This window comes from Amblyraja radiata, chromosome 16 (genome assembly GCF_010909765.2).
Source record: "Amblyraja radiata isolate CabotCenter1 chromosome 16, sAmbRad1.1.pri, whole genome shotgun sequence".
Taxonomy (NCBI): Eukaryota; Metazoa; Chordata; class Chondrichthyes; order Rajiformes; family Rajidae; genus Amblyraja; species Amblyraja radiata.
The window spans coordinates 24,525,495-24,592,453 of NC_045971.1; the positions used below are offsets into that span (position 1 = coordinate 24,525,495).

Sequence of the window (66,959 nt, forward strand, 5' to 3'; positions counted from 1 at the left end):
TATTCTACGCATGGCACTCCATGAGCCTCAGAAACAAGTAAGAAATACAACAGTCCCGCAGATACTAAATAGTCAGTTCTAACCTGCTAGAAAAACTTTCCTTATGCATTTGCGCTCCTTCAAAGTCAGCGACAGGGAATAATATAATTGTGTATAATTTTAATTACCTTGAAAAGCACATAAATATTGGACCCATTCGAGTTAGAGACTCTAGTATTATCTTTGATGTATTTCATTCTGCAGAGAATGATGAGAATAGTAGTTTAGACTTTAGACTTCAGAGTTACAATGTGGAAACAATCCCATTGGCCCACCGAGTCTGCGGCGACCAGCTATCACACCGTACACTAACCTAATTTTACAACATACACGATCCAATGAATCTACAAACCTGTATGTGTTTGGAGTGGGGGAGGAAACCGGAGCACCCAGAGAAATCCCACGCGGTTACAAGGAGAACATACAAACTCCATACAGACAGCACTTGTCAGGATCAAACCTGGGTCTATGGCGCTGTAATGCCCCTGTCCCACTTAGGAAACCTGAACGGAAACCTCTGGAGACTTTGCGCCCCACCCAAGGTTTCCGTGCATTTCCCGGAGGTTTTTGTCAGTCTCCCTATATGCCTCCACTACCTGCAACCTCCGGCAACCACCTGCAACCTCCGGGAACCGCACGGAATCCTTGGGTGGGGCACAAAGTCTCCAGAGATTTCCGTTCAGGTTTCCTAAGTGGGACAGGGGCATTAGGCAACAACTCTACCGTTGCACCACTGTGCCACTTGTTCCATTTTTAAATTGGAAAATCTAATGATGCGCAAAGTTGGTTTAGGTTTATTATTGTCACGTGTACAAAAGTACATTAATGCACAATATGGTGAACCAGCACAATTACAATACAGTAAGAACACAAGTTATATTGATGTTCATGCATTTAGCTATTTTGTTTAATTGAAATTGAGAATAATCCCAATTTCATGTAGATCCTCCCTTCAGATGTTCATTTTGGGATAGTTGGTCTGTAGTTTGGGAATAAGTAAGTGTTATACATGAAAAATGTTTCTTTAAAATCTGGATCATCACAGTTAAAATGTGGGAATTTGGAAGCAACTTTATTTGGCCAAGACTGCTTAAACGGAGCTCTGGTCTAAGCAAGGTTGGAGATTCTATCTACCCCAAGTACATGATCAAACAGGAGCAATTATTAGAAGGTAAAGCAGGCACAACTTTAGCAGAATGCTCTTCTGGCATTTTTAGATCCTTAAGTTCTCTATCAATCAAACCAAAGTTAAAGCTGAATAGAGGTATTCAGGAGAACTATTCAGGAGGATGTTCTCTATTTGGAATAAAAAGAGAATATGATTGAAATCCTGGACAGGTCACATCGCAACCATACAGAGAGAAATCGATTAACATTGCAGGGTGATGAATTTATGAAAGGATGCTGACTTGAGATGTTGACACTGCCTCTTCTTCCACGGATGCTGCCAGATCTGCCGTATAGTTCCAACACTTTCTGTATCCATATCTCATTTCCGGTATCTGTGTATTTTGCTTTGGAAAGGTTACATTTGATGCAATCCATGTTTTGTTGAGAATATTCCTGCATTTCTACACAGAGCATAACAGCCATAAAATCCAAACTAACATGAGGGAACAAGTTGTGCTAATGAGAAAGCACAATTTACACCCATCTCATGAAGTCCATAAGCAAAACCTATTCTCCACAATGCAAAGATTAACTTTCAGGACAAAACGAAAACTGGTGCATGTTAAGTAAGATAGCTGTGTACAGTTTTAATCATAAATGTATAACTCATGGAAGAATTCTACTGCCTATGTTAGACCATTCAGCACAATGTCTCACTGGTAAAAGGTTGATTGAAAGATACTCCTGTAATGTTAATCTATTTCTCCCTGCACGGTTGCTATGTGACCGTTCAAGGATTTTAATCATATCCTCTTTTCATTCCAAATAGAGAATCAATGCCAACCATCAATCACCCAATCATACTGGTTCTATGTTATCCCTCTTTCTCATCTATTTCCCCATGCACTAGGGCCGATTTACAAAGGTCATTTAACCTGCAAACCTGCACGTCTTTGGGATCTTCGGGAAAAGCGGAGCACCTAGAGAAAACCTCTGGGTTCACAGGGAGAACATGCAAACTCCACACAGACAGCATCCAAGGTCAGGATCGAACTTGGGTCTCTGGCGCTGTGAGACAGCAGCAAAGATCTAAGATCTTTGGACAGCAGCTCTGACCAGCAATCAAAGAGTTCCATAATATTGCAGTTCACAATTCTTGTTAATTCTCGTTTCTTTGTGATTTCCCAAAAGGTTTCAAAGGTTCAGGGGGTTCAATTCAATTCATAAGATGCATTTGTCCAAGGCAAGATTAGTTTTTCACGCTCACACAATGGATTGGAGAATAAACAGCAACTGATTCACAGGTTTTGTTAATGACTGGAATATTTAACTGAGCTATCAATGCGAGTAAATGATTTGAAGGCTTGTGAAGAGTGAAAGACAAACATCTCAGCCACCTTAGCCGTACAACAATAACAGGAGCAGTCCTGTGGGACTCCCATTTCATGGAGCTTTCAGAAGATATTGGCAGTTGTAGAATTAGACTGTCTTATTGCAGTTTCACTCCACAGCAAGTTACATTTGACTGAAAGCCGAGGGTGAAATTATTTCCTTCAACAATTGGTATATTGAAGTTCCCATTTTTAATTTTCAGGCTGATAGAAAAAAATTTAGTAATTGCTTTCTCGTCTGAGCTACATGCGTTAAACTTGAATATCAAAAGTCGCTATTGGCATCAATGAGGTCCCATTAATGAATGGAACAATAACTAAAGATCCTCATGGTTTTCTTCATGTAGATGTTATATTTTTGAAATAATATGCAACGGTCCACATAATGTACAAACAGAATAGCATATTATCCTGGTTAAACAATATTTCTTCGCACTGCCAATAGAGAGTGTCACAATCTGTTCAAAGCACAATGCTTCAAAATGAACAGAAACATTAACAAATTTTGCTCAATACATTGACCTATTTTTTTGTAACAAGGATCGAAAAGCATGACAAAGGAGACAAAATGAGTAGGAAGGAACTGCAGGTGCTCGTTTACACTAAAGATAGACACAAAATGCTGGAGTAACTCCGCGGGGCAGGCAGCATCTCTGGAGCGAAGGAATGGGTGACCTTTCGGATTGAGTCCCTTCTTCAGACTGAGGAGGGCGATTTGGGGTAGCTGAGAATCAATTGCCCCAAATCATTTGGTTAGAACATAGAATATGGAACAGTGCAGCATAGGAACAGGCCGTTCGGCCCACAATGTCTGTGCTGAGCATGATACCAAAACAACTCTTATCTGCTTGCACATAATCCATATCCCACCATTCCATGCATATCTATGTGCCTATCTAAAAGCCTTTTAAACACCACTATCATATCTGCCTCCACCACCATCCCTGGCACCCTGATGTACCTGTAAGGAAAGGTTTAGGTTGTAACATGAAGAGTAGTGATTCCTTGGACAGGAAGGGTTAAAGGGATAGCATGGGAAATAGAGCGTGATGGGAGAATGGCTACGGAGCTACAATGGACTTTAGTCAAAAGGGAGGAATGGAAACAATTTAATAGTAATCTTACATGAACATTCTGTAGAAACCTTGTGTAATTACATTTTGCAGACAGAAGTGTTTTGATGTATTTTGCTGTGAGCTGTTAGACATGAAATATTGCTGATAAGAAAAAGGTATGAGACACCCTGGGGTTATAACCTCCAACTTTTCCAAGAACATTGTTCTCAATCTACTTCAGACTGGTGGTGATAATGTTCTCAGAGTAATGTTAAGCAGGGAATTATCCCAGAGGTTTGAAAGTATGGCCATACATATCTAGGAAACGGGCACAATTTAGAGGGAAACTTGTAGGGATCACTATATTGCTGTCACCTTTTCCACAGTCTTGGAGCTCAAAAGAACTGGGTTTCAAGGACAGTGCAACTTTTAAGCGGTGGAGCATGTCCTATAAGTCACACAAGCTGGAAAGGGTACAGAGAAGATTTACGAGGATGGTGCCAGGACTAGAGCGTTTGAGCCATAGGCAGTGATTAAGTAGGCTGGGAGTGCAGGAGGATGAGGGGTGATCTTATAGAGGTGTATAAGATCATGAGAGGAATGGGTTCGGGTAGATGCACAGAGTCTCTTGCCCAGACTAGGCGAATCGTGGACCAGAGGGCATAGGTTTAATACAATACAATACAATTCAATTTATTGTCATTTGGACCCCTTGAGGTCCAAACGAAATGTCGTTTCTGCAGCCATACATTACAAAACAAAAAGACCCGAGACACAACACAGTTTACACAAACATCCATCACATCGTTGTGATGGAAGGCAAAAAAAAACTTATCTCTCCACTGCACTCTCCCCCCCGATGTCAGAGTCAGAGTCAAAGTCAAAGCCCCCGGCTGGCGATGGCGATTGTCCCGCGGCCATTAAAGCCACGCCGGGTGATGCAAGGTCGCACACCGGGTCTTGGTGTTAGAGCCCCCGGCGTGCGCTCGCAAAGTCCCGCGGCCATTCCAAGCCGCGCGGGGCGATGGTGTAAGGCCCCGCTCAGGTGCTCTTCAACCCCGCAACTTGGGCGGGAGAAGTCGTCGTTGCAGAAGCCCCGAAAAGCGGTCACCCAGCAGGGACCCGCGGGCTCCCGGTGCCGCCGTCCGCCAAACCCGCAGTTGCAGCCTCCGAAGCTCCGGAGGTCGGGTGGCAGCAGCGCTCCACCACAGCTCCACCCACTCCGGACTCAGCCAGCCCCGCAGCTGGAACCCCAGGTTGTTCCTGTTGGAGGCCGCTCCACGTTGCAGCCCCAACGATAACGGAGACCCGACAAAGAAAAGGTCGGGTCTCCCGTGCAGGGGAAAGATTTTAAAGTTACCCCCTCCCCCCCACCCCCCCACACACATACCCCAACAAAAAAAAATAACAAAAACTACATAAAAACGAGACAAAAAATAATAAAACACAGACGAACTGCAGAGGCCGCTGCTGACGAGAGTCGCTCCACCCACCGCTTGTTTCCACTTCCTAAGGTGAAGGGGAAAAGATTTAATAGGAATCTGAGGGGTTACTTTTTCACACAAAGGTGGGTGGATGTATGGAGCAAGCTGCCAGAGGAGGTAGTTGAGGCAGGGACTATCCCAAAATTTAAGAAGCAATTAGACAGGTACATGGATAGGACAGGTTTGGAGGGATATGGACCAAATGCTGGCAGGTGGGACTAGTGTAGCTGGGACATGTTGGCCGGTGTGGGCAAGTTGGGCCGAAGGGCCTGTTTCCACACTGTATCACTCTATGACTTTATACTGCAGCCACATGCGGTGCCCCAATGGCAGAGATAAGGATGAATGTTGTGTCTAGTTGGGAAGATTGAATTACATCTAGTACTCAATTGCTTCTCTCCACTTGACTCCTTTAAGAAACACAGTGTATATTTATTTTGGTTATTTTATTTTTCTTTCTAAATTAAACGATTTTAATGCCAATGGCAGGCAGCTTGTTTGGAAATTGATTCAAATTCTAAGCATGGGAGAGCATTAGAATACATACTAAAAGTACAGTATTATTAATATTGGATGACAAGATTCTGCCTTCTTCAGTACATTTCAGTCAATTGAGAACCTCTTGGGTTTTAAAAGATGGTAATCATGGTAATAGCATTGAAATGAGTCACTTGCACCATAATTACTTCGATGTTAAGGACATTTACTTTCTACTTTAAAAATCAACATGAAAGCTTTTAGCAATCTAATTTGAGAATACCCTTCTGCTTATTCATGAAGTTTAGCAATCTTTATTAATATATTACATTACAGCCAATAACAAGGCGTTTACACACCACACCCCAAATTAAAAGCCAAAACAAAATGATATTGAAAGATAGCTCAGGATCTCTGAAGGGTTAATAATTTGGGGCATATTAAATTTAAAAGATGGATGGATATTGTAATAGCAGATATTCACCTTATTCAAACTGATTTGGGAAAAAGAGTCACAACATTGCCTTTTTCTTGTTTATTAAACAACTACTGTAATTCTGCAAAATAAGTAAAATGAAGCAATACGCGGGGTGTCATGGTGGTGTAGCACTAGAGATGCTGCCTTGCAGCCAGAGACCCGGGTTCAATCCTGACTGTGGATGCCTGTCTGTATGGAATTTGTACATTCTCCCCATGACTTGTGGGGGTTTCTCCAATACCTTTGGTTTCCTCCCACACTCCAAAGTGGGTTTGTAGATTAATTGACTTGGTATATTTGTAAATTGTCCCAAGTGTGTGTAGGGTAGTGTTAGTGTGCGACGATCACTGGTCGCTGCGGACTCGGTGGGCTGAAGGACCTGTTTCCGCGCTGTATCTCTAAGCTAAACGATCTTTAAATAGTACTCTGTTTATATGTACCACTTTAAGTTTGACTTACCAAATCAGAACTATGGCAGCAACACTTCCTCATTCACAACTATCATCACAGGGATTGCCTCAAGGCTGTGTGCTCACCCCCTCTACTCACTCTTCACCCATGACTGCGTAGCCAGACACAGTTTCTCCACCGACAACACCACTGCTGTTGGATAAATTACTGGTTACAATGTATCAGAATATAGGATGGAGATTGATCATCTGATTGAATGGTACCACAACCATGCTCTCAAGTCAGAGGTTATGGGGAGAAGGCAGGGGAATTGGGTTAGGAGGGAGAGATAGATTAGCCATGATTAAATGGTACCACAACAACATCCATGCTCACAAGTCTGTAAGACCAAGGAGCTGATTGTTGATTTTAGAAGAGGAAGTCAAGGATCCACAAACCTGTCTTCATGGAGAGGTCGGTGGTGGAGAGAGTGAACAACTTCAAGTTCCCGGGTGTGCATATTTCTGAAGATCTGTCCTGGGCCCAGCATACTGATCCAATCATAAAGAAACCCCATCAACACCTCTACTTCCTGAGAAGATGGAGGATATTTGGTGTGTCAACGAATCCTCTCTTAATCCTCTACAGGTGTAGACGTGCAGTAGAGAGCATATTCACTGGTTGCATCACGGCCTGGTTCAGCAACTCAAACCCTCTTCAATGAAGAAGATTGCAAAAAGTGGTGAACACTGTCCGGTCCAACACAGGCATTGACCTCCCCTCCATCAAAGTGATCTCTAGGAGGTGCTGCCTCACAAAGGCAGCCAGCATCATCCAGAACCCACATCACCCTGGCCACCTTCTCATTTCACTCCTGCCATTGGGAAGAAAGTATAGGAGTCTGAAAACCATATCTTCCAAGTTAAAAAACAGCTTCTTCTGAACAAGGACCAGGCTCTTGACGACTACCAACACAGTTAAACTTTGAACTACGAACTGTCCTGGTTGCACTAGGGACTTTGGGCTTTAGTTTTGCTTTGCACTAATATTGGGATTTTTGTTTATGAAACCATTTTTTGATTTTCTTATGTTACCTGTTGAGCACCGTGCTTACATTACATACCTGTTATGCTACTGCCACAAGTAAGAATGTAATTGCTCTGTTTCGGTACATATGACAATTAAACAGTTGACTCACGAGAACGTGGAGAAAATAAAAGGGGTAAAAATGTAGGATTTGTCTTAATGGGTGCTTGTTGCCCCAAGCGTGGATTCAGTGGGCCGAAGGGCCTGCTTCTGTGCTGCATGATTCCATTACTCTGACTAGCAACTTTCCTGGACTAGTCCTTCTCAGGTTGTCCCACATTCAAGGATGTTTTACTTCCACCCCAGCTCTATGGGTTCTGAGGTGGTCAATCAGGCCAATACTGGAGCCATAGACATTCCCATAGATGGCTGAAGGGACAAAATAATCAGTCAGGCGGTGCACTGATTAAATAGGGTTTCTGAGTTCTCCCAATGCATAACCTCAGATTTCTCAATACTATCTCAAACACTCCTCACTTTGAGCGGTTAAGTGTTGTGTTGCCAGGAGTCAATAGAAACGTTGCATTTGTCCAAGGAGGTTTTGAGCACTTATTTTAACCTTTTTCTCTCTTGGCCTAGCAATATCCATCCATGACAGTGCTTGGAATCCATTTCTGGAGCCTGTTGTCAGAAACACAAACTATGTGGGCTGCTCAACATAGCTACCAGACAGTAATTAAAATGTCAATGTGAAGGAAGTTGGCCGGGAGTTGGCTCTGACATTGATTTACATACCTTGCAACAAAATGTGGAAGATTTTGCAAACACAATGTTGCTCGTATATTCCAAGTGTCTATACATGCCTGCTATAGTAGTCCAGGACTCAGCATGGTAGAGTGGGGTAGAGATCACTACAAATTTGAGGAAGGGCATTCTTGCTATCGAGGGAGTGCAGCGTAGGTTCACGAGGTCAATTCCCGGGATGGCTGGACTGTCGTATGATGAAAGAATGGAACGACTGGGCTTGTATTCGCTGGAATTTAGAAGGATGAGAGGATATCTTATAGAAACATAAAATTATTGGATGAGCTAGATGGAGGAAACAGGTTCCCGATGTTGGGGGAGTCCAGAACCAGGTGCCACAGTTTAAGAATAAGGGGTAGGTAGGCCATTTAGAATGGAGAACTTTTTCACCCAGAGAGTTGTGAATTTGTGGAATTTTCTGCCTCAGGAGGCCGATTCACTGGATGCATTCAAAAGAGAGTTAGATAAAGCTCTTAGGGCTAATGGAATCAAGGGACATGAGGAGAAGGCAGGAATGGGGTACTGATTGTAGATGATCAGCCATGATCATATTGAATGGCAGTGCTGGCTCAAAGGGTTGAATGGCCTACCCCTGCACCTATTTTCTATGTATCTATTTATCTACATCTGGTAGACAACAACCTTAATATTGGGTCTGATTCTCTCCTTGCCTTGACTCCAACAGCAGGGCAGTGCTGTGGTGCAGCAGTTGAGTTGCTGCCTTAGAGCACCAGAGACCCCAGTTTGATACTGACTTTTGGTGCTGCCTATAAGGAGTTTGTATGTTCTCCCTGTGAACTTGTGGGTTTTCTCCAGGTGCTCCAGTTTCTTCACACACTCCAAAGATGTAAAGGTTTGCAGGTTAATTGGTCTGTGAATTGTCTCTAGTGTGTAAGGTAGTGCTGGACTCGGTAGGCCGAAGGACCTGTTTCCATGCTGTATCTCCAAAGTCTAACAGTAAACTACGTACTTGGGTGAGTGAGAAGATTAAATCTCAAATCCCAATTAAATAATAACAATGCCTCAGGAATCCTAAAATAAACCAGTGGAGTCAATCAGTCACAAATCCACAATCCACTTCTGAAGATATCGGGACAGCTCAGAAATGCCAACATTTGGGATTTTTTAATATATTTCTGCATGACACAAAAGGACTTTGAAAATACTTCTCAGATCAATTTATGCCAAATATTGAGAGATAGAGCATGGAAACAGGCCCTTCGGCCCACCAAGTCTATGCCAACTATTGATCACGTTCCATCCTACACACCAGGGACAATTTACTGAAGCCAATTAACCTACAGACCTGCACGTCTTTGCGATGTGGGAGGAAACCGGAACAACCAGAGAACATGCAAACTCCACACAGACAGCAACCGTCATCAGGATCAAACGCGGGTTTCTGGTGATGTGAGACAGGTGCTGTGCCACTGTGCTGCCCACATACACTCAGATATACTCAATTTAATCGATGATGTTGGTTTAAGTTCTATTTCTGCCAGAGAAAATATTGCCTCAACTGAAAGCTTCTAATTTATTTTCATTCTTCAAAAATGTATATACTGCCTGCGACATAATAAAACAGTCCAATCATGCATCTTGCTGTTAAATTATCAAATGTTGGATGGTCAGGAATCCAGAGTGTTTAATTTGGAACAAAACAATGAATTTCTTACTTGCAGAAACAAAGAACTGCAGATGTTGGTTTAGACCAAATATAGACACAAAGTGCTGGAGTAACTCAGCGGGTCAGGCAACATCTCTGGAGAAAAAGGGTGGGAGACGTTTTGGGTTGGGATCATTCCTCAGACTGAAAGTTAGGGGTGGGAGGGGAGGCAAAGAGCTGGAGGCTGCAAGAAAAGATCAGAACCAATCAGGGCAGCAACAAATGATCTCAGGCAGGGTGTTGCCGGGTAGATCAGTTGTTGGCGAGGGAAGGTGTGATCTCAAGAAAAACAGTGGGGAACTGGTACAGGTACTGGTAACCGGTAAAAACGACTAGCGAGGAGGAAGGGGGCAAGTGGAGGGAGGGGGGGGAGAGAATGAGGGAAGTGGGAGGAAGGGTGTCCGTTGCAGCTTTGCAGACTTGTTATTGCAATAACACAAATAAATATATATTAATACAATCAAGTAATAATCAGCAATGTGCAGGAAGGAACTGCAGATGCTGGTTTAAACCAAAGATAGACACAAAATGCTGGAGTAACTCAGCGGGGCAGGAAGCATCTCCAGAGAGAAGGTACGGGTGACGTTTCGGGTCAAGACCATTCTTTGTCTGAAAAAACTTCACCCATTCCTTCCCTCTAGAGATGTTGCCTGGCCCGCTGAGTTACTCCAGCATTTTGTGTAATAATCAGCAATGCCAGGTAACCAGACCATAAAAGAGGGAATTACATAGTGCAACCTAAAGTTGATAGAATATCATTGCTGAGGTATGGTTGTAGTTAAGGGGTTGTCCCACTTGGGTGACCTAATCCACGAGTTCTGGCGAGTTTGCCCTCGACTCATACTCGCAGCATGGTCGACATGAGGTCATAGGAGGATTTTGTAACTCTCCTTCATGCTCAAGAGTGCCCATGTATTCAAGGCCTCAGCTAGGTTGCGGCGTATTTTTTAATATGTTGAAAAATGCCTGCAAGTAAAAAAAGGTCGCCATGGAAAAAATCGATAGTTTTTTTACTCGTAGGTTTAATCTTAGTAGGTCGTAGTAGGTCGGCATGTAAGTCGTAGGTAATCGAGGGTAGTCTAAGGTAATCAAAGGTGGTCGTAGATAGTCTTCACCATAGTCGAAGGGAGGTCGAAGGGAGGTCGAAGGGGATCAAAGGAGGTAGTCTTCACTCTCCACTATTCGGTGTCCAATTTTCCCGAAGCTAGTCGTAGCTAGTTGAAGCTAGTCTTCAACATAGTCGAAGGAGGTCAAAGGAGATCTTCTACTTAGTTGAAGGAGGTCTACAACATGACATTTTTTCAAACACTCCTAAACTCTTCTAAACTCGCCAATTAGGTCGCCCAAGTGGGACAGCCCCTTTAGTGTTGTGCATTGTTCAGGCTGATGGTTAACTCACACATTGATTTAAATTAATTTCTAACTTGAAATGCAGTAAGACAGAAACAAATATAAATAAATGTGTCTTGCCTCACCCTGAGCACTATTTAGCATCATACTGCACAGAAACAGGAAAACATGTGTAATAATTGAAGTCATAATTATTTTATTCTTAATTAACTTAAGAATGCGCAAGAGTTAAGAAAGTTAACAACTCAAGAAAGAGAATATCGATGCATCTACTGGTCTTCAGTGAGTGAACATTTTGTTCCAAGTTGCATTGAACCTGCTTTACAACCTTTTAAAACTCAGTTCACATGGAGTCAAGACTTAGATTTAATCTGAATGCTGTCTGCAATCACTTGTATAGCGTCTACACCCATTAGCAGCTATCTGGTTGCCTTGATTGTGAACGTCTTTGGAATTGAATTTTCCCACATAGTGCAAATTGAAGAGCAGACCCCTCTCGCCCACTTGACTGGATGACAGGACCAGGGATTATGATGGGAACTAACCCATGTTTGTCTCTTCCTGCAGGCAAACCACACAATGTGCATTCGTCATTTCCTGCATGACCTTGCAAATATCTTCAATGCACCATCTCAACTCAGAGAGCTTAGAAGTACGAGACTGCGGAGAGCATGACCTGAATTCTGGAACAATCAGATGCCTGCAGACAAAACATTTTTAAGTTAATCAAGATTAAGTCTAAAAATTTTCCCATCTGTGATTCCATAGAATCTCGATCCACCCTGGAGATCATGTTGCCTCATTGCGGGTGGTTTACATGCTGCATACAAGTGCAGCATAATCGTACTGACACATTACTACAGCGCTAGACTTTCAAAATGCTCCTTTACATTAATAAACAACATGATCAAGAGAACATCCTTCTGATACTAATGAAGTTACGTAGAGAGTTTAAAGACCTTTGTTCCATCTTAATCTTAATAATAAATCTGCACTTGAGAAACTATCGATTAATGAGCTCTCTTCTATCTAAAACATCAAGAGGCATTTTCTACTATACACAGTGTTCAGCAATGTTCTTTCATCATTAAAGATCTGCGTTGTAATGCAGTCAATATGATAAATTATTTATTATAAAATGCATTCAAAATGTCTTAATCGACATGAACATTGATTACAGATTTAAAGGCAATACATTGACAAGAAATAATTTTAACATGTTTCATTCTATAAAGCAATAAATTAAAATCAATTAGTTTAAAACATCCAGTCCATAAAAATGCAAAGCATGAAATGTTTTTATAATCAGAGGACAGTCAAATGCCGAGAGTTAATTAATGAAAAGGAAGGATAATTCTCATATCTTGAGATGAGAAGATTTGCTTCACCCGATACATATAAACATCGAACCGTATAGCTCAGGAACAGGCTCTTTGGCCCACAATGACTGTGCTGAATATTATGCCTACTTAAAATAATCCTTATTGTCAGCATATGTTCCATAACCCTCCAGTCCCTGCATAGTCACATGTCTATCTAAAAAAACTCCTAAACACTCAAGAGAGGTAAGAGGGTCGAGAGTGTTTTGTTGTCATATGTCCCAGATAGGACAATGAAATTCTTGCTTGCTGCAGCACAGCTAAATATGTAAACGTGGTACATAACAAGAGAAAAAGGTTCAGTGTCTATATATACACATGCACACATACTCAATAAATGAACAAAACAAATATAGTGCAATAATAATAATAGTCTGTTGTAGTTCAGAGCGCATTTGTTGTCGTGTTTAATAGCCTGATGGCTGTAGGGAAGAAGCTGTTCCTGAACCTGGACGTTACAGTTTTCTGTCTCCTGTATCTTCTTCCTGATAGCAATGGTGAAATGAGCGTGTGGCCAGGATAGTGTGGGTCTTTGATGATGTTGACTGTCTTTTTGAGGCAGTGACTTAAATAATCTTAATAATAAATCTTAATAACACTCCTATCGTATCTGCTGATACCCTTGTTATCAGAAATGCTGGGCACACAATTTGTTTCCATAACAAGGACAGCTTTGATTGTGCTCATCACTATTAATGTACCAATTGTGCACCAGCTTTAGTGAAAAAGTGTGCCTTTCATGTCCAAAATTGCCACACTGCCGGACATGCTGTGTCACGTAATCATTGAGGACACAAAGTGCTGGAGTAAAGGGCCTGTCCCACTTGGCCGTCATTTGTGCCTCATTTATGCGTAAAATAGGTCGACGCGTCATGATGCACGACGTCGCGCGTAAATCACACGTCAGCTCAGCCGTCTGGTGCGCGTGACGTCATTAGAATACCCTGCGGCACGCGGCAATGCATGGTTACGGACGTCGACGCATGGTGACGTAACCATACGTCACCACGCGATACACGTGAGACGTCGGGACACCAGCGTGCGACGTCAATGCGTCAGCGTGCGTAGCCAATGCGTCAGCGTGCGTACGCGATACGTCACGCAGGTGGCGCGCGAGGATTTCGTTACACTACGAAATCCTGGAGCGCCATGCAATGCGATTTCACACCTCAACATGCATAATGCGTGCATCACTCACGCGCAACCCACGCGTCACGTTGCGTTGACCTATTTTACATATGACACGTAAATGAGGTGCAAATGACGGCCAAGTAGGACAGGTCCTTTACTCAATAAGTCAGGCAGCATCTCTAGAGAACATGGATAGATGACGTTTCAGGTCAAGACCCTTCTTCAGACCATTTAGTGTCTTTTTTTAATTGTAAACCAGCATCGGCGGCTCCTTTCTCACATTACCATTGGTCTTGCTAAAAATGAAAATGTATTTTCAATCTCTCTGCAATTTCATTAAGTTGTTATTTTAACTTCCAGGTCAACACCACAAAGTCTTGAACAACAGGCGCACACTTACATAGAAACATAGAAACATAGAAATTAGGTGCAGGAGTAGGCCATTCGGCCCATCGAGCCTGCACCGCCATTCAATATGATCATGGCTGATCATCCAACTCAGTATCCCGTACCTGCCTTCTCTCCATACCCTCTGATCCCCTTAGCCACAAGGGCCACATCTAACTCCCTCTTAAATATAGCGCAGTTGGAGTAACTCAGCAGGTCAGATAGCATCTCTGGAGAAAAGGAATAGGTGACATTTCGGGTCGAGACCCATCTTCAGACTCAACAAGCCAACATGCAGTGAAAGTCTCTGAGATTGTTGCAGTGCCTGGTGTTCCCGCTTTTGTCTGCTCTCTTGGTGAGATGCAAAGGAATTCACAGCGTTATTTTAAAGGAAAATATATTATTGTAATGTTGGCTGATTGCTACCTCCCACACAGCACTATAAATCACATTATCTGATCATTATCACATTGCTCTTTACACGAAGTTGATGCGTAAATTGAGTGCCCAACTTGGCCGTGAATTTTGCATTGCAACAAAGATTACACAAAGGACGCTATCAAAACCAAGAACTTTTCTAATTCTTAATTGCCATTTATATTTAACATTTAATATTTAATATTTAACAGCACTAGTAGCTTATTAATTATGTTGATTATGCTCCTACTATGCCAATTAACATTTTCAGCCGAAAAAGCAAATAATATAAAATAAGATAGAAACAGGTAACTCAGCACGACAGGTACAGTAGCATCTCTGGGGAGAAGGAATGGGTGACGTTTCGGGTCAAGACCCTTCTTCAGACTTTAGGGAATAGAGAAATGAGAGATATAGACGATGATGTAGAGAGATAAAGAACAATGAATTAAATATATGCAGAAAAATAACAATGATAAAGGAAATAGGCCATTATTAGCTGTTTAGTAAATGAGCAAATTATTATTATCCTTACAAGTAACATTCTAGATTTTTTAAAATTAAATAATTCTTATTTGTTTCCTCCCATAAGGTTTTTTTGTTGTTTTTTTCCCTCTTTCTTTTCCATATTGTTTATATTTCCTCGTGGAATAGGAGACCATTTGGCCCATCATGCCTGTGCTAGCTCATGCCATTCCTATTCCCATCAATTCCACAACCAACACCCCTAACCACAGATTCCACCATCCACCTACACATCAGATGGCCGAGTAACCTACCAATTTGCACCTCTGCAGGATGTGGGAGGAAACTGGAGCACTCATACGGAGGCAGGTAGAGCGTGCGCACTCCACATAGACAGCAGTGAAGATCAAGATAGACCCCTGGCCAACTGGAGCTGTGAGGCTAGACAAAAAAATGTTGAAGTAACTCAACAGGTCAGGCCACGTCTCTGGAAAAAAGAAATAGGTGACTTTTCGGGTTGGAACCCTTCTTCAGACTGAAAGATAAAGGTGGGGGGGGGGGGAGGGGTGGAGAAAAGGAAGGGTCAAGTGCACATCTTCCCCAGACAACAATGGGCTCCACCCTTCCAGAGGTAATCTGTTGCCAGCCCTGATTTGTCCCGGTCTTTTCTTGCTTCCAGTCGGGACCCTTCTTTAGACTCAAGAAAACGGGTCTGAAGAACAATCCCAACGTGACACTAAACCTACACACGTTCTCCAGCGATGCTGCCTGACCCGTTGTGTTACTCCAGAACTTTATGATCTCTTATTCTCCACCTGCATCTGACTCAACCTTAAAACTGAAGAAGACTCGAAGTGCTAGAGTTGCTCAGCTGGTCAGGCAGCACCTCAGAAGAACATGGATAGTTGGTACATACAGATTAGTTTATTGTCACGTGCACTGAGGTACAGTGAAAAACTATGGTAGCGTGCATTCAGTGTAAAGACAATACATGATTACAATCGAGCCATTTACAGTCTAAGCAATGTTGCTGTAGGAATAAAGATTTAAGTGTGTGGAGCAATTGTAATATGTGATTGTAGATTTGCTTCTGTGGCTAGCACGCAAATAGTCATCTGGGTTGATAGTCACCTATCACCAAACATCACCTACATAGATATAGATGTGATGTTTCATTTTGGGACCCTTCTGCAGACTCTTTAAATCTCATTGATTAAGAGAATGTTCTGCTGATTGTCTCTCACTACACAGGTAGCTCACTCATGTAGAAACAAATTGAACTGAAGAGCAGTGGAAATTATGATCCCCTTCAAAGATTAGGATTTAATGTGGATAAATGTGAACTTACTCACTTTGGTAGGAGATACAGAGAGGCAGAAAATTATTTAACTGGTAATAAATTGAGAACTGTTGATGTACAAAGGGACCTGAGTTTTCTTGTACAAGAAGGAACTGGAGATGCTGGAAAATCGAAGGTAGACAAAAATGCTGGAGAAACTCAGCGGGTGCAGCAGCATCTATGGAGCGAAGGAAATGGGCAACGTCTGAAGAAGGGTTTTGGCCCGAAATGTTGCCCATTTCCTTTGCTCCAGAGATGCTGCCGCACCCGCTGAGTTTCTCCAGCATTTTTGTCTACCTTTGAGTTTTCTTGTATGTCAGTCGCTGCATTTGCCTCTTCAGCTTGTCCAGGATAAATTGCCTACTCACAATCCCACCTGTTGGGGATTATTCAGAGGATTTAATATTATGTGGAAATAGCGGCTATTCATTCAAAACAGTGTACACATAACTCTCATCCCCGAGTTCCACAACCCCTCTTTTTCCACTTCCCCCTCCCACCCACGTCCCTCCCTCCGATTTTAAATTGCACTCCTCATCTCCTTATCTGACATGCTTTTATTACCTCTAACCTTTGTCACCTACTCCACCCGTCTGCAAATGAAAAGTTCCCCACGTATCACTTGCCAGGCTTTGTCCTGCCCCCACCTCTCCATTTCACATCCCCCCCCCCCCCCCACTCCTATCAGTCTTACAAAGGTCCCAACCAGAAATATCATCTTTCTCTCCACAGAAACAGCCTGATCCATAGAGCATGGAAACGGGCACTATGGCCCACTGAGTCCACACCAACCATCGATCGCCCGTTCACACTAGTTCTATGTTATCCCACTTTCTCATGCATACACCAGAGGCAATCGACAAACCTATACGCCTTCGGGATGTGGGAGGAAAGCAGAACATCCAGATGAGTTCCATGTGGTCACAGGGAGAACGTGCAAACTCCACACAGACTGCACCCAAGTCAGGATCGAATCCGGGTCCCTGGTGCTGTGAGGGAGCAACTCTACCAACTGTGCCATTAATTGATTGATTTATTGAGTGATTGATTGCTTGATTGATTGATTGATCGATCAATCAATTCTCCAACACTTTGTGCTTTGATTCAACCCTAAGTGCTTTCATTTTAAATGTGTAGGAAGGAACCGCAGATGCTGGTTTAAACCAAAGATGGACACAAAAAGCTGGAGTAACACAGCAGGACAGGCAGCATCTCTGGAGAGAAGGAATGGGTGACCCTTCTTCAGACGGCGTTGACCCGAAACGTCACCCATTCCTTCTCTCCAGAGATGCCGCCTGTCCCATTGAGTTACTCCAGCTTTTTGTGTCTATCTTTGCTTTCATTTTAAAGACTGATCTGTTGTGTAGAATTTTCTCAAAGGAAGAATATTGAGAGTACCTCAACATTTGGACTCAAAATGATTTTTAAAATATAATTTCTACAAAGCATTACAAGGTGCCCAGTACTACACTCTATTCATGCATTCACCTGTCCATTATTAAACAATGCAGTTTGAAAAATTGTGCAAGAAGAGGGTTCAACACAGATGAGTCGGTGACAGCTGAAGATAGATGATGTTTGTACTCCTTGAAACCTGGTTACTGGAAATATTAAAAGGACATCAATTGAATTATTTCCTTCAATTAATCAAAGTATAAGTCGATATTCAATTAACAACATAATCAGCCATTTATGACCCAACTTCAGGAACAGAAAGGTACGGATTGGTAATGAAATCCAATCTAAACGGATCCTATTTACTTTAAATCCCAAAGCCCTTGCAGCATTTCAAATAGGTCCATTTTTAAAACCACAAATGAAATGCATTGTGTCTGGAATTATGATATGTGGAGTCTAATATTTAGTCATCCGACTGTGAAAAAAACATGCAATTATTGTAACAGATGTTCAATATAAGCAAGGATGGACATTATGCTGTACTTTATGCTTTCATATAGATTCCAAGATTTGCAATCTATCTAATCTTTTGATGCCTACGTTATAACCCTTCATCAGAAATTATCAACTTGAAATGTCTACTTGTTTTTTATTTTCGCCATATCTGCCTGACTGCTTAATAAAGAAGATGCTAATGTTTCCTTATAAGACTGGAATCAGAAATGTGTGTGTGTGTGTGTGTGTGTGTGTGTGTGTGTGTGTGTGTGTGTGTGTGTGTGTGTGTGTGTGTGCGTGTGTGAGTGTGTGAGTGTGTGAATGAGTGTGTGAGTGTGTGAGTGTGAGTGTGTGTGTGTGTGTGTGTGTGTGTGTGTGTGTGAGTGAGTGTGTGTGTGTGTGTGTGTGTGTGTGTGTGTGTGTGTGTGTGTGTGTGTGTGTGTGTGTGTGTGTCTGTGAGTGAGTGTGTGTGTGTGTGTGTGTGTGTGTGTGTAAGACCCGCTCATTTTGTGACTTCCGCTTAGTGGACAGGTCGTGCTGATTGCGTAATTTCCGGTGAGTGCAGAGGTCACGCTGATTGCGGAAGTGCTGCTGACTGTGTGTGTGTGTGTGTGTGTGTGTGTGTGTGTGTGTGTGTGTGTGTGTGTGTGTGTGTGTGTGTGTGTGTGTGTGTGTGTGTGTGTGAGTGTGAGTGTGAGTGTGTGCGCATATACAAGGGAGAGCTCAAATACAAAGTGCTGGAGTAACTCAGTATCCGGGGAAGGAATGGATAGGCAATGGTTTGGGTTGTGGCCTTCCTTCAGTTTGAAGATGATTCCAACCCTAAACATCACCTGTCCATTCCCTCCACATATACTGCCTGACCCATTGAGTTCCTCAAGGACTTTGTATTTCAACCAAGATTCCAGCCCCTTCAGTTCCTTGTGTCTGTCTACAAGAGAGAGATGACAGAGGATTTTAAGAAAGCACGTATTATTGTTTTAAATGGATCATGTATTCTTCAATGTCAATTAAAATATTTGTGGTTTATCACATTATCCTAAAACCTAATTCACTTCCCGAAAGGTTATTTTAATATTGTGATGCCCGAAATTGTTTGATCGTTGCTGTATCCACAGATAATGAGCATCCTGTAAATCAGTTATCCCTGAACACTAACACGTTGATTTGTTTTTCGAAGTAAAAAACAAAGCAATTAGCAAACTGCAGCGAATAAGCATACTGGAACATCGTTAAATCAGAAAATTTAGTAATTAGTTTAAAGTAGAAATAAATCCAAATCCACTTGAACTGTGTGAAAAGTAACATCCTGAACCGTTTATATAAAATTATGGGAGCCATAGTTCGAGTAGACAGTGAGAACCTTAATCCCAGGATGGAAGTTCAAGGACAAGAGGGCATAGCTGTAAGGTGAGAGGGGCAATGTTTAAAGATGTTAAGGGCAAGTTTGTTTCCACAGAGGGTGGTGGATGTATGGAGCAAGATGGCAGAGGTGGTGATTGAGGCAGATGAGGATGTTGGCATTTATGAGGCTTTTAGATTGACTCATGGTTATGCAAGGAATGGAGGGATAGGGATCATGTGCAGGCAGAGGAGATCAGTTTATCTTGGTATTATGCTTGGCACTGATATTGTGGGCTGAAGGGCCTGTTCCCATGCTGTACTGTTCTATGTTCTATTTCACAGAATCTTTAGCCAACAGTATTTGCTACCAAAACACCTTTGGAGACATTAGCACAGATGAAGCGAAGCTTGGTCAGAGATGGGCTTTAAAGAGCAATTTAATAGAAGAGGTAGCAGTGGAAAGGGAGAGGGGTGGAAAGACAGAAATGTTTAGGGAAGAGGAATGGCTAACTCATTGGAACCGGGCTGCTCTCATTTATACATCCATATGTGATAGCAGAATGAGGCCATTTGGCCCACCAAGTCTACTCCGTCATTCAATCATGGCTGATCTATCTTTCCCTCTTAACCCCATTCTCTTGCCTTCTCACCATAACCCCTGACAACCGTGCTGGAAAGATGGAAAGATTGACCTTGTGGATCCCAACACAGGTTGCGGGGCAGGGCAGGGCAATGGGGAGCAGAGAGGCAGGCGAGGCAGTGGGACCACACTCAACAAAACTAACTATCGTTGTACCTCAACACACCCGACACCACCTGCCCTTCCACAAGCTGCAATTGCTTGTCTTTTCTTTAGAAAATACCACCTTTCAATTACACATTTGTTGTTACTGAATTTGAACTTCTGGAACGTATTCATTTTATCATCTCAATAACCCTGTGAAACTTTGGTCATTGGAATTAATATTGATCATTCCACCAATTTTAGATTTGTCGGCAAATCTCTATCTCTATATAAAAATCAGTGTTAAGATCAGAACTCAATGAAGTACTACCAGCCACTTGTATAATTCTCTTAACGCCAACTGTTCCCCCCAAAAAACCGCATAGAATCCTTCCAATGCCATATTGACTTAAATATTTTGCCTCTTGTATGCCCGTGGCTTTAGGAAATCATGTGAACTCCATTTGCGATATCGGCCACTCCTCAAAAACTCCATCCGTTTTGTCAATATTATTTGCAATCCATCTTGGTTGCCTTTTAGTGTCTTTTCATCAAGACCTGTAATAATTTTAGCTTCCATCAAAAGTTCCTGAACAATTATCAAACTAACCAATCTATAACTTTCCTAGGTAGCAGTTGCCTTCTTTTTCTTGTAAATCATCATTATGCTGGGTACCTTTCCAAAGCTAAGCTCATATCCACTCTCAAAACGACAATGAAATATAATTAATTTCTCTGCCATGTTCAGGATCAATAAATCATCTCACCAGATCTGGAAAATCCGTCTTCATTTATTTTAATTTATAGAGCAAATTTAGTTTAATTTGCTCTATATTTAATGCTTCGTTGCATTTAACCAATTACTTCCCAATTTGTCCATTTGGTTAATTCATAATTCTCTTGCATTTTATATACATTCCTTCTTTCCAGCACACATCCCATCGTCCCTGGAATCAATACAATACAATACAAATTTATTGTCATTTGAACCTCAAAAGAAGTTCCAACGAAATTTGGTTTCTGCAGTCATACAACAAGAAAAGAACCGACACACAAACAATACAATTTACACAAACATCCACCACAGTGAATCTCCTTCTCACTGTGATGGAAGGCAAAGTCTTGTCTCTCCCCTGTCTTCCATTCGTCTCCCGATGTTAAAGCCCTTAGCGGGCGATGGCAAGTCCCGCGGCCGTTAAGGCCACGCTGGGAGAGGCAAGGCCCCACTCCGGGTCACAATGCTGAAGCCCTCGGCGGGCGATGGCAAGCCCCGCGACTGTTAAAGCCGCGCCGGTCGATGCAAGGCCCCGCTCCGGGTCACCCTCAACCCCACAACTCGGGCGGGAGAAGTTGCCGTTGTGGGAGTTCCGAAAACATCAACATCAATGCCCTCATAAAATGTGATCCATATTCCTTTCTCATCCTCCTTTGACATTTCTCGCCTAGTCTTCCTTTAGAGATTTGTGACACCTGGATTCAAAAGCATCTATGGTTATAGTACATGGTCATCAGTTTGAGGATTAGGCATATTCATAATGAATGGTAAAGGTTCAAAAGCTGAAAGGGTCTCTCTTCTAGTTACTACTGTTCTCTGCTCTTCCATGTTTACTTCTTGTCACAGGGCCAGACAAGCTAACTTCCCAACTGCTGCCTTTCTTCTTTAAACTTTAATCTCCCCCATATGTCTACTATCCCAATATAGTATACTGTTGGGACTATAAAAGACAGTTGAAAGGAATGGTGTGTGAGCAGAGGGCAGGTGCTATAGACCTGCACGGGAAGGTAGACGCTCCCGCCCCCATGAGTCTCGGGCAGATGGGGCTCATCAGCCTGGGAAGGCAGTCCATCTAGGAGAGGGAACACTCTGATGTAAAACCTCCACTGTCTTGTGGCCATATCCAGTCATGGAAAAGGCTCCAGGAGTAAACCTCAAGAAAATCTGGAGCCCCTAAGGCAGTTTGTCGTTGTCTACAACCTCGCTCTGGCAGCTCTTGCGATGGCGCTGGTGCCAAACTGTAATGGCCCTGCTGTTACTTTGGATCGATCAGCGACGTGGAGAAGGGGACGTGCTACATGGGCAACATCCTGTCCTCCACATGACATCGCCCAGGCTTGCATCCGACCACAAATCACCTGCAAACTAGGATGCATCACCCATGGTCAGTCATGACCGAAGGGGGCCTACTGCCTACTGTGGCATTGTTCGAGCCTGAAGCAAGTTCTTCTCTCTCCAGCGCACCACTTCATGCTTTGTTAAACCAACTGTCAACCAATTAGTGCTCAGTGGCGCAGTGGACGAGTTGCTGCCTTACAGCACCAGAGACCCAGGTTTGATCCTGACTATGGGTGCTGTTCGTATGTTATCCCTGTGACCGCCTGTGTTTTCACTGGGTGCTCCGGTTTCCTCCCACACTCCAAAGGCATGCAGATCTATAGGTTAATTGGCTTTGGTAAAATTGTAAATTGCCCATAGTATGTAGGATTGTACTAGTGTACAGGGATCGCTGGTCGGCGCAGGCTCGGTGGTGCTGTTTCCATGCTGTATGCCCAAAGTAAATCTAAAGTAATTTAGCATTTCTGTCACGGGCAGAAATGGGGGTCAATATTTGCTCCACAAACCACAGTTCCCCGCAGATTCCTCCTCTTGTCTTCCTCAGAAGTCTAAAGTCATCCAATGACATGAGTTGAAATCACACCCGGAGAGTTAGGAAAGTTAAAATTACTTTAACAAGCTGACATTTTTTTTTAAACTATTGGGTGGTGACTATGAAACTGTGTCTATTAGAAAATTCCATCAGATTTACTCATGCCGTCTCAAGAATATCTAATATTACTTTAACTTATGAAAGTTATACCCTTTACTGTGTATAGTGTATTATGATTTGGTGTGTGTAGTACTGTACATCCCCTGCTTCGTGTAAGAACAGCTCCAAATGGTTAAGGATAGTAGAACAAATTGTGACATGGTTCAAGAAGGTGAGATGATCCTTAACTGAAATAGTCTTGTTACTCATTTCTATAGGGATTGAGGATAATCATTAAATAATGGTTTCAATCTCATGGTCACAGTTTGTGAATGAAAAATAGAAAAGCTGAACTGTAAGATCTCGAGCTCAAATAATCTCAGTTGGTGATACATTCTGCAAGGTGTAAATTGGAACTAAAGTCTGCCATTCAAAACTTCAATTTCCTGCAGAAAACATATTAATGTCCCTTCCTGTGCTGCCATTCTTAAGTGAAAACTTATATCTACTGCAGTGTCGGGAAGATTACTTCACTCCACCTTTCATCTCTTGTCAAATTCCAAGACGTACGTGTTCTTTCTATTCTGTCTCCAACCCACGTCAATGCTCTTCAGCATTCCCACAGACCTTAACACAGAATGGCCATTGATCAAGTGGGTGGGTCTGAACAGAGGTCGGGAACAAGAAGTAGCCCCTGTCTATTGAGGAAGAATGGTGTTGCCAAATTTTAGGTCTTTTGCTAAATCTTAAGTTCATAAATTCGTAAATTCCAGGGGCAGAATTAGGCCATTCAGCCTATCAAGTCTACTCCGTCATTCAATCATGGCTGATCTATCCTTCCCTCTCAACCCCATTCTCCTGCCTTCTCCCCTCAATCCTTAATCAACTGTAAGAGATGAGATGCAATGGAAAGAATCGGAGATACCAAAAAGGAATTAAACCACAGATTCAAACTAAATTGCAAAGTGATAAATACTGCTAATACCACCAATTAGGCAGCTGAATCATTCTCACTCATAGTTCAATATTTGGTATGATCTCCCCAACAAGGTGGTTTTTCAGAGATCAATAGTAACTCATTAAAGGCTACCATTTATAAATTACTTAAACTGGGTAGAAAGGCAACATTTACAGTCAGGGCTTACCTTTGTGATTCGACGGAAGCAGAACAGGACTTACATTGTGAAACAATTGATGAGTGATTAATGATTGGGACTGAGGGAGAGTGCTGACATTCTGTATAATGACATTTGTGATAACTGTTTAAATTACTTTTCAATTATTGTCTTCCAGGTACAGCACCTAAATGGACAATGCTAAGCACACTGAACATTATCTGGCACATAAACCTCAAGGGACGACAGTCATTATCTTTTCAATAGTGCACAGAGGAAAGTACACAACATAGATAACATTAATAATGCATCTTAAAGTGTTTTTAAAACGTTTTAAAATATATGATGGAACAAGCTCATTAGTAATCTAATGTATGACAGTACTAATGTTGGAAATAATATTTGGTACATTGACATCTAAGACGCACTGATGTCTCACACCATTTAACAAGTGTTGTCTCACACGTATCTAGGTGAACACTTGAATAGACATGGCATGATAGGCTATGGGCCGAGATCTGTAAATGGGATTAGTATAGATGAGTACTCGAAGTGAACTAAAACATTTATCTTACGGCAGTGACTAGTACAATAACATATCTAAAAATTAGACCACACTTTACATTTTGTTCCAACCAATACATTAACTCTTATTTATACTACAACGAGAAACCGGATGCAGCCAATAAATGCAATGATTCCCACTCCACCCTCTTCACAATTGTTTTCATTAAAATTTACAAATCCACTCAATCCCTATGGACTTGATGTTTTCAAGAGAGAGTTAGATTTAATTCTTAGGGCTAAAGGAATCAAGGGATATGGGGGGGAAAGCAGGAGCGGGGTACTGATTTTAGATGATCAGCCATGATCACATTGAATGCAGTAGGCAAAGGACATAATAGAATCTATTTTGAAAAATAATCTCCTGCTCAGTACAGAATCAGTTACCACGTTACTGCTAGCATTAATTCTCTCTTTCAAGTTGGAAAGAGCACAGAAAAGATTTAAGATGATCTTGCCAGGACTTGAGGGTCTAAGTTCTAGGGAGAGGTTCGGCAGGCTGGGACTTTATTCCTTGGGGCGCAGAAGGCTGAGGGGTGATCTTATAGAGGTGTATAAAATCATGAGGAAGAGATAGGATGAATACTCAGAGTATTTTACCCAGGTTTGTGGAATCAAGAATCAGAGGTTTAAGGAGAGAGAGGAATGATTTAACAGCAAGCGGAGGGGTAACTTTTTCACACGGAGGGTGACGGATATATGGATTGAGTTGCCGGACGGGGTAGTTGAGGCAGGTATTTTAACAGATACTAGACTAAGTGGGTCCCATATTTACACGGGAGGGTTGGTCCCCCAACGCAATATTCCACCTCTCCACCAATTCCAATATTGGTGGCCTGTGGCGGGGGGGGGGGGGGGGGGGGGGGGGGGGGGGGCTTTCTTGAGCGCTACTATGGGTGTTGTGGGCCGAAGGGACTGATTTCCAGAGGGCTATTATGGACATTGTGGGCTGAATGGATTTTTGGGCTGGCAGCTAAGTCACTCAGGCCCGGTGGGCTGACAGCTCAGTCACTCAGGCCTGGTGGGCTGGCAGCTCAGTCACTCAGGGCTGGTGGGCTGGCAGCTCAGTCACTCAGGGCTGGTGGGCTGGCAGCTCAGTCACCCAGGGCTGGCAGCTCAGTCACTCAGGGTTGGTGGGCTGGCAGATCAGTCACTCAGGGCTGGTGGGCCGGCAGTTCACTCACGGCTATTCCTTGAAATTCCATTTCAAGCTGAGTGCAGGCCACCAGACCCAATTTCACAGCAGTTCAGACAGCGTGCAGGCTACCAGGCTCAATTTCACAGCATTTCGGGCAGCGTGCAGGCCACCAGACTCTATTTCATAGTATTTCAGGCAGAGTGCAGGCCACCAAACTCAATTTCACAGCATTTCAGGCAGAGTGCAGGCGACCAAACTCAATTTCACAGCATTTCAGGCAGAGTGCAGGCCATCAAATTGCCAAACAACGCATTGCATTGTCATTAAGGGCTAACAAATCATTTATGGCAAGTACATTGCAGACTCACAGTTCAGTTAATTCACAATTAGAATTACAGTTTTGGACTCCCACACGATCTTCCAGAGTGACTGACTCACGTCCAGGCATCCGGGGTTTTATAGTCCTGCCAAGGTGGCCAAAAATCATAGCGATATATTTAGTATCGTTTTTTCTATAATCAATATACAGCGCAGACAGGAAGTGGTCAAGATGAGGCTTTTAGTTATATAAATTTAGACAGGACGTCGACAGGAAAGGTTTAGAGGGATATGGGCCAAACATGGGCCTACCAGGGTAGTACATTCAAAAATCATACGCACCTTTCCTGTGGTTCACTGCTTCTCAGACATCTATCCCCCTTTGATATCTCGTTCTCACACCTTACACTTCCATATCTCTGTATCTCCCTCTCCCCTGACATAGTCTGAAGAAGGGTCTCGACCAAAACCTCACCCTGAGTTACTGCAGCATTTTGTGTCTATTTGTTATCATTTTTATTTTGCTAATTCCTCGGAAGAATTAAACCATTTTGAACATGCTCTCAAAGCACTTAGATTCCGCACCTAATTTCATTTTCCAATAATTTAGCTAGCCACATATAACCATTTCAGTAAAACTTTGGAAAATGGATTGAAGATTTGTTTTCACACGATTATATGAAACAAATGGAAGCTCCGTGTTGATATCAGTCTATAACACTAAAGTTAATTTGCTTTTTGGTATCACTTTTGAATGTTCCCATTGCGTTATTGCCAAAATAATCAATTCTAAAGCCATTCGACAAAGCAGCTCCGGAATGATTTGCAATTCCTGCATCTAATTTTATGGGCAAATGTCACCTTATTGGAAAGGTGCTCAAGGCAACATTGAAGCATGAATAATATGCAGAAAGCAGAAAATGACAGCGATGAACCATCAAAGCAACTCTGTTCAGATGGTGGAACACAAATATATCATCCCTGATTAGCAGCTCAGTATGGAAATGCTTCGAGTCTTGGGTTTTCTTGAGCATTCCCTAAGCAACAATTCATCCATAGCCTGAGTTTTTTTTAAACTCCAAATCTGACAGATATACATACACTAACAGAGGACGGAACTGTCATTTGCAAATACATATTCAAACATTGTGGATGTTTGTGATTGTGGTATTGATTGTGGATGATCAGCCATGATCACATTGAATGGCGGTGCTGGCTCGAAGGGCCAAATGGCCTACTCCTGCACCTATTGTCTATTGCCTGTTGTCATTTACAAATAAAAATATAATCAACTCTCCCCACGAATTGACAGTACATTTGCACAGTTTCCTGGCATAATTGATAAATTAATTCCTCTCAGCACACGAAAATGTTTGACAAGCTGCACTGCACAACTGAACTGAAAGCAAGAAAAAAGGGACCTTTATCCAGCGGTGACTTTCATAATCAAATCTTGAATTAAACAATTCCTTTTAAATAGCATTAGCATTTTGGAAAGCTTGAAATTACATTAGACTACTTTTGAAGTCCAGTAGTCATTACTAAGATGTCAAAACAAATTACTGAAATTAATGATCAAGAATTAAGTGTCAACCCATTAGCACAATTATATCAAGTCAAATATTTTATAACATTTTGACGCATAAAATAATTGTTTAGCAACAGGAACAGTATAAGTTCTATAAAATAAAATAAGTATGTCTCATTGTGATTTTCCAAAGATTTGACTGATTATTCCATTATATTGATAACAACATTCCAGTTACTTTATTAGGCACCAATACTCACAATATCTTATTGTGATGTAAAAGTATTCCTTGAGAGAATTACTGCATCTAGCCTGAGCAGTGAAGTTTCACCCTTTTAAACAACTATTTACATCACCTACTTTAAGGTGAGAAGAGCAAACTTTAAAGGAGACTAGACTAAGTGGGTCCCGTCGGGTCCCATGTTCTCACGGGAGGGCTGGTCTCCCAATGCAATATTCCAGCTCGCCACCAATTCCAATATTGGTGGCCAGTGGGATGGGGGGGGGACTTTCTAGAGCGTTAACTAACATGGGTGTTGTGGGTCAAAGGAACTGGTTTCCAGAGGGCTAGTATGGACATTGTGGGCCAAATGGATTCTTGGGCTGGCAGCTCAGTCACTCAGGCCTGGTGGGCTGGCAGCTCAGTCACTCAGGGCTGGTGGGCTGGCAACTCAGTCACTCAGGGCTGGTGGGCTGGCAGCTCAGTCACTCAGGGCTGGTAGGCTGGCAGATCAGTCACTCAGGGCTGATGGGCTGGCAGTTCACTCACGGCTATTCCTTGAAATTCCATTTCAAGCAGAGTGCAGGCCACCAAACTCAATCCCGTAGCATTTCAGGCAGAATGCAGGCCACCGAACTCAATGCTGTAGCATTTAAGGCAGAGTGCACGGCACCAAACTCAATCTCGTAGCATTTCAGGCAGAGTGCAGGCCAACAAACTCAATTTCATAGCATTTTAGGCAGAATGCAGGCCACCAAACTCAATTTCATAACATTTTGGGCAGAGTGCATGCCACCAAATTGCCAAACAACTCATTGCATTGTCATTAAGGCTAACAAATCATTTATTGCAAGTACTTTGCTGAACACTTCAGCTGATTCACAGCTTAGAATCAGAATTGTGGACTCTCCCTCACGATCTTCCAGAGTGACTGACTCACGTCCAGGCATCCGCGGTTTTATAGTCCTGCCACAACCCCCCGGAAGGGGCGTTACCTTCATCGTGGTCATTGACAGGCGAGAGGACCAATCAGCAGATCTCGAGATTTTTTAAACACTCATAGCTTTTTTATTTTTCATCGATCGGAAAAATCCTCAGGGCTGCCTCAGCGGAGGAGGACTGTGAGTAAGATGGCCAAAAATCATAACGATATATGGTAGCGTTTTTCTAAAATCAATATACAGCGCAGACAGGAAGTGGTCAAGATGAGACTTTTAGTTGTATAGATGTTCTCGGCTAGTTTTGTTTTACACAGAGGGTGGTGAGTGCCCGGAACACATTGCTGGGGGTGGTGATGGAGGCAGATACGATAGTGGCATTTAAGAGACTATTGGAAAGATACATGGATATGCAGGGAATGGAGGGATATAGATTCTGTGCAGGCAGGTAAGAGTTGATCATGGCATTAAGTTCGACAGAGATATTGTAGGCCAAACAGCCAGTTCCTGTGCTGTACCATTCTATGTTCTATGTTCTATCTTTTTTCCTAGCTACTCTTTTCTCCTTTGTATTATAAATGGGATGGGATTTCTGCATCAGGTACGATGGCAGAATAAGGAGTCGATGACTATTTCTTCTGGTCGTGAGATTGATTGTAAAAGATTCTCCAGGGATAAATTTCATTCTATAATGAATTCCCGTGCAAAGCTTTGCTGAGAAATATTTGAAGGTAGTTTTATCTTTCAAAATAAAGAGAATAGGCGGTATTTTTTTTAATTTAAATCAGATGCCTTTGCATGCAGAGAGGATGCAGGGAAAAATATGAAGTGCTGGAAGAACTCAGTGGGTCAGGTTGTATCTGTGGAAGAAATGGGCAGGCGATGTTTCATGTTGAGACCCTTCTTCAGACCATGAGATTGAGCAAGGGTCTCGGCCAGAGACAACATATGTCCATTCCCTCTACAGGTGGTGGCTGACCTGCTGAGATCCTCCAGCGTCTATTGTTTTCTATGAGATTCCAGCATATGTAGTTCCTTGAATCTCCAGAGTGCAGGGAAGCTGGATTCAATTTAAATGGCCCAGCAAAAACCACATTACACATATAGTTGCCTTTTACAAAGTAAAGGCTGATGGATTGATGCTTCAGGAGTATCAGTGGGTAACACTGAGAGAACAGTGATCCTTCAGAAGCCTCAGATGATAACACTGACAAAACAATCATCCTTATGGATTTTCACGAAGATTAATTCTGCAGTAAATTATCTGGCCAACTCCACTGCCTTTAACGTTCTCGAACCAAACCCTTGAGGTGGAAAATGCTAATTTGTACTCCCTAATCATGTCACAAGAAGGAAGTATTTCAACCATTGCTTGTGGCAGGACAGTAATGGCAGATACATTATTTCTAAGTATGAAATCAATACCTCGAGAGCCCAGTCAAATCATAAGTGCCACTTGCTTCATACCGATAATGATTTCTCCATTTCTCTCCCCACCACAAGCTATTGACCGCCATTACCTGCTCCTTCGTCCATCGGAAGAAAGATTCTCGGAGGAAAGTACTTTTAGTGGACAGGTTTTTAAACAGACTTCTAAAAGGGGTTCATGCTATGAGGATAAATGTGTTAAAAGCACAACCATTTTGTGTTTTCCAAGTTTAGGATGACTTCTGCCGTGTTAAATGAGTGAATGCTCCCCGATATCACCAAATCAACAAGCGCATTTTTCATCTGCTGCAAACCAATGTTAATATTGTGTTAATGCAGATATCCTTGACAGCTTTACAGAGATAATGGATTTTTGATACAGGGATAAATAAGAAGGAAAGAGAGAGAAGGTAAGGAGAAGGGAGACAAGAGTAATGAGCCAAATAAATAAAACTGTTTTTTCAAATGCCCTTCCACAGCATGAAGCACCAATTAATTCCTTTTGAAATTACACAAAATATTGCAGCTAATTTGGGCTCAGTCAGTTCACACAAGCACCAGTTTTGAAATTACCTAACTGATGGTTATGAAATGTAAAATATCGAACAGTACAGCACAGCGACAGATCCTTCAGCCCATAATGTCTAAGCTGAACATGATGTCAAAATAAACTAATCTCCTCGGACACCTTAAAAACATTAGGCGCGTCATGGCGGCACAACGGTAGAGTTGCTGCCTTATGGCGCCAGCGACCCGGGTTTGATCCTGACAACGAGTGCTGTCTGTATGATGTTTGTGCATTCTCCACGTGACCATGTGGGTTTTTCCCAAGTGCGCCGATTTCCTCCCACACTCCAAAGACGTACAGGTTTAAAGGTTAATTGTCTTTGGTAACAATTGTAAATTGGCCCTAGTGTGTTGGATAGTGCTAGTGTACGGAGATTGCTGGTCTGTGTGGATTCGGTGAGCCGAAGAGCCTGGTTCCGCGCTGTATCTCTAAACTAAACTAAACTAAGTTCTAACTTCTTCTTTATGCCCTCTAATATTTAACGTTTCCAACCAGGGAAAAAGTCTCTGATGTTGATGGGAAAATATTGTGCAAACATTTATGAAAAATTTACATGGGATCTTTTATTTCCACTTAGTTAGAAGGCAAGATCTCAGTTTAAAGTCTCATCTGAATAGCAGTAACTCCAGCAGTCCAGCAATCTCTTGCTATTGCATTTTAATGTTAACCTGGTTTGTATTCAAGGCATCGGAATGGCATTTGATGTTTGTACCAAAGCCACAAAATCAACTGTGATAAAGTATCATTAATCGCATTTGCCCGAGTAGTATATTAACACTCAAAGAGCTCTGCTAAACTGAGCTGTCTGTTCTAATCTAGGCATTTGCACTTACATTTTACATCTCAATGCTTATCAAAGTAAAAACAGTCAGATCAGACTAGACATCAGGCCATTAATTACCTCGCCTAAATTATTGTAAAACATATGCTAAATTTTCACAATCAAGTACAGTCCTGATCTGTTACACTTCACATTTGCTTGTTTTTTATTTTCTGGAATTTTCATAAGAAGATGCAATGCAAAGGTGAATTTTCAAATTAACGATCTTTAAAATATGTATATGCAGGATGTGTATTCTATATTCATTGGCCCTCTTTAAGAAAAAATCCATTGCTCTGATGAATAAAGGTTGATCCCTTACTACAGCAGTGCATGCTTTGAAATGGAGAATAAAGACACCTACAGGAACCAACCTGTCCCTGACAAACCTGTGGTTTCATTCAACGAGGCTAACATCCGAACACCCTTCTTGTGGGTGAATCGACGCATAGCATCTGGCACTGACGACGTACCTGACCGTATGGTAGAGGCTAGCGTGGACCAACTGGCTGGATATTCAAGGACATATTCAACTTCTCACTCCCACGGTCTGAACTTCCCACCTGCATCAAAAGGGCATCTATCGTTCCCAAGAAGAGCATGGTGATAGACACAAAATGCCGGAATAACTCAGCAGGTCAGGCAGCATCTCTGGAGAAAAGGAATAGCTAACGTTTTGGGTTGATACCCTTCTAAGTCATCTCCTAAGAAGGGTCACGACCCGAAACATCACCTATTCCTTTTCTCCAGAGATGCAGCCTGACCCGCTGAGGTACTCCGACATTTTGTGTCTATCCTCAGTGTAAACAAGCGTCTGCAGTTCCTTCCTAGACAAGAGCATGATGACCGATCTCAATGACTACCATCTGGTAGTACTTACATCCACTGCAATAAAATGCTTCAAGAGATTAGCATATGGCATAACATACGAGATGAACAAACGCAACATAACTTGCTTTGACACTCAACTCCATCCGTTAATAAATGTTAGATGATGTTCTTATATAAGTAATTCAACATCCATTACCTACCTTCCATTACATTTTATTGCAGAACAAAGTCATCCGAAAAGTGCTACCTCATTTACCTAGTCTCATACCGCCTAGTATTAATCAATTTATTTTCATAGATTTCTCCCTGTTGACCTAAATTTCCTTATCTGCATTGTTACAGCTTGCATATTATTTAATTTCATGTCAGACAAGAGTCTGGACATTTTCCACCATCAAACATATTTACTTTGTTGGCAGGTGGATGAAGAGATGATAGAATCTTGCAACATGGAAAGAGGCCAACCAACACACCAATATGTGCTGACTATTTGAAAATAACAACTCAATTCAGTCCATAGGCTCCTGGGGTTATACAACATGGAAACAAGTCCCTCAGTCCAACTGGTCCATGCTGACCAGAATGCCTATATGAGCTAGTTCCATTTGCCTGCATTTGACGAGTATCCTTCAGAACCTTTTCTATCCATGTACTTTCCCACTGACCTGCTATTTATCACGTGCTCTGCAAATTCTTTTCTTTCTGCAGGAATATCCAATTTATTTTTGAAAGTTACTGTTCAATCTAAATCCATCTTTAATTCAGACAGTGTATTATAACACAGTAGGTGAAATGGGGGATCATTATTTAAGGTGAATTCATATGTGGATATTAATTCTCAGCTAGGTTAATGCATTGTAATTGTATTTGAAAACTGAGGTTGAATCTAGGCTGTGCTAAAACAAACCTTTTCTGTTTTCTGCAAAAGTCCTACTGGAAATATGTATGAATAGATTCATACATTGGAATTGTCTGATAAATGAATAATATACGATCTCACTAAGCAAAATAATTTAAAACCTCACACACAATACATTTTTTATGGCACCTTAAATCTTGACAATTCCAAGACCAACTTAAAGTTGATTTAAATTGTATCAGAAAATTATAACATTGCACTGCACCAGGACATTAGTTTTAGTAAATTTCTAGATAATATTTTGTATGCAGACTCTTGCTATTTTCTGGAGGTTATCTTGTTTCTTGGTAGTCTTTCACCTGTTAATATTTTCACTCGTCTAGCTCATCCAGTGACATTTATTATCTACTTTTAGAGGTGGATTTCTGCCCAGACTGCCAACATTTGCAAACCAGTTTGGTTACCAAGAAACATTAAGAAACAGTTCCATTAGATTCTGAAATCAACAGCACTGTAATTTCACCACTGCAACGTTTCTCCGGGTGCACAAAATCATGAGAGGAATAGATCGGGCAGATGCACAATCTCTTGCCCAGAGTATGGGAATCAAGAACTAGGGGACATGTGTTTAAAGTAAAGGGGGGGGAATTTAATAGGAACCTGATTTAATAGGTAACCTCTTCAGACAAAAGGTGGTGGATATATTAAACGAGCTTCCGGAGGAGAACGTTGAGCCAGGTACTATCGCAACTTTTAAGAAACATTTGGACAGATACATGGATAGGACAGGTTTGGAGGGATATGGGCCAAATTCAGGCAGGTGGAAGTAGTGAAGATCGGATATGGTGATCAATGTGGCTACGTCGGGCTGAAGGACCTGTTTCCACACTTTATGACTGAATGGCCCTATGACTCTGTGAATACACAGTGCCAGAGATTCACACATTCAAGAAACGTCCTCAGAGATTATGAATACAATGATAATTAGAGCTTTCAAAAGTGAGATAGTCATATTTTTGTTAAGGACAATTTTATTCAAGGACATGAAGCTCCACCAGTTATATAGAGCTGAAGTACACATTAGTAATGGTGCAATTGAATAGTAGAGCAGAGAACTTTAGCTCAGATGTATGAGAACATAAACCGTAATGTGTACAGGCCAATTCATCTCTTTGAAATTGGTTGTACTGTCACTGATCCACCAAGAGGGGGAGCTCATGATTCCAGAGTGAATAGGTTGACCGATGGTATTGTCGACTAATGCTACATGTGTTCTGGCACTGGCACAAAATGAACATCCCAAGTGAAACTGTAGAAACACAAAGTGCATATTGATCAGTGCAATCTGCTGAACCTTTGCGCTGGGTTGACCCAATATCAGTGCCAACCTGATATTAATGCCATGTATAATTTGGCTTCATTTCCAATGGAGCTGAAAATTAATTTATGTCCACACTAATTTCATAATATAGAGCAGCAAATAAAAGAATTTCTAACACGAGAATTTTATTTGGGCGTGTTACTAACAAAGGACAGTCTTCTCAACGCATTCAAAGATATTGGCTGCAACTGCTTTATCAAACAAAATGCAGAGTTAATGGCATCATAATGGGGAATGTGTATGCTGATAATGTTTGGTTCAGGCCCAGAAGGGATAATGATACCAGTGGCTAGAAGTAGATCAAGAGATCAGGTGGTTTCGCTGCTTTGTAGGAATTATGATAACAACTTGATTTTGTATTATCTAGGCAAACAATGAACGGATGAGCAAATGGATGACTTTCAGAAAGAAAGGTTCATACGCAATGGACTACCTGTAACAACTGCTCATTCAATTTGCATTTTCATTCTGTATAATAGACTCTTTGTGAATCTCGCTGATTGAAATTTCCAAAGTGGAGTTATAAAACCTGGCACCAGTCCTAATGATTGGCACACATTTTCCTATCTTTGGACCGACATCCACAATGGTACTTGAAATACACTGGCATTTTCTGCTGCTGTTCATGAGAGCTTCTTGAAGTATCATCTTCACATTTAAATAATGTACCTGTTTGCATCTAGATTCTCCACTCTGTGTCACGAGTCACGGTGACAGCAGTAGAGAACAGAAACAAACAGCAAGCACCTCTGTGCCTGGAATATTTAAGCATGTTTTACCGAAAAGTTATTTGCCTTCATTCACCTTCTGGTATTAATTTTACTTTTGCAGTTCCATGTTTTCGAAAGTTTATTTATTTGCTTCAAGCTTGCGAAGTACATATAATATCTACATTTAGAGCCCTTACAGAGACCATTACACCATAGGGCCTCAAATGACTCCTGCTGGCCTTGAAGACAGCTAACATACAGTTAGATACATATATTACTACATTACATATTCCATGTCCCTGCCCCACCCACCTCCACCATCCCCTGCCAAGCTAGTTCAAATCTTTTGGAGACCATATCTCCGGTAAAGTGTGACTTCCAGCCTGTATATCTATATAACTAAAAGTCTCATCTTGACCACTTCCTGTCTGCACTGTATATTGATTTTAGAAAAAATGCTACCACACATCACTATGATTTTTGGCCCTTACTCACTCTCCTCCACTGAGCCAGCCCTGAGGATTTTTCCGATCGATGAAAAATAAAAAAGTTCTGAGTGTTTAAAAAATCTTGAGGTCAGCTGATTGGTCCTCTCGCCTGTCAATCACCATGATGAAGGCAATGCCCCTTCTGGGGGTGGGGGGGCAGGACTATAAAACCCCGGACGCCTGGATATGAGTCAGTCACTCTGGAAGATCGCGAGTGGAAAGTCCACAACTGTGATTCTAAACTGTGAATCAACTGAACTGTGAGTCTGCAATGTACTTGCAATAAATGCTTTGTTAGCCCTTAATGACAATGCAATGAGTTGTTTGGCAATTTGGTGGCCTGCACTCTGCATGAAATGCTATGAAATTGAATTTGGTGGCCTGCACTCTGCCTGAAATGCTATAAAATGGTGTTTGGAGGCCTGCACTCTGCCTGAAATGCTATGGAATTGAGTTTGGCGGCCTGCACTCTGCCTGAAATGCTATGGAATTGAGTTTGGCGGCCTGCACTGCCTGAAATGCTATGAAATTGAGTTTGGTGGCCTGCACTCTGCCTGAAATGCTATGAAATTGAGTTTGGTGGCCTGCACTCTGCCTGAAATGCTGTGAAATTGAGTTTGGTGGCCTGGACCCTGCCTGAACTGCTACGGGATTGAGTTTGGTGGCCTGCACTCTGCCTGAAATGTTATGAAATTGAGTTTGGTGGCCTGCACTCTGCCTGAAATGCTATGAAATTGAATTTGGTGGCCTGCATTCGGCCCATAACACCCATACTAGCACTCCAGAAAGCCCCCACAGGCCACCAATATTGCAATTGGTGGAGAGGTGGAATATTGTGTTGTGGTCCAGCCCTCCCGTGTGTATATGGGACCCAACGGGTCCCACTTAGTCTAGTAATCTATTGTTGTGCACCATTTGAATTGCACATTCTTCACAGGCATAATGATCTAGTGATGCTTTATCAACACTTGGTCCTGGATTCCTTCAGCATTCAACTATGATGTTGACAAAAAGCATTTTAATCCCAGCTTTAAAAACAAAGGATATTTTCATAAGATCTCCAGGTCAAAGTCTTTCTCTGACTCATGGGGAAACCATTGAGACAGGTACTGAGGAGGACAAGTCCATGGAAATTTTGATGGTGGAGCTTGACAGATTCTAGATTAGTAAGAGTTATGGGGCAAAGGCAGGAGAATGGGTTTGAAAAGGAAAGATAGATCAGCCATGGTTTGAATGGCAGAGTAGACATGATGGGCCTCATGGCTTAATTCTGCCTCTAGAACATATGAATTATGTGACCCTGTATTCACTTTCAGGAACAATTATATCAGGGGGTTGCAATCTGAGTAAAAAATGACATTACATCCATTTATGTACTTAAGAAACCACTGCACTCCAAACATAATGGTGATGTTTGATACCTGCATGACGTAAAATATTTTGGCTTTTCAGATCCTCCTTCCATCCATTGGGACAACAGAGCACCAACGCTGTAAGGGGCACATCACCAGATAAATCTATTCTCTGCGAGTTGAATGTAAACTGTCACATCTGCGTCAGTAGAGATTCTTTGGAATGCATGAAAAGCTTTTTCTTAAGCTTCAGTCGGGATCATGGAAAGAGCGTTCACATTGCGGCCCAGTTTCCACCAGTCTTTCCACCACCACGCACAATAAGCACAAGAAGCGCAAGACAGACACCAATTGTATGCAGATGCCGAGAAATATGTTCATCACATTTCTGAAGATCTTTCCTGGTCCGAGAACACTAACGCAATTATCAAAAAAGCTCATCAGCGCCTCTACTTCCTGAGAAGATTACGGAGAGTTGGATTGTCAAGGAAGACTCTCTCTAACTTCTACAGGTGCACAGTCGAGAGCATACTGACCGGTTGCATCGTGGCTTGGTTCGGCAATTTGAGCGCCCTGGAGAGGAAAAGACTACAAAAAGTAGTAAACACTGCCCAGTCCATCATCGGCTCTGACCTTCCTTCCATTGAGGGGATTTATCGCAGTCGCTGCCTCAAAAAGGCTGGCAGTATCATCAGACCCACACCATCCTGGCCACACACTCATCTCCCTGCTACCTTCAGGTAGAAGGTACAGGAGCCTGAAGACTGCAACAACCAGGTTCAGGAATAGCTACTTCCCCACAGCCATCAAACTATTAAACCTGGCTCGGACAAAACTCTGATTAGTAATAACCACTTTCTGTTATTTGCACTTTACCAGTTTATTTATTCATGTGTGTATATATTTATATCATGGTATATGGACACATTTATCTGTTTTGTAGTAAATGCCTACTATTTTCTGTGTGCTTAAGCAAAGTAAGAATTTAATTGTCCTATACAGGGACACATGACAATAAACTCACTTGAACTTGAACTTGAGCTCTGGCTGAACAACTTCTAATCTTGTGTGTGGACTCGATAACAAGAAGAAGAAGCTTCAGTCCACTACCCCACCCCACCCCACTTTGCACCATTTGGTGTGCTGAAGCTAAAAGTATTGCTGGAATTGGACAGAACATAATAATTCAGAGAAAAGTCTTTAATTCAGTAACAGCATTTACTTTCTCTGCGTTTTAGGTTTAGATCTTTAGCATCCATTTCAGCCTATCATTAATATCGGTTCACAGAACTATCCCATTTTCTCTGTGACCTATTTCTACATGCCTAAAATTCTCATCCAGATTCCACCACTCACCAACACACAAGAAACTACTTACAATGGAATTAACCTGTCAATGCCCATGTCTTAGGCATGCAAGAGGAAACTGGAGCTTAAGTTCAGGTAGAGTCTTTTCTCACCTCATTCTGTTTATTCTCATCACTGCACCATTGCAAATCCACCGTTCCTGTCATTCACTTTCAACACATCAATCAGTGGTTCCACTTCTGTTGAGTCGGCCCTGTTTTTAATTAAACATTGTGAATCTTTCCTCTGTATCACAGTCTTCATGCTGAGAATTGTGGAAACTTCTGAATATTTGAGCTAGCTCTTTTAATTTCTTACTTTCATTTTCTTTGCTCAACAGTACTTGATTCTAACTCTTACAAGCTTCAGCAATGTACTTTTTTCAAACCACAGTATAACAGTTCTCTTGTCTCAACTAGAATTCAGATTTCATGTTTCCCTCCTCAGCGGTAACAGAATTAGTTTAACTGTTTTAAATGATGTGTTGTTTGCTTTAGAACAGTGTCACATCATTTATCCACTTTGCATACCATTACATCAAACATTTCCACTCTCATTTGCCAGTTCTCCGTAGCTTTACTTGCATTTTTTACACATGAGCAGGTTTCAATCTGTTCTCTCTGGTTAGATCATCACACACATCAACTTCCCTTTCATTGACTAATTTACACCATGCTACCTCGGCAAGGCCACCATCAAAATCAAGGACGAGTCTCATCCCGGTCATCCTTTTCTCCTCTCTCCCATCAGGCAAGAGGTACAGAAGTGTGAAAATACACACCTCCAGATTCAAGGACAGTTTTTGTTCCAGCTGTTATCATGCAACTGAAACATCCTATCAACAATTAGAGAGCGGTCCAGAGCTACTATCTACCACACTGGAGACCCTCAGATTATCTTTAATCGGACTTTATCTTACACTAGACATAATTCCTTTTATCGTGTATCTGTACACCGTGTATGGCTCGATTGTAATCATGTATTGGCTTTCCACTGAATAGCAGGCAATGTAAAGCTTTTCACTGTACCTTGGTACACGTGACAATAAACTAAACTAAACTAAACTAGATTCACTCCTGACAATGATCACTTCTGAATCGATTTTTCACTGATTCCACACATTGACCTCTCCTTGACATTTTCCTTTATTCCAATGATTTCCTCAATTCAGCAATCTTCTCAGCCACTATTTCATTAGGTTTTCTTTATTGTGAATCAAACAGACCTTCACATAATCTTGCTTCAAGTGATTCTTTAACAAATCCACAATTTTATTCATTTTTTATTCCCCCTTTTTTGTGAAGGTGCTTCTCTTTGTTTCTAGCCGAGCTTGGGAATAATCTGCCTCAACACAAAAATGTTACATCTCATTAAACCGCATGTAGGGGACTCCCACCACAGTGGTTAGGATGGACCTCTGTTTATTTTCATTGATATTGCCATGTGCTGTGAAATAAATGTAACAGTGTCTTATAATGTTGCACAGAGGCACAAGAAACTGCAGATACAGAAATTCATGAACAAAAGGAGAACTGCTGGAGGAACTCAGTAGGTCAGGCAGGGTGGAAGATTGTGGTCCGCCCTGTTTCGACGAATGCAATCAACCCAGCGTGCACAATCAAATAAGATCAAATAGAACAATTTGTCCTACAACTTTAGGCTGTACACGCCATACGCAAGAAGAAGAAGTAGGTCAGGCGTCAAACAAGGAGGGGAATAGTCAAAAGGGGAGCTGTAGGAGCAGGTGAGTCCAAAGGCAGGGTCTTGACCTGAGACTTTGACTGTTCATTTTCTACCACAGATGCTACTTGACCCATTGAGCAGTTCTCCTTTTTTGATGCTTATACCATTCCACTCCTGTTGGAGATCTAAATGCTGTGATCACACCTATTCAACTGGACATGTTGCTTTTCTTATTTTCTTTGAGGCATTTGAGGAGAATTAGGCCATTCAGCCCATCAAACCTGCTCCGTCATTAGTTCATGGCTGATCTGTTTTTCCCTCTCAATCCCGTTCTCCTGTTTTTTCCCTGTAACCTTTGTTGCCTGAAAGGTGGATGGTTATCACCTTCTTTCTCTTCCCTCAGGTTTCTTGAGGTGAAGTTTACTTTGCATTCTGCCCAAGCTTGGGAACATTGTCCTCATCATCAGTTCACATTGTACAAAGTGAAGTAAAGACTGAGATTCATCTATCAGGAAGATATTTGGTGCACCTGTATGCATACACCAGCCTTACAGAGACCAACCAAAATAGTGCCTGCCAAAGATTAAAACTGTGACATGAGATGAACCCCCAAACACACCTTGATTAGTGACTGGTGGGGTGCCGCACGGCTCAGTGTTGGGACCCGATTTATATGAGGGAATTAAATATAACATCTCCAAGTTTACGGATGACACAAAGCTGGTGGCAGTGTGAGCTGCGAGGAGGATGACTTTACACTGTATGGCGACTTTAATAGGTTGGGTAAGTGGGCAGATGCATGGCAGATGCAGTATAATGTGGATAAATGTGAGGTTATCTACTTTGGTGGCAAGAACAGGAAGGCAGATTATTATCTGAATGGTGTCAGATTAGGAAAAGGGGAAGTGCAACGAGACCTGGGTACATCAGTCACTGAAAGTAAGCATGCAGGTACAGGAGGCATGGAAGAAAGCTAATGGCATGTTAGTCTTCATTGCGAGAGGATTTAAGTTTAGGAGCAAGGAGGTCCTACTGCAGTTGTACAGGGCCCTGGTGAGACCACACCTGGAGTATTGTGTGCAGTTTTGGTCTCCTAATATGAGGAAGGACATTCTTGCTATTGAGGAAGTGCAGTGTACGTTCACCAGGATAATTCCCGGGGTGGCTGGATTGACATATGATAAAAGAATAGGTCAACTGGGCTTGTATTCACTGGAATTTAGAAGGATGAGAGGGGATATTTTAGACAGATAAAATTCTTAAGGATTGGACAGGCTAGATGCAGGAAAAATGTTCCTCATGTTGGGGGTGTCAGAACCAGGGGTCACAGTTTAAGAATAAGGGATAGGCCATTTAGGACTGAGACGAGGAAAAACTATTTCACCCAGGGAGTTGTGAATCTGTGGAACTCTCTGCCACAGAAGGCAATGGAGGCCAATTCACTGGATGTATTCAAGAGAAATACAGTAGCTCTTGCGGTTAACGGAATCAAGGGATATGGGGAAAAAGCAGGGACTGGGTACTGATATTGGATGGTCAGCCATGATCATATTGAATGGCGGTGCAGGCTCGAACGGCCGAATAGCCTACTCCTGCACCTATTTTCTATGTTTCTATGTTCATATGTAGATCGTTCCCGCCATGAAGGAGAATATCTATCAAGTACAATGAAGGCACAAGAGACTGCAAATGCGTGAATTTTTCGTAAAAGCAAACTGCAAGTGAAATATTGTTTGTTCTCTTCCCTCCACAGATGCTGCAAAATCCACTGCGTTCCTTCAGCAAATTGATTAATTTTTATTCCACTATAATGTGCATGCATTCAATTCTAAATATATTACTAAAATTTCAAATATGTAAAAGTTGGTTTAATGCATCAAGGTTTTCCTTCAATATTCATCTTCCTCTATAAAGATGTTCTCTACTTGTTGCTAGTTTGAGATCAGCGCTGCTAACTCCCAATTCAGCCAAGGCCCGTATGAGACTATGAGTAGCTTAATTCAAGCCACACGAACTCTGCAATCCATTGGATAGATTCAAGCAGATATACCAACTCACCATGTACACAGAATTATTGGTCCTATCAATATCACCCCCACTCTGCCATATGATATATACATCAACATTGCCAGTTCTACCAATTTACCCAGAAATCCGTTCTATCATCAGGATTACCAGCTTCACAAACTCACCCTGAAATCCAGATTAAAAGCTCCATCAAACCACTATGCATCCAACATTACATTGTCCCACTGATCCACATTAACATCCCCAGTAGCTCAGTCACACATCCATAATCAGAAATGGATCAAAATTGTTGGATATACTCAGCAGGTCATCCCGAATCAGTGGAGAGAGAAAAAAAGTGCATGTCAACAGTCCCACCTTCAAATCAATTTAACCCAGATCCAATATATTTAAATGAAGAAGTCCTTCCAACTCACATCCCCAATCTAGTGATTCAGTTTCCTTCCTCGAACTCTGACATGTCACTGTGTTGATGAATACTTTCTCAGGAGGTATCCAACCACCGGCATCCCAGTCTAAAACAAAAGTCATTTCTCATGGGATTATTCCTTTGGCTATATTCTCATCTGGGACCTTCCCTCTTGGAACCCTCATATTTGCTGACCACACAGATTTATACATTCCATATTTCATACAAACATTCGCCTATTCATAAGGAGAGAGATATGGACAATAAAATATATTTCTGGGTTTAAAAAAATGAGAGTGGAAGGGTCGTATAATATATCACGAATATCGTCATTTCTATAACAGGCCAGACTAAGAGGAAGCGCCATAGCACAGCATAGATACAACGGGCCAAATGACCTGGTTCTAGTACAACTTCATGGCTCAGGTCAACGAGTAATGTGACCAGCGCTTCTAAAGGGAATTAGAAAAAACGTCACGGTTTATTAGACCAGGCAACTCCCTGAAGGGTCTGGAGAGATTTGAGTATAGGAGCATGGAGGTTCTACTGCAGTTGTACAGGGTATTGGTGAGACCACACCTGGAGTATTGTGTACAGTTTTGGTCTCCAAATCTGAGGAAAGACATTCTTGCCATAGAGGGAGTACAGAGAAGGTTCACCAAACTGATTCCTGGGTTGTCAGGACTTTCATATGAAGAAAGACTGGATAGACTCGGCTTGTACTCGCTAGAATTTAGAAGATTGAGGGGGGATCTTATAGAAACTTACAAAATTCTTAAGGGGTTGGACAGGCTAGATGCAGGAAGATTGTTCCCGATGTTGGGGAAGTCCAGGACAAGGGGTCACAGTTTAAGGATAAAGGGGAAATCCTTTAGGACCGAGATGAGAAAAACATTTTTCACACAGAGTGGTAAATCTCTGGAACTCTCTGCCACAGAAGGTAGTTGAGGCCAGTTCATTGGCTATATTTAAGAGGGAGTTAGATGTGGCCCTTGTGGCTAAAGTGATCAGGGGGTATGGAGAGAAGGCAGGTACAGGATACTGAGTTGGATGATCAGCCATGATCATATTGAATGGCGTTGCAGGCTCGAAGGGCCGAATGGCCTACTCCTGCACCTATTTTATATGTTTCTATGCTTCTATGAGGGGGGTCTCGACCCGAAACTTCACCCATCATTTTTCTCCAGAGATGCTGCCTGACCCGCTGGGTTACTCCAGCATTTTGTGTCTCTCTTCCCCATTAACATTACATATACGACACGATACGATAGAACTTTGTTTGTCCCAAGAGGGAAATTGAAATATGTTAACGGAATAAGAATATCACGAGCTAGAAGTTTCGATAGTTTAACCGTTTACGTAAAGTGTCTGTCGTTGAACAGGTGCCGAGTGACAAAAACGGAGGTGCGTTTTTTCTCAGGGAAGGTCAGATTGAGGGAGGGTTCTTGCATCCTGAGTCCTTAATCACCTTCGTTGCAAATGATTCTTGCGTTTCTGACCTATCCCGCATTGGCTGTATCTTCGCCCTTCCCATGTTAATTGTCAGGAGGGCGCTTCTTATTTCCCTCCTTCCACTGAATCTGAAACGACAGGTCGGTGATTCATTCGCTTTCAATAACAAAAAGGAGGGTCTTCGTCCTCTGGATCACTGTGAGGTTTCCTATAAATGAGCCCTGGGCGCACTAAGGTGCCAGAGAGAAGCCAGAGAGGCAGGTGAACCCGCGCCGAGGTTGTGAAACTCAACTTTGTAATATGAAGATATAAGCTTTAGTCGTAGAACTCTCTCTGTCTCTCTCTCTCTCTCTCTAATTACTCTCCTTCTTTCTCTTTGTGTGAATATATTTTAGCTTTTACTTTCCACTTCGATTGATATCGTAGGTTGAGTCACGTTCTTTCCCTCCACTATAAGTAGGAGTTCGGATCTCAAGACTTGTCATCACACCGCCCATGAGAATGGAGAGCGTAAAAGCCATCCTTCTGCTGATTGCAGTGATCGCACACACTTACTGCGACGAGGAGCCGTCGCCAGCTGCCGAGAAGGATTCGTGGAATCTGGACAGCGAGAAGTGGCAGGTAAACCCGTGCCCATTCACTTCGTGCGGCGCTTCTAAACGTGTTAAAGCTGGAGTAACTCAGCGGGGGACAGGCAGCGTTTCTGGAGAGAAGGAATGGGTGATGTTTCGGGTCGAGACCCATCTCCAGACGTATTCGACCCGAAACGTCACCCATTCCTTCTCTCCGGCGATCGCTGCCTGTGCCCGCTGAGTTACTCCAGCTTTTTGTGTCTATCTTCGGTTTAAACCAGCGTCTGCAGTTCGTTCATATACACTTCTAAACGCGTTATTCTGCTCAGGAGAACCGTGCAATACAATGAACTCAAGCTGAAACGCAAGCTGAGAGTAGGGACAAGACGGGCGTTGGAATTGTGGAAACACGAGACTGCAGATGCTGGAATCTAGAGCAAAACACAAAGTACTGGAGGAATTCGGAAGGTCAGGCAGCATCTGGAGAGGGAATGGGAGGGCGTCTGGTGTCGGGAGATAGACACAAAAAGCTGGAGTAACTCAGCGGGTCGGGCAACATCTCTGGAGAGAGGGAATGGGTGACGTTTCGGGTTGAGACCCGATCCTTCTTCAGACTGGTCTCAAGGCTGGAGTCTGAAGGCTCCCGACCCGAAACATCGCCTGTCCATTCCCTCCACAGATGGTGCCTGGTCCGTTGAGTTCCTCCAGCATTGAGTTTGTGTTCAAATTGGAATTGTGAGACAGGAACAGTGTAGATGATGGATTGGGAGTAGGAGTAGTGGGTAAGAAGCTTGGTCCGGCATGATGAAAAACGCTAACCTATATGACGAGTTAAATGAGAATAGGAGAGAATTATTACATGTTTCACTCTCCAATGGCATTTCGTCTCCAGAGATCAGACTTTGAGTTGGTGTCCTCGAATCTCCTCAGTCAGCGCGACGGGGATTGTCAGCTGAAGAGATATAAGAGTATTTTACGCAGGGTAAAGGGTTAAGGCGATAGGGGCAAGAATTAATACGAATCAGGGGGCAACGTTTTCACTCAGAGGGCGGTAGGTATATGGAATAAGCTGCCAGAGGAGGTAGTTGAGACAGGTACTATAACAACATAAAAAATCATTTGGACATGTACATGGATTAGAAAGGTTTTGAGGGATATGGGCCAAACGCGGGCAAATTGGACTACCTAAAATGGACCGTTTTAGTCGGCACGGACGACTTGGGTTGAAAGACCTGTTTCCGTAATAAAATTCAATTGCGGGTGCTAGTTCATACCAAAGGTGGACACAAAGTGCTGGAGTCACTCAGCGGGCCAGGCAGCATCCCTGGAGAAAATGGATAGGTGATCGTGATGTTTTGGGTCGGGACCCTTATTTAGGTTGTTTGCTGTTCGTTGTGTACACATTCTCCTCTTCCCTGGCCAATGTGTCAACTCCCCAAAGTTGGAACCCGATCCCGTATTCTAAGCTCTTTTCCGTAACTTAATTTCCCCATGCCATCCCCGTCGCATCCTTCCTCTTCGCATTTTGTTTTGTTCCAGTATTTATGATTTGAGATTAGCAGCGAGCCGACAGGTTGCCTCTTGGCGCCATATCATACACATTCACTTTCCAATGTCGTTGTGCAAACCCGAGCTTTTTGGAATTCACCCGGACAGAGCCAGGCGTTAACTTGTGAGCACCCCACGACGTTGGAATCTCACGCGGTTCTCACCCGCTTTCCTGAGGTTCGGGCAGCACCTGAGATCAGCGAGTTGTGTAGATGTGACGGAGGTTTGATTGAGGATAGCGAGCTCTTTATCCCAGTGGACTGGGAAGAAATAGACAAGTAAATTGTTACACCAGACTCGATAGTTGTGGCCACAGAGAACACAATGATTATTTCCAATAATTGGAGCGGCACAAAGTATCTGCTGGTAGAGTTGCTGCCTGACTTATTATACAAATTATGCCAACGGTGGTGGAACAAGCTGCCGGAGGAGGTACTTTAGACAGGCCACTATCGCAACGTTTAGAAACAGAAAATAGGTGCAGGAGTAGCATTTCAATATGATCATGGCTGATCATCCAAAACAGTACCCCGTTCCTGCTTTTTCCCCATATCCCTTGATTCCGTTAGCCCTAAGAGCTGAATCTAACTCTCTCTTGAAAACATCCAGTGAATTGGCCTTCACTGTCTTCTGTGGCAGAGAATTCCACAGATTCACGACCCCCTGGGTTAAAAAAAATTGAAGAAACATTTAGACAGGCACATGGACAGAACAGGACAGGTTTAGAGCGATATGGGCCAAACGCAGGCAGGTGTGACTCGTGTTGATGGTACAAGTTGGTCGGTTGGGGCAAGTTGGGCCGAAGGGTCAGTTTCCACGCTCTGTGGCTCAATGACTCACTGCGCCAGAGACTGGAGTTCAATCCTGACCACGGGTGCTCTCTGTGTGGAGTTTGCATGTTCCGCGTGGGGTTCCTCCCACATCCCAAAGACGTGTTCGGGTTGGTATGTTAATTGTCCTCTGTAAATTACCCTTGCGTGCAGAGAGTGGTATCCGGCAGGAATTAATGGTAATAAAGCGAGAATAAAATTGGATTAAATTAGTGTAAAAGGTTAAATGGTGGCAACAGGTGGGCCAAAAGGATCTGTTTCCGCGTTGTATCTCTCTAAAAATAAACTTGTGACGTGGACCAGGTCTCCGGTTAGTGCGTCCCACCAACTTTCTCCAAACCGGCTCCACGCCGCTGTATCGGAATTCATGCGCTTTTTAAATGTTAGCCATAGACTCATTGTCACCGGAATAAATAATCATGAATTCAACGATAGACGACGATACATTCTGAATATTTCATCAACTAAATCACACGTGTGAGAAAAAAATACCGATGAACTCAGAAAGGCAAGGAATGTAATTTGACAATGCGTTTTATAACACAGTTCATGTCTGCTCTGTACACAAAGTGCTGGAAGGGACACAGTGGATCAGGCAGGACATGATCTTATTAAGCCTCTAGGAACTGGTGACCAAGGCAGGGAAAAGGAAAATACTTTTTACAAGTTTATATCCCAGACGATGGAGAATGGGCAGGTGGCGTTTTTGGTCGGAAGATCAGTCTGAAGAAGGGTCCCGACCCCAAACGTCCTCAGTCCATTCCCTCCCACAGATGCGGCCTGTGTTTTTGCTCAAGATTCCAGCATCCGCAGTTCCCTTTGCCTTCGCGCCTTGAGTACCTGAGCTCCCAGCCACCCAATTGTCAATCCAACAGGTTCTACGTTTCATCCCAAATTTCACTTCAAACCATTTTCTCCACCGCTCAAATATCTGCCGGGAATTAAATGCATTAATATATATATTTTTAAAGACTGGGAATAGAAATAATATTGAACCTTTTGCGCTATCTTCAGGAAAACCTACCAGAAGACACCAACCTTATCCAGCAGTTTGCGCGCCTGGTAAAAAGAGCAAAAATTGATAAATTCTACGGCTTGATGGGGAAACGCTCTTCGGGTAAGCGGTTCCATCTGATGTTATTCGTGTATCCCTCCTGTGAGTTTAATCTATTGCTTCAACTATTGCGTTATCTATCGCTATCTTTGGGTAAATAAAAAGTTTTTTTTTAATTCTATGTTATCTATAGTGGAGGCTTCTTGTCCTTTCATAATTGCCTGCACATTGTGAATGTCCTGAAGATAGACACAAAAAGTTGGAGTAACTCAGCATTTCTGGAGAGAAGGAATGGGTGACGTTTCGGGTCGAGATCCTTCTTCAGTCTTCATTCTGAAGAAAGGGTCTGGACTCGAAACGTCACCCATTCCTTCTCTCCAGAGATGCTGCCTGACTCGCTGAGTTACTCCAGCATTTTGTGTCTATCTTCGGTGTAAACCAGCATTTGCAGTTCCGACCGACACATTGATCATGTGCTGATCATTGATCCTGCTATTCATGGTTACGACACAATGAACTGCAGATGCCGGAATCTAGAGCAAAACTCAGCGGGTCAGGCAGTAGACGTGGAAGGAAAGGACAGAGGTCCCGACCCGAATCGTTGCCCGTCCATTCGCTCCACAGATGCTGCCTGACTCGCTGAGTTACTCCAGCATTTCGCCTTCCCAGTGATGACATTTGCCATTGTTCTGTTGAAAGATCATTTATCCGCCACATCATGTACCTGCGCCTACTTAAGACCATTTGCTAACATTGTTCCCATGTTGCACAAGATCTCGGACGACGTTCTAAAAATTCTGAAGACAGGTCCCGTCCCAAAACGTCACCTATCCATGTGCTCCATATATGCTGCTTGACCCGCTGATATACTCCAGCGCCCTGTATTCCACACAGGATTCCAGCATCTGCAGTTCCCTGTGCCCTCATTTTAGTGCTTGCATGATTTACGGTTTGTCTCCATCCTAGTATCAAATATTGTGTTTTTGATCTTTCTCTCCCAGTAAGAGACCATTGGACTGTTTTTCAAAACTTGTAAAACCCCCTGCTAAAATTCTCCATCTTTTGGAATGTAAAATTGTGAGAAGCCTATTCCTTTTCCCTGCCTTAGTCATCGGTTTCTGGAGGCTAAATAATATCATACACATATTATTTTACCACTATTACACAATTGATTATCGTGCATTTTATTCAATTTAATTTAACATTCTGGCTGATATGTTATTTGGTTCAGTTTAGAGATACAGCATGGAAACAGGCCCTTCGGCCCACCAAGTCCACATTTTCCATTGATCTCCCATTCACATTAGTTCTATGTCATCCCACTTTCTTATCCATTCCCTACACACTAAGGGCGATTTGCAGAGCCCAATTAACCTGCAAACCCACACGTATTTGGGATGTGGGAGGAAACCCATGCGATCACAGGGAGAACGTGCAAACTCCACACAGACAGCACCTGAGGTCGGGAACAAATCAGCATCACTGACACCGTGAAGCAGCAGCTCTATATTGCAAGATGAAATTACGATTAATATTATACCAATAAGATTAATTTTATCCCTGCTATAATTTGATTAATCTTTTCACAAGGCTTCAGCATTTAAGAAAATTATCACCGTATTGGCTGACGAGTTCAATACCAATCTTGGTTTTGATCTTCAATAATCATTATCAATAATTATAACTATTTTAAATTATGTTTCAATCTTTCTTGATTAGAACTTTAATAGTTTATAATTTTACATACTCTCCTAAACTGACATTAATCTTTCCAATCACACACAATTAAAATGACAGCAATTAATGCACTTTTCCCTTGAATAGCTGCCATTAACATTTAATGGAGATTTAATTGCTCACCAACTTCCTTGCTGTTTATCTTTTCCTTTCCACTCACTTACAATTTACAAATTTACCGATTGGACACTTCATTGGGAATCTATGTATTTCACTTGAAACAGCATTTGCTGCTTTGCTATTCATGTACCTGTCCAAATGTCTTTCAAATGTTGTTATAGTACTTGCCTCAACCACTTAATCTGGCAACTCGGTCCATACACCCACCTGCCTCTGTGTGAAAAAGTTGCCACTCTGTTTCCTATTAAATCTTTCCCCCTCTCACCTTAAACCTATGTCCTCTGGTTCTTGATCCTCCTACTCTGGGTAAAAGACTCTGTGCATTCACCCTATCTATTCCCCTCATTATCTTATACACATCTATAAGATCATCCTTCATTCTCCTGCGCTCCAAAGAATAAAGTCCTAGCCTGCACAACGTCTCCCCGTAGCTAAGGCCCTCAAGTCCTGGAAACATCCTCGTAAATCTTCTCTGCACTCTTTCCAGCTTAACAACATTGTTCCTATAGCAGAACAGAACACGGTACTCCAAATGTGGCCCCACCAACGTCTTGTACAATTGTAACATAACACCACAATTTTATACTTAATACCCTGACTGATTAAGTCCAATGTGTTGCAAGCCTGTGACTCCACTTTCAAGGCACAATGTACCTGCACTCCTAGATCCCTCTGCTCTACGACGCTCCCCAGAGCCCTGCCCTTCACAGCAAAGTTTGATTTTTGCAAAAAGATTTCATGTTTTGTTTTCAAAGATGTTTTGTGTTCTCACTTGCAAAGCCTCAGAGATGAATAGAAGAAAGAATGGATAAAACTAGATAAAAGCCCACACACCTGTGAATCCACCATAAGGTTTGCTAATGTTATATTTGTCCTAGGAATGACTTGGGCTATACCACCTCACCTATTTTTCTGAATAGTGTTTGTGGATCTCCCCATGGCTGGCTGACCAAAATATGATTAAACTTGGTTTTGTTTTTATCCATTGTTCAATATCAAACTGGAACATCCTGTCCTTTCTCATGCCTGAGATCTAAACCCACAGGTGAATTACAGATAGCCTCTGGTATCCTTGGAACCATGTTAACATCTTAGGAAATGTGGTGATGAGATATTATACAAATAGTTATGAGCAGTATTCATTCAGATAGTTTTCCATGTAACATGCAGTGTTTTTTTCTTTCAGGCCCAACACAAGCTGGAATTGTTGGCCGTAAAAGTAAGTCTGTCTGAATGATTGTGTTTATTGTTAAGGTGTATGCTCTCAGAAGGCATTAGTTATAGACCTTAATAGACTCCTAAAGGCATACAGCATGGAAACAAGCCCTTCGGCTCATGTCATTCACGCAAAACAAGATGCCCCATCCAAATTGGTCCCATTTTCACTAATTTTGCTCATATACTTCTGAACCTTTCCTATCCACGTACCTGTCCAGGTGTCTGTTAAATGCTGTTATTGGATCCACCTCAACTACCTCCTCTGGCAGCTCATTCCATACACCCTCTGAGTGAATAAGTTGTCTCTCAGGTTAGTATTAAATCTTGCTCCTCTCCCCTTAAATGGACATCCTCTGTGCATTCACCCTGACTATTCCCCTCAAGATATTAAACAACAAATTAAGTAATTAGTTAATTACCGAGGCACTGCATATAAATAAGAAAGTAAAAACAATTCCGGAAAGATCCTTGAAGATCTCTGGAGTACATAGAATGGAAAACAGAAGTAATTAATCAAAGTATTCTCATGCAATTAGAGAGCTGAGAATGGAACTAAGCAAGGACTGTCCCACTGAGGGGGACAGTAGGGGAGATGTGTTAAAGGCATGTGGTAAAGACCACAGATGGATACAGCAAAACAGGTGGCACGATGCACTACCATCACATTTACAAAGAATAGTGCCCATAGCTCAGATTAGCGTTATTTCATATCTGTGCAGCATGAAAATCTAGTTCGGTAGTCTCGAGCAAAGATTTGAAAAAAAGACAGGCATGGAATCTGGGAAGTAATAAAAAGGGCAAGACATTTCAAGGAGGAAGAGAGGCTGGAGGTAATGGTTCTCTAAAGCAATGTGCTTTTTTGGTTCAGGGGCAGGGTGATGATGATAATCGTACAAGAGCTGTAAACTGATGGGAAATCATTCATAATTTCAGCAAATTAACCAATATATAGAGAAGCTTAAATAATTGTTTAGTTTGATCTCATAATGACATAACCACTTCAGGATGGTAAAGAAGGTGTTGAGTCTGCTTGCCTTCATTGCCAGGGGCACTGAATGGAAGTGTCAGGGAGTCATGATGCAACTCTATGAGAGTGTGGTTCAGCTGCATTTGGAATATTGCATGTAGTTCTGGTCGCCCCATTACAGGAAAGATGACGAGACTTTAGAGAGGATGCAGAGAAGGTTTACCAGAATGCTGCCTGGATTAGAGGGGTTCAGCTCCAGGGAGAGGTTAGATAGACTTGGATTGTTTTTGCTGGAATGTCAGAGGTTGAGGGAAGACTTGATGGAAGTATATAAAATTATGAGAGGCATAGATAGGGTAGACAGCCAGAGCCTTTTTGTAACTTTTACTTCCGCGCATTATACCGCAACAAATTCACTGAGGTCCTGCTGCTGAATTAAGCTACATTTTCATTTACTGTCGTTTCACAGAGATTACAAGTGTCTATCGCAGGTTGAGCTGAACCACACAAACTCTGATTTTTTTTTTAAATTCTACTTAAGCGAACTGAAATCCAGAGAGTAAATTGCATTCATGCGAGTTTACTTTGCATCAGTATCACTAAAGATGTTCTCTGATTTTAACATAAAGATAAGTATCAACAACCATTCAGTAACGGTTCTTCAGCTGGTCAGACAACATCTCTGGAGACAAAGAATGAATGACCCACAGAGATGACCCACTGAATTACTCCAGCAGTTTGTGTCTATCTTCGTTTTAAACCAGTATCCGCAGTTCCTTCCTACAGAGTAACATGTTCCTACTGCTTTGACAATCAAAAAAAAAGTAAACTGTTTAAGAGAAGATTTGAGATAAATAATGATACAATTATAGAGCATGGAATAACTCATTCAGGAGATCAACAGGGTGTTTTGTTTCTGAGGGCTTATCATTCATACTAATCCATACCGAAAAATACTTCCCATTTCCAAGACTATTTTTTAATCCGACTTCCATCACTGTAATAGTCATAGGGTCATACAGCACATAAGCAGACCCATCAGCCCATCTTGTCCATGCCAACCAAGATGTACCTCTATGCTAGTCCCATTTGCCCACGTTTGGCCATATCCCGCTAAATCATTCCTATCTGTGAGCCTGTCCAAATGTCTTTTAAATGTAACTATCGTACCTGCCTCAACCACTTCCTCTGGCAGCTTGTTCCATACACCTACAACCTGTATTGTATGAAAAAGTTGGCCCATGTGTTCTTATTAAATCTTTTTCCCTCTCACTTTGAACCTATGCCCTGGAATACTTGATTCCCGTACCCAAAGAAAAAGACTGTGTATTTAAACCACTCATGGTTTTATACATTGTTGTCAGATCATCACTCAGCCTCCTGCAATTGAAGGAATAACAGCTCATCTTTTTGAGTCCTGGCAACTTCCTTGCTGTTCTATCCAACCTTTCTGCAAAACTAAAATCTCCTGCGCCTCTGCCTATGTTTCTTAAGTGATGATTTCAATTTATTTCATTTAATTCCTCCTGTCTAGAATCACTGGTAAGTGATGGAGTCACTAATTACCTAATCACCAAATCAAACCCTTCATGGCACCTTTGCAGCTTATTACATGTATTATAATTTATTTGTATTGTATGTAACGGATACTGGGCTACATCAGGCTAACGGAATTAAGGGATATAGGGAAAAAGCAGGAACGGGGTACTGATTTTGGATGATGAGCCATGATCATATTGAATGACGGTGCTGGCTTGAAGGGCTGAATGGCCTACTCCTGCACCTATTTTCTATGTTTCTATCTCTCTTACAATTTTGGGGGCACTGTTGTCAGGTGCGCAGCACACCACAGCTCTCATAGCCTTCTCATGCATTTCTGAAATAATTTTACATTTTTGACTGTATCTATGGTGTTGAATATTAACCTAATAACAACCCTCTCAACCTCCTAAAAGAGCTGTTCCAACCTCTTGTTATGGAAGTGGCAGTCTCAGGATAGCTACTTAAATCCTGGTTCTCATGCCAGCAAGCTGTGCCATCTCCGTGCACCATTGTTTAACATCCCAGGTTTTGAAAGTAATGATAAGAATCACACTTGAAACAGAAATGTAGTTGAATTCTTCCTTGTACTGCGTGCCTCTGGGGCCAATCCCGTTAGAGTCTATCTTTTACCTGAAGCAGTCCAATAAAATAAAAGCAACTTTAATTACTTTCCCTTTTTAATATCAGTTCAGAGAGAAATTATGCTAAAAGCATTGGGGTTTTATTGCATACAAGCAATCAGACTATAATTACATTTCTGCCAAACCGTTAGTGTTCTGAAAGTCAGAAGCTATCAATCTTACATTGCTAATACATGACCCACGTCATTTGATTGCTAATTCCTTCATTTTTTCCCCAAGGATCCATTGTGCATTTGCTTTCACATTGAAATATTTATTAGCTCTGTTATTGTGAAAAGTCTTGCAGTAAACAGCAGAGATTCATTCATTGTAAAGAACACACCTCAACATTAAGTGCCAGTAAATTATGCTTTTCAGATCAGATTTCACTTTAGATCAGATTTCACAGCATTCCCATGCACGTTTGGCATTGTGTAAAGAGAATAAATGTCATCATTGACATAAAATGGTCTGCAAATGTTTATAAACAGTAGTATATAAACTAAACTGGGCAATGCGAGTTTGGTTTATTTACACAAAACGGGCGGCACAGTTGTGTAGCTGATAGAGTTTCTGCCTCACAGCGCCAGAAACCCGGGTTCGATTCTGACCTCTGGTGCTGTTTCAGTGGAGTTTGCTCGTGCTCCCTGTGGCCATGTGCGTTTCCTCCGGGTGCTCCGGTTTCCTCCCACGTCACAAAGACGTGCGGGTTTGTAGGCCAATTGGCCCTCTGCAAATTGCCTCTGGAGTGTAGGGAGTGGATGAGAAAGTGGGATAACATAGAACTGGTGTGAATGGGTGATCGATGGTTGGCGTGGACTCGGTGGGCTAAAGGGCCTGTTTCCATGCTGTATCTATAAACAGAGTGGTTGAGGTTTTGGTTCCCAAGAGAAAAATATTGAAACAACAAAAATGCTTTCTCCGAATGTGATCATAAGGTCATAATTGATAGGAGCAGAATTAGGCCATTCAGCCCATCAAGTCTACTCAGCCATTCAATCATGGCTGATCTATCTCTCCCTCCTAAACCCATCCCCTTGCCTTCTCCCCGTAACCAGTGATGTGCCAATGCAAGAGGATTGAAGGTTATCTGGACTAATTCGCAGGGTATGAGTGAGTCTGGATGTCCAGCGGAGAAAAGGCAAGGCAAGGCAAGGCAACTTTATTTATATAGCACATTTCATACACGAGGCAGACTCAAAGTGCTTCACATAAAGACATGTCATACAATAAATGAAATAATAAAATGAAATAAAATAGAACTAAAAGAAAAGAAAAGCAAAATTAAAAATGCATTATAAAAAGTGCAAAAGTTAAAAGTGCAATGTAGTTAAGATTTAGCTGAAAGCTAAAGTAAACATAAAAGTTTTCAGTCTTGTTTTAAAAGTGGTCAAAGTTGAGGCAAGTCTTAAATCTTCAGGAAGTTTATTCCAGCTATTTGTTGCATAGTAACTAAATCCTGCTTTCCCATGTTTTGTATTTACTCTGGGAATCACTAGCAGATTGGTTTCAGAAGATCTTAGCGGTCTAGAAGGCTTATATAGTGGAAGCATGTCAGTGATATACTTTGGCCCTAAACCATGTAGTGATTTATAGGTGAGCAGCAGGATTTTAAAATCAATTCTCTGACATACAGGGAGCCAATGTAAGGATTTAAGAATTGGTGTAATGTGCTCAAATTTTTTGGTCTTTGTTAGAACTCTAGCAACAGCGTTCTGAACAAGCTGTAGCTGCCTGACAGTTTTTTTTTGGAAGACCTGCAAGGAGACCGTTACAATAATCTAGCCTACTATTAATAAAGGCATGTACAAGTTTTTCTAAGTCTTGAGCTGACATGAGTCCTCTTAATCTTGCTATGTTTTTGAGGTGATAGTAGGCCGATTTTGTTACTGATTTGATGTGACTGTCGAAATTTAAATCTGAATCCATAATGACCCCAAGATTTCTGGCTTTGTTTGAAGTTTTCAGGGAAAAGTGGGGCCCTTCCTCGGAAGTGGGTGCAGAAGCATTGTTGAGAGAACAGCACTTCTCAATATTACCAATCCTAACTTCAATGAACTGAAGAAAAAAAAATAACATGTAACATTTGATTCTTTTCACAAGATGCACTGTGTATTTTAAATGGATATGAGGAGATGCAGAAGTATGTTTAATTCCCATTTATGATAATTTTTCCTATCTTTAAATTAGGACAAAAGGGAGAGATGTTTGTTGGACTCATGGGACGTCGGTCTTCAAGTGCTGGTATGTCACTCGTATCTGAATTTGTTTTTTTGATTGAATTAATTGATTGAGAGATCCAGCATAGAAACGGGCCTTTCAGCTCACTGAGTCTACGCCAACCATTGATCACCTGTTCACACTAGTTCTATGTTATCTCACTTTCCCATCCATTCTCGACACACCAGAAGTAATTTAGAGGGCCCAGTTAATCCACAAACCCACGGGAAACTGGAGCAACTGGAGAAAATCCACATGGTCACACAACGAACATACAAACTCCACACAGACAGCCCGGAAATCAGGATCGAACCCAGTTCTCTGACGCAGTGAGGCAGCAACTCTACCGCTGCGCCACGGTGCCTCTTCCTCGTCCTCACTCAGTGTGGGAACACAGCAGGTTCTGGTCATTCAAATCCACTTGAATTTATCAATCCTCATCACATTCCATTTTTCACATCACAGCTGTCTGGAAAATTAATGTAAACACTTATTTACATAAATTGTAGCTTTTTAATGAGGATTTTGGCTCATTTCTGTGGTCCGTTAAAAGAGCAATACACATGAAACACTTTTTGCATTGACTACCAGTAGCAAACTCACCAAGTGCAAGTAAAGAACAGGCCAGTTGGGCAGAATAGACTCTGCGATATGATCCCATTACATGCACAAACTTGACAAGAATAAATACAGCTCACTACTCCTTTCTCCTTTGCCTCTGACGAGTTGGCTTAATCCATGTATTTATCTTCCAACCTCTGAATATGATCGACCGCACGCAGTGTGTTAATATTTCCTTCATTTTATTTGGCTGTTAGCACCAATTAAACGGAGACAATCCAAACAATATGATTAGAACTGACAACATAGCTCACTTAATAAAGTTCACTATTAATCAGCTTCAATCCGAATGATTGGATTCATGGGTTAAAAAAACTAAGTTGAGAACATTTAAAATCATTTGGGCAGGTACATGGATAGGAAACCTTTAAAGAGATATGGGCCAAAGGTGGCAAAACGGGACTGGCGTAGACGTGGTGTCTTGATCAGCATTGACACGTTGGTTTGGAGAGCCTGTTTCTGTGCTGTATGAATCTATGAAAAGCAAACACACAGTTCTTCAGATCGGTAGCATCTTGCCATATGTTTCAGTAATGTGAATTTCCTAAAAGCTCTTCAGAGGGCTAATGCTACTCATTGCCATACAGGATGATGCCAGTTACATAGAACACAAATTGGTCCTTTGGCCCACAATGTCCATGCTGAACATGATGCCAAGATAAACAAATCTCATCCCATATCCCTCTATTCTCTGCATATCCATGCTCCTATCTAAAAGCCTCTTAAATACCACTATCATATCTGCCTCCACCACCACCCCCAGGATTGCTTCCAGGTACCACCACTCGCTGTGGGGAAAAAAAACTTGTCCCACACATCGTCTTTACACTTTGCCCCCTCTCACTTTAAGGCTTTGACAATGAGAGTTTGGTTTGGGTTTATTATTGTTACATGTTCCAAGGAAAGGTGAAAAGATTTATTTTGCATGCTATCCAAACAGATCAGATATACCTGTACTATACATAAATATAATTGTCAAACTCAAGTACAATAGATAGAGCAAAGATACAGATGTGCAGAATATAGTTCTCTGCATTTTAGCACACCAGTTCCAAAGACAAATTCCAATGTCCATAATGGCATAGAGATGAATAGGACAGCTTTTGGAACGACCATTCAGAAGCCTGATAACAGCGGGGAAGAAGCTGTTCCTGAGTCTGGTGGTGCATGCTTTCAATCTTCAGTATCTTCTGCTGGACGGGAGCAGGTAGAAGGAGGGATAACCAGGGTGGGACATGTCTTGGATTATCTTGGCTGCTCCTCTAAGGCAGCATGAAGTGTAGATGGAGACAATGGTGGGAAGTCTGGTCCGTGTGATGGACTGGGCTATATATATTCAACTTTGCAATTTCGCCCTGGAGAAAAAAACCATCTGAGCTAGAATCTCCAAACCCTCTCAGAAAAATTGCAACTTCTATTTCATCCATGTGGTCAGGATTTGGAATCCAGATTCAGAGGTGGAAGGCCAGCATCTAAGTTACGGCACTAAGGGATGTTGTATCATAGGGAAGAGCAATGGAGACACCACCAACTAATGGCCATCCCAATTCTAACTAATGTATCAAGTAAAGTTAACTTAAATTAATTGAATTGATTGATTGATTGATTGATTGATTGATATGGACAGCATGCAAACAGGCCCTTTGGCCCATCGAGTCCAAGCTGGTCACTGACCCATTCAAACCAGTTTTATGCTATCCCACTTTCATGTGATTGTGAAGACCGCCAGCAGGATTATTGGTGCTCCACTCCCTTTCCTGCTGGACATATACAGGAAGAGATGTATCAGCAGAGCCATCTCCATCATCAAAGACCCCTACCACCCACCGCATCACATATTCTCCATCCTGCCATCTGGGAAGAGGTACAGGAGCATTAGCTGCAAAACCAGCAGGATGCTCCTCAGCTTCTTCCCGCAGGCTATAAGACTGATAAACAGACTTTGCCCCCTGCCAAAGTATCGCGCACCAACCACCAACCTGGACACACTTGAGCAGAGCCACTGTCGTGCCGCTGCCGATCGGAACGCCTGTTGATGTTTAGTAGAGAGTAGAGTGTTTAATTTGTTCATGATATATATTTTTTTATTTCTATTTATTTTTTACTGCACACTGAATGGACACTGGTTGAGCAACGTTTTTTTGTTTCCTCTGGGTATGTGAGTACTCAGGAAAATGACAATAAAGATATACTATACTATACTATGTCCAGTCCGTACACACCAGGGGCAATGAATAGAGGCCAATTAACCTACTAACCCGCACATCTTTGGGATGGGAGAGGAAACTGGAGCACCTGGAGGAAAACTACGAACTCATAGGTGGTGATATTTTAATTCTAAGGGAAGTCTTGCAATTCTAGATGATTAAAGGTAAAATACTGATAAATCTGCTGAAACACCAGGAAACCCGGTGCACTGAATTTCATTTTTCTATTTTTCAGAGACAGCACCTGAATGGGAAAGAATTCAGTACTATGGAAGGAGGCGCAAATAATGTAGTGCAAATGTAAAACCACACAAATGCCCTCGACACCATACCATCATGAAGGGCATTTTTTTTTGGTTACGTGACCACGAATCCGAAGGTTGTGCTCAAGTTCCTCAGAATTTAGGGACCATCAAGACTGATGTGAAGCCTCCACTTACACCAGTCTAGCATAATTTGTCAAAGTTGTTAGATATTTTAATCTCTTTATGTAAATCCTCTCAGTTAAAGGTCACAATGACACAGGAATCCGAATCAAACAATGGTAATAACCACCAATAGAAATGGATGACGAATGTTCATACTAATGTATTTTTGAAACTTGCATTAAAAAAAAAATAATTAAAGAATTGAAGTCACAATTGTGTGCTGGAAATGGATCAGGGCTCTGTGGTATCAATGCACTGTTAATTTCATGGTTTTAACTCAGTTAGATTTAAGTTTAAAATTCTTAACAATATGCACTCCTAATTAAATGCCATTTGTTTAAAACAGAGCTTTGACAATTCCTATACATTTATTAATAGCCACCTGTGGAGAGAAAGAATGAAATCTCGAGTAACCTAAATGTAAAATAGTTTTTTAACAATGACTTTTGAAAACCCAGAGTCCAAATAGATGCATGTTATGTGCTTATCAAGATCCGGACAGGTGAGGTTTCATATTCTTTCAATTGGCTATTATTAAATTAATCAACATAAAGTAATATATTGAGTTCACAGTTTTACGACTTGTGGTCTACCAACTAGGAAGCAGGAGCAGCTATCCACTTTACCAACAAAAATGTTAATTTTCCGTGTCTCATTGAAACTGATGGTTCTTTTTGTGTCTGTTCTATTGGATCAATAAAATATGCATCTTGTAAAGTGTAAAAACTGATTTATTCTGTTCGCTTACCAACATCGGTGGGATTTTATGCAGACAGGCAACAGAACTGCGACATATATGATGGAAAATCCATAATGTTAATAGGAAGCACCCATTGACATATTCCCATGGTTATCCTCTCAAAGTTGCAGCTGTGTCCACACTTTCCCAATAGACTTATGAATGAAAGTTCAAGTTCAACTTCACATTTATTTGTCACATACACCAATTAGGGGTACAGTGAAATTGAGTTACCATGTAGCCATACAATCATAAAGAACAATAGAACAAAAGAACAATACACAATAGAATTTAACATAAACATCCACCACAGTGGAATCAACATTCTTCACTGTGATGGAAGGCAATAATGTTCAGTCAATCTTCCTCCTTTGTTCACTGTGGTCAGGGCCATGAACCCTCCATAGTCGCCGCTACGGACGGCCCGATGTACAATCTCTCTCGTCGGGATGATCAAAACTCCAACGTCGGGACAGATCGGAACACACACTCCGCAGCTTGGAGTTCCCGAATCGGCCGCTTTCTTACCGGAGACCGCGGCTTCACAATGTTACAGGCCGCAGGCCGGCGGTCGGAGCACTTCTTCTGGCGATCCCCGGCAAGGGATCGACCCGCTCTGCGATGTTAAAGTCCGCGCCGCGCCTGCTGCTGAAGCTCTGGGCCGGTCTCCGAGTAAAGACCGCACCAATCCAGTTGTTAGGCTGCGAGGGGGGGGCGAAGATGCAACAAAGAGAAAAGTCGCATCTCCATCGAGGTAAGTGACTGAAAACGGTTTCCCCCTATTCACCCCCTCACCCCCCACACTAAAACATACATTTAGACATACTAAAAAACAAACAAAGTCAAAAGGACGAACACGCCGCTGGCGAAGCTGCCGGCCCGCGGCACCACCCGATGCAGTCACGGAGATAACAAGTCACTGAGATGCGCTGACTGGAAAAATGATCGCTCCTCTGTTGATAAAGTGGGTTTCAGCTCATCCTGCAGCTGAATTTTCCATTATAATTACTGGATAAGGGATGAATGAACCAAGTAGATTACAGTCTATGGGTGTCCTGAGCATTGGCTTTACTCCTTTCAAATAACCCGCTAATAATTACCGACAAGTCTAACAAATGAATAAATCCCAGTGCCCATGTCACTGGTAGATAACTAATGCCAATGGGACCTGGAGTCAATTACTCCACACCAGGATAGAAGAAGTCTAGTTTAGTTTTGAGTTACAGCGTCCACCGAATCTGCACCGTTCACCCATACACAAGTTCGATTGTAGACACAAGGGATAATATACCAATTAACCTACAAAACTGCATGTCTATGGAATGTGGAGGAATCCAGAGCACCTGGAAAAATCCACATGGTCACAGGGAGAACGTACAAACTCTGTACAGACAGTACATGCAGTCATGATCTAACCCAGGTCCCTGGCGCGGTAAGGCAGCAACTCTACCGCTGCACCACTGTGCCGCTCTAAGCGCTCGCAAAAGATTCTCCCACAGCAATTACAGTCTCGAAACTGAAGAGGCAGGACATTTATCTTTCCCCTTTAATTTCCAACTAATCATAGATTCTCCCCACCCCCCTCCCCATCAGCCCATCGGGCATCACTTCAGAGTGGGCTGGAGATATCTGTCAATCCAGAATGTGAGTGCTCGTAGAAATGAAAAGGAAAATTGGGGAACTCTGACTGCTCTTTACCCTGTTCAGGAAATCTGTGTCTCTGCTCAATGCTTCTTCCAGGTGCCCAGGAAATGTTTACAATGGACATGACTGGCTGTATTGACGTTAATGAGACTAGATCGTTTTGCAGGCTCTGCTCTGTGTTGTACAAGGGAGACTGTGTGTGCACGGTCCAGAAACTAACAGGATAGTGCAGCTTCTGAGGCAATCTACATTTTCTGGATGTAGAGAAGGGAGGTGGTGAGAGAAAGAAAAGAAAGGGACACAGAGGAGCGAGACAGACACACAGAGACAGAGAGAGGGGGAGTCAGACAAAAGAGAGAGGGTGAGGGGGAGAGAGAGATAGGGAGAGGCATAGACAGGGAGAGAGAGAGAGATGGAGAGACAGACAGAGACAGTGGGAAAGTTGGAGAGAGGGGGTGAGGGAGAGAGATAGAGGAGAGAGAGAGAGGGATGGAGGGAAGGAGAGAGAGGGAGGGAGAGGGAGGGAGAGGGAGGGAGAGACGGAGAAGGAGAGACAGGGAGAGGGAGACAGGGAGAGGGAGAGGGAGAGACAGGGAGAGGGAGAGACAGGGAGAGGGAGAGACAGAGACAGTTGCTTATCATAGTTATACATTACAGCATGGAAACATCCATTTGGCCCAACTTGCCTATACTGAACAAAATTTACCATCTACGCTAGTCCCACCTACCCAAGTTTTGCCCATATCCCTCTAAACATTTCATATCCAGGTACCTGCCAAAAATGTCCTTTAAATGCTGTACGTACCTGCCTCAAAAACAATACCGTGCAAAAATAAAAACAAAGCATGAAGTCCCAGTGCAATCAAGGCAGTTCGTAGTTTAGTTGGAGTTCGTAATGTCCACAGCCTGATAGTTATTGGAAAGAAGCTGTTCTCAACAAATTGGAGATCAATATTATCAAATCCCAATGTCCGTGATAGAGATGGAATTTAATTTGAAACGCATTGAGGGTGGCATGGTGGCGTAGTGGTAGGGCTACTGCCTTACAGCCAGAGGCCCGGGATCGGTCCTGACTACGGGTGCTTGCTTATACTGAGTTTGTATATTCTCCCCGTGACCTGCAAGGGATTTCCCAGAGTTTTTCGGATTCCTCCCACACTCCAAGAACGTACAGATTTGTAGGTTTATTGGCTTGGTATAAATGTAAAATTGTCCCAAGTGTGCGCAGGGTAGTGTTAATGCATGGGGATTGCTGGTTGGTGTGGACTCAGTGGGCTGAAGGGCCTGTTTCCGCGCTGTATTTCGAAACTAAACTAAACTGCATGCTTTTGTTACACAGTAGAAACTTTGGCTTTGGCCTTTGGTCAGGTCATGAGAAAGGTTGTCAATTTTGCATCAGCTCATTTTCCAGTGGAGAAGTAGATAGGTGGCAAAAAGGGTTTTTTCTTCAATACTTTCCATGGCAACCTCCCATTTGGTGCTCACATCAAAGAGGCAGTGCACAGTCCCATCACTGCTCATATCTTTTGGTTTCTCTAATGGAGAACTGACTGCTTTAAATAAAGGACGGTACAGAGCTGCATTTCATACTTACTTCCTTTTTTTTACCAGACTCAGATGTTTTGCAGGACTCATAATAGAGTGATTACTTAGCCAGTCTCATAGCCAACCCTAAATACTCTTCTTAAAATGCCTTACATATTATTCATGAGGGTTTATGCTTCTGCAAGGAATATTTTTTTAAATTATCATCTTTTAACAACATATTTATGGAAAACCTTTTAACATAATAACATGCTGAAGTGCATCGATTTTGACGATGGTTGCTACCTGTACAGAGTTTGTACATTCTCCCTGCGACCATGTGGGTTTTCCCCGGGTGCTGTGGTTTCCTCCCACACTCCAAAGACGTACAGGTTTGTAGGTTAATTGTAAATTGCCCCTAGTGTGCAGGGTAGTGCCCGTGTGTGGGGGTGATCGCTGGTTGGCGTGGACTCGTCGGGCCGAAGGGCCTGCTTCCACCCTGTATCCCTAAAATATAAAGTCTAAAGTAAAAGAGCTGGACTCTGTTAATGGAAATATTGTTGATGCTTAAGAGTTGAGTTTGAGGTTTTCCACTCAGAAACAACTTAATCAATACTGAAGAAGGGTCTTGAACCGAAACGTCGCCTATTTCCTTCGCTCCATAGATGCTGCCTCACCCGCTGAGTTTCTCCAGCATTTCCTTCGCTTTTTCAGCATCTGCAGTTTCTTCTTAAACACCACAATCAAGATCAGTAACTCACAGCGATGTTATTAACTTGATTTTTACAAGTTTGGAATAAAATCAATTTCTGTTTTCAGTGTTCAATCCTTAAACTACATGTTTAGTGACACCAGGTTATTTCCTGGTAAGTTCCTCAAAAGCCTTGAAGGACGAGAAAGCTGCTCAGACAGCTTTAATGCAGCAAAATGAATCTATAGAAGTTGTAACTGTGGCAACATTTTGAGCTTCACCCTTTCCATGCAAGAAAAGCAATTGGGGGAATACATTTGGGTGAAATCAACTACAGTAGAGTGAGAACTCTTTCATAAAGCAACGCTGCAGGAAAGGAAGAGTATGGAAGAATTAGGTACCCAAAGTCACCTGTTTTAGCAACATCTTCAGGAATATTCAATGCATCCCTTCTATTTTCTACACGCCTCTTTTGGTCTCTTGCATTGAGTTTCCCAATCACAACAGCAAGTGCACAATCCAAGATTGGCTTTGACCATTACTAATAAACTGAAGAAAAAGTCACCCGACACTTTCACACAAAGCTGAGACAAATGTCATTGCAATTTACAAGCTTCGTTTGGTGAACTACAGAAATGAAAGGACAACATAATGATTTAGCATCACTCAGTACTTTGAAATGGCATATTTATTCCATGCAGCTGTGGTTCATTTCTCCTGTCTTATTCTGTACCTTAATGCATCTGCAACCTTTTACATGGCAAATTAATGGGCAGGCAAGGACATTTTGGGAAGCCTGTGTGACCACAAAAGGTCTCAAATCATCTTGACTGATGGAAAGATCATACGTTAATCATAGCTGAGAAAGGCTATTTGATAAATCCATCCGGAAAGACATTTATTAAAACATCAACTTGCTCTTGAATGATTTCATTGCTTGCATTTCACTAAATTCAATAATTCATTTCATATGTTAACTGATCTTTGTAAATTTACATTTAACCTATTCCAGCCTACTTTGTGCGGTGGTTTCACCATCCATTTAATTGTCTGGATTGATATCTTCCAATCCATTTACAATCTTGTATATATGTCTAGAAGACTACTTTTCAGCAGATTCTATTCAAGGTTAGAAACAGTTTCTCCTGTCCTTCCTCCAAATTCAAAATTCTAAAGCTTGGGAACAACTTTGATTATTTGCACTTTCACCAGGGACCAAAACTGCATTTAAGGTTTAGCCTCAACATTTAAGAAGTCCTGCTAGTTTCACTGTTTGTATCCCTTCATTATCACCTCTTCCACAGCCAACAATGGATCATTGTGGGCTCCACCTTTCTTGAGTCATCAGTGTGGTCTGTGATTTGTTCTGTGCCTTTTCATACCTCTAATTTCCCTCTCCCATGACTCTCGGTTTGGGGAGGGGTCTCGGCCCGAAACATCAGCTGTTCATTTTCTCGAGATGCTGCCTGACCAACTGGGTTGCTCCAGCATTTTGTGTCTATCTTTGGTGTAAACCAACCTGCTGATCCTTCCTACACATTTTAAAAGTTGATCTTGTTTCTTACTAATTCTAATATGTGATTTTGCTGACAAAGTTAACTATTATTCTCATTATTGCACTTCAGAATTGGCCAGATAATATGAAATTCAAGCTTCCTGGATTTCTTTCACTGTGCCCTCCACCGCATCAACATTTCAACATGTTACATCCATGTAGATATTTTGTCCAGCTTATTCTACAATTTCTAGTTAAATTCTATAATTTTACTGTCTCATCTAAAATATCTTTAATAATGAAAATAGACCAGGTCTGTTTATTAATTTAGTTTATTTAATTTCGTTTATCCTACACACTAGGGTCAATTTACATTTTTTACCGAACCCAATTACCTACGAACCTTTGCATGTCTTTGGAGTGTGGAGGAAACTGGAGCACCCCATGGAAAACCCTCAAGGTCACGGGGAGAACGTACAAACTCCATACAGACAGCACCCGTAACCAGGATCGAACACGAGTCTCTGGGGCTGTAAATACCTCTAAGGCAGCAACTCTACCACTGCGCCACCATGTTGGCCGATTTGTTGAGGTCAAATTGCTACTGCTATTGCTATTCTCAATACTGAGTCCTGCATTTATTTGCAGTTCAATTCTACTCCTCTAATCGGCATTCCACCCAATAACCTAACATGCCTAACTTTGTCAAAAAGCCTTCTGGGATTACTTAAGTATAGATTGTAGTGCCCACTAGACCAAACTGGACCTAATTTGAGGAAGGACATTCTTGATATTGAGGGAATACAGCGTAGGTTTACAAGGTTAATTCCCGGGATGGCGGGACTGTCATATGTTGAGAGAATGAAGCAGCTGGGCTTGTATACTCTGGAGTTTAGAAGGATGAGAGGGCAT

At 42.1% G+C, this 66,959-nt stretch overlaps 1 protein-coding gene across 3 annotated transcripts; it reads left to right on the forward strand.

Annotated features, from left to right (window-relative positions):
• Positions 1-44,418: 44,418 nt before the first annotated feature.
• Positions 44,419-60,680, forward strand: LOC116982057 (protachykinin-1-like). 3 transcript variants are annotated; one of them, XM_033035340.1, is made up of 6 exons: positions 44,419-44,547; positions 44,731-44,891; positions 48,235-48,337; positions 51,318-51,350; positions 56,669-56,722; positions 59,762-60,680. In XM_033035340.1, exons 2-6 carry the CDS (start codon positions 44,766-44,768, stop codon positions 59,812-59,814), a joined length of 369 nt encoding a protein of 122 aa, XP_032891231.1. In that variant the 5' UTR covers positions 44,419-44,547; positions 44,731-44,765; the 3' UTR covers positions 59,815-60,680. The 3 variants fall into 3 exon arrangements, with proteins under 3 accessions (XP_032891231.1, XP_032891233.1, XP_032891232.1); XM_033035342.1 differs by having other exon boundaries at positions 44,444-44,565; positions 44,727-44,891; XM_033035341.1 differs by having other exon boundaries at positions 44,444-44,565; positions 44,730-44,891.
• The last annotated feature ends 6,279 nt before the right edge of the window (positions 60,681-66,959 follow it).

Bases quoted from the DNA above. Each gene is read 5' to 3' on its own strand.
- LOC116982057 (XM_033035340.1), top strand. From the start codon at position 44,766: ATGAGAATGGAGAGCGTAAAAGCCATCCTTCTGCTGATTGCAGTGATC. The intron at 44,892-48,234 runs GTAAACCCGTGC...CGCTATCTTCAG, and splicing joins TGGACAGCGAGAAGTGGCAG to GAAAACCTACCAGAAGACAC. The intron at 48,338-51,317 runs GTAAGCGGTTCC...TTTTTCTTTCAG, and splicing joins GATGGGGAAACGCTCTTCGG to GCCCAACACAAGCTGGAATT.